We start from the raw sequence: 62,500 nt of genomic DNA, 5'->3' as shown, positions 1-62,500 counted from the left end.
GCTGCAATATACAAGACATGTAATTAACATCAATGTTTACCGAAATATATTTGAATATACAGGTAAATATTAAAGTTAAAGTGTACAAAAATGTAACTAAAATATAACTATTAATTAAAAATGAGTTTTTAATTAATTCACTGAAACAGTTTGAAATGATTAATGGATATCAGGGGCAGAAATTAAGGAAAAAAATGTCCTCGTAATTAATTATTAATTATTTTATTTTATAATATCTGATAAAGTTCTTATTAATGATTTACTTAAATAAATAATATGAATGTGTAGCAAATAATTGATTAGATTAATTCTTTTTAATTGAATAAATTGAAACATTTTATGACTTAAATGATTAAAAAACTTAAAACGGATGTAAATGAATTAAATGTATTAACTTTAATGCCAACCTTGCTGCTAATTTGAATTTGTTTAATTTTTTATACCTTTTCCATTTCAACTATTTTACTGCATTCAAATAAAAAAATAAAATAAGTGTGTTTATTACAGAAAACACTCTTAACGCTCTCATTTTGCGAAACTGGTCTAATGACAAATATATTGTGATATGCGACACGTCACCGGCCCATGTACAGTGAGTGTTGTTTTGTCGTCGTGTGTCATTGAGACGATTATAACAGATGCTGTGATAAACTCTTTTACCCCGAGGCACATCTATTGTGTCCATGTGCTTCCATGAGAGGACATATACGTGTCTTTTTGACGTCAGAGCAAGAAATGGGACAAACGAGACGTGATGGATATCACGGTATGAGATTAAAAATCCAAGAATGTCTTTGCAGTAGATTAGATTCTCGACATTTCTGGAAGAAAATGTGAGTGCAATACTCAACGCCACAATGGTTGTTTACTGGTCCAATTCCAAATATAGCCTGAGTGTATAAGAGTCTGAGTGTGTTTGAGAGAAAGACAGAACACACACACACACACACACACATTTACTCAGATAAATCCACTGGTCTTGACCTTAAAGATCTGTTGAACAGCTCTTGGCATTTCCAATAAATTCTGCACAACAACATCAGCCGCAGACGAGCACACCAGCCGCCTTGTCTCGCTCGCTCGTCTCCAGACAGTACACAAACAATTAACTGTTGCATCTGCAGACAATGTAAACAGACAATTAGCAAGTCTCAATGAACACTCAATCTCACTGAAGATTAAGCGTCTATGAAAGGAAGAATGGAGATTCATCAGCCACCGGTTAACATGAACTAATTGGCAACAGGGTTACAAATGTAAACAAAAACAACAGCTGAGCATTGTTTACAGGGTTGATAAGTGTTGTTACTAATATCTCTCTGTATGTATTTGCAGATCATTGGTAACATTAATCAATATTTATTCACAGTAGTGGGTAGCTCAGTGGTAAAGACGCTGACTGCACCCCTGGAGTCGCTAGTTTGAATCCAGGGCGTGCTGAGAGACTCCAATAAGGTCTCCTAAGCAACCAAATTGGCCCGGTTGCTAGGGAGCGTAGAGTCACATGGGGTAACCTCCTCGTGGTCGCTATAATGTGGTTCTCGCTCTCGGTGGGGTGCGTAGTGGGTTGAGCGTGGATGCCACGGAGAATAAAGCCTCCACACACGCTATGTCTCCATGGTAACGCGCTCATCAAGCCAGGTGATAAGATGCACGGATTGATGGTCTGAGACGCGGAGGCAACTGGGATTCGTCCTCCACCACCCGGATTGAGGCGAGTCACTACGCCACCACGAGGACTTAAAGCATATTGGGAATTTGGGAGAAAAAGTGGAAAAAATCCTCCAAAAATGTCATGTTTATTTCAACTTTTACGATTTTAACATCCCATTCATTAATCCGATACACGACCACGTCTGAACATATATTTTCAATTACAGTTTATATATGTGCGCATGTACACTGGCATGTCCGCTGGTATTTGGGAAAATGTTTGTTACCTTTGTGTACATGTATGTTACCCTTTTTATATATGTGTGTGTTTGGCATATACTGCCATATATACGATTAAAAGATCAAATTAAAATGTTAACACTGTTTAATGCATTGTAAATTAACATGCATGCATAAACAGGTAATGCCTAAAAACCAGCTTAAACCAGCATGCAATCTGGTTTTCTGGTCTTAGCATATATTCGTGGTCTAATCCCGAAAAAGAGGGTTTCGGTTCCGTTTCAGCGGGCAAACTAATGCTAACCAACTAAACCAGCTAAGACCAGCAAACCATCTTAGGCCGGTTTTGAGCTTTGTTTTGTTTTTCAGCATGCAGGGTTTTTTCAACAATGCTTTCACAGCATCTAATTAATCGTATTAATGCCTAAATTCAGCACATTTATAACATGTGTTAAGATTGGTTAATGCACTATGAACTAAGATGAAATAACAATGAACGTGCATTTATATATGATCATTAACCAAATGAATGCATGCTGTAAAAATAATTTGTTCACCATTAGTTCAATCATCAAAACAATCAGTCTATAAATTCCTCCACATGTTTCCATTCCGACATTCATCACGCAGAGGGTTTAATTGCATTGCAAGAGTTTGACAGGTGTCGGATCTCTAGAGGATCTGTCGTTTTCCAGCATCCCGCAAACACACAGCCTACAATGTCAATTATGTTTAGAGGGAAAGGTCATGCGGCTTCATAACTGAGATCAGAAAACAGTGAGTGAGTCACAATAAATGAAGAAATGAGGAGGAAGGCGTGATCGGAATAGCATACTTCCATACTACCCATACTATTCCTGCAGTATGCAGCATGTACACTATGTGCAGTATGCATGGAAGGCGTACTCCTAGCCGATCACATGTAAGCCGTTGCTTTATAAGTCTGCTCACAATCTATCACATTGCTGTTTCAGTGTGCTAACACGGCACCCTCCACCACCCCACCACCACCTGTTGAGTCCCGTCCAGCACAGGGGTAGGCTCATCGCCCCTGCCTCCTATCTCCGGCAGGATAAGACTGTTCCGAGTACAACTTCTTCGGACAGTCAGACGGGGGGCTACATTACATTTCTGTTTTACATTCATCAAATAAATACCACTCAAGTCTGCGAGTCTTCCTGATAGAACTGCCTTTATCGCAATCTGTCTCAGATCAATGATCACTCATTTATCACTCGCCACAACCAAAAATAACGAATAAAACAGCAACACAAAAACCATTTCAGTGGGATCCCAAAGACTGACACCACTAGTGCTCCATTAGATGCAAGCAGAGAAATCTGGCCGTCTTTGCAGAGGCGTTAACACGGACAATGCCACTCATTCGCAAAATGACAAAATCCTATTTGGTTACGTTGTCTGATAAAGATGTTCAGGCGGTTTCAGGCAGGTATTGTATGAAAACGGATGTCACACTGTCTGTGTTTTCTCATTACTCTCTCTCTGATCTTGGGACATGTGTGTTCTTTCAAGTGGCTGTGGCTCAGATGGTAGAGCGGGTCGGCCACTAATCGCAGGGTTGGTGGTTCGGTTCCCAGCCCACACGACTCCACATGCCGAAGTGTCCTTGGGCAAGACACTGAACCCCAAGTTGCTCCCAATGGAAGGCTAGCGCCTTGCATGTCAGCTCTGCCATCATTGGCGTGTGTGTGTGTGTGTGTGTGTGTGTGTGTGTGTGTGTGTGTGTGTGTGTGTGTGTGTGTGTGTGTGTGTGTGTGTGTGTGTGTGTGTGTGAATGGGACGCAGTGTAAAGCGCTTTGAATACCGCTAAGGTTAAAAAAGCGCTATATAAGTGGCAACCATTTACCATCCAAGTAGTAAAAGCCAACTAAGACTTTGCAAAATGTTCGGAAAATGTTAATAAAGCATTATATTGTTACATATTGTTTGGTTTTCTTTCCTAATAAGGAAACAAGTGCAATTTGACGGGAAAAGAAGTCAAATTTCAGCACTTTCAAAATCTGCGATTAATCACGATTTGACATTTTTATCGACTGACAGCACTAATACAATTATTAAGGACAAAAACTTTCATGAAAACATTCTTTAAAGGGACATTTCACCCAAAAATGAAAATTCTCTCATCATTTACTCACCCTCATGCCATCCCGGATGTGATGACTTTCTTTCTTCTGCTGAACACACATGAGATTTTTAGAAGCATATTTCAGCTCTGGAGGTCCATATAATGCAAGTGAATGTTGGCAAGATCTTTGAATCTCCAAAAAGCACATAAAGTCAGCATAAATGTAATTTAAACGACTCAATTGGTTTAATCCATGTCTTCAGAAGCGCTATGATAGGTGTGGGTGACAAACAGATCAATATTTAAGTCCTTTTTTACTATAAATTAACGTCCCTGCCCAGTAGGTGGTGATATGCACAAATAATGTGAAGAACAAAAGAAGAAGAATGTGAAAGTGAAAGTGGAGATTTATATTAAATAAGGACTTAAATGTTGACCTGTTTCATGTCATATCACTTCTGAAGATATACAAACACTGGGTTAATTTTATGCTGCATTTATGTGCTTTTTGGAGCTTTAAAGATCTGGCTAACATTCACTTGCATCGTATGGACCTACAGAGCCGAGACTATCCCTTTAATGTTCCCGCTAGAAGATGCAGTCCCGGACATAATTTTCAATTCATTTTATAATTACACTAGCTTGCTAATAACCCAATACATACTGTAAGCTGATTCACAGTTGAATCAGTGAATATACCAACAGATATCAATACACCTAATCAATCTAACCCTATATGATCTATATTGGTGATTTACAGTATGTTTGCCATTTAAAATGGACAGCATTGGCTTCACATTTTCCTGTCCTATTGCAGCCCAGCACGATCTGCAGCTGTAATTCACAACTACATGAACTGAAATGTTGACAGAAGCACTCCAACACACACACACACACACACACACACACACACACACACTGCTAGGCTTAGCCAGCTGCTACCTTCCCACCGATAAACCACATTGTGTGGTTACTTCACCACATCCTACATCTCACAGCACTCACACACACCAAAAGTCACAACGTATTTATTTTTAAGTACTACTGGAGGAAAAAGAAACACAAATGAGATCTTGTTAATGTCTGAATGATATCCTCTAGACAGAAATTAGATTAAAAGAAGAGCAAATGCTTCAGTCTCAGTAATGTCTCTCCTCTAGAGCTCCTCTCTCTCCATCTTAAAAATGGTGCCAAGACACCAAAATCTGCAATCAAAAGTCAAAAATGCAAAATCAAATGATCAAATAATCAGAGCTAATCATATTAGTTTTATAGCTCTTTACTGTATACTGTATGTATATATGTTAAGCATCTTAATGTAAACAGAGATTGGGGCAATCCCGCGAGTGACAGATTGTGTTAAGTGACAATAATTACATTTCAGAAGCATCCGTTAATCATCTACTTCCTCTTTAACATTAATGGACTGGAGTATCTGTTCAGCGTTCAGCACGTGTACCAAATGTTGTGTGTGTTTACATTATATTTACCCCACAGCTGCTGCCCGCATTATCAGCTGTATTGTAAAGACATATAAAGAACATTACTTTCATTTTTTTTTAAAGCTGAATACAATCATCAACATTTTATAATTTATGTCACCCCTGTGTTGTTATAGCCCTATATGACTTCCTCTCTTTTTCTGAACACAAAGGGAGATATTGTGTATAAATGTTGTGTTCTGTGATGTCACAATGGCAGTTTATGGTGACCAACTCTTCAAGATTCCAAAGGACACAAAAGTATCATTCAGAAGTCTAATTAATTATTCATGAGACTCATGATAGTTATGAAAGTATACGATAAGATTTGGTGAGAAACAAACTGAAATCTAATGTATCATTTAGTGTAAATGTTCACTGACCGTTCATGAGAGTGCACGAGAGCAACAGTTCACGCAGCCCCCTCGCGACATTGGGGCGTTCAAGCGAAAACTCGTTTTGTTTATCTAAAAACAGGTCCTCCACAGTGAACACAACACAGATGCACACAAACCAGAGAACAGAACTTTCTAAACATGTCTGAAGAGTTTGTAGATGAAGAATTGATGCATTTCTGTGTCCAGCCTTTTGTTTTTGCGGAGTACTCGGAAATCAAACAGAAACATAGAGGAGGCAACAGGACGCCACAGGCACTCCGTGCCCTAGCCTGACAGCTAACAACACGCGATAAAAGGTATATTTTCTATGGTAATCAGAGTTTAAGTCCTAACCAGCAGTGACGAGTGACGGTACATTCTATCGATTGCTTGTTTTCTATTTTCGGCATCGTGCGGGTAACTCAGTCCACTGTGAACTGGCACCAGACCAAAACCGTTCAAAAAAGGCTGGGCATAGAAATGCATCAATTCTTCGACTACAAACTCTTCAGACATGTTTAGTAAGTTCTGTTCTCTGGTTTGTGTGCATCTGTGTTGTGTGTCACTATCGCTGCGGAGGACCTGTTTTTAGAGAAACAAAACGAGTTTTCGCTTGAACGCCCCAATGTCGTGAGGAGGCTGCGTGAACTGTTGCTCTCGTGCACTCTCATGAACGGTCAGTGAACATTTACACTCAATAATACATTCGCTATTCGGTTTGTTTCTCACCAAATCTTATTGTATACTTTCATAACAAATCATGAATAATTAATTAGACTTCTGAATTATACTTTTGTGACCTTTGGAATCAGCAGATGTTGTATTGATATCACCAAACAGAAACTTTTAACATATCAAATAATCAATAATAAGTTTCTTGGAAAGGACAAGTTATACTCATGGAAAGCAGTGACATGAATGATAATGCTGGCAGTTTTGGATTCAGTTTTCTTTTAAATAAAATTTCAGAAAGAAGATTTATGAAAGCATTTGCCATGGCAGTCAAAGTGATGGATGACAGCATAATCACTGAGGAGAAAAATAACAAATGAGTCGATTTAACCAGTAGTTGGTCTGTTCTCGTTTTCAGGTTAAACACATTCAGTGAAATGCTTAAAAACATTAGTCGCCTATAAAAGTGGACTTTTACTTAAGTGTTTTCCACAGGACAGTGTTATTGATGAGAGGTCGCGCTTTCACATCACTCAGTCTCAAATTAGTCTCTGATGTTTCTCCTAAATTTCCTTCATTGTTGACATGAAGATTATAGAGCTATACATTAATCTGCAGATGCTCTGCATTTAACCTCATTGCTGAAGAGAAACAACTGAGATATAAGAGACTCATTGGTGATGTTTCTTTCAGATGGGTGCAAGTGTTATCTGGAGATCCTGAATAATACTGAAACCCACCGTGGAGGTTTTGAGAGCGACGGAAGAGCTAAAGACGGCACAACACGGCGCAACTTTCTTCCGTGGCTTAATGGGTTCTATACATCACAATCCACTGTATATACAGTATTCCACTGGGTCACACACACACACCGGCCTCCCCCTCGCTGTCTGACAGCGCTCCATCAAACCCGGGTCGGCCTCTCGCTCTTTGTTTCCATAGAAACACCAGTCTGTGGAAAAGTACAAGGGAAAAGATGCAGTACAAAAAACTATGACAAACAGGAAACAATAGTCGATGGACTCGTCATATTTTTAGCGGAAGACACGGTGACACAAGTTACGCATTTAGTTGCGAATTTACTCTAACGATTACTTATAAACCTTTAAAGACAGCCATACATTGAGCTCTGAGGTTTATCATCAGTAGTATATGCTTCTGTTGAAGCTATCAGTCTGCTTATATAATATATATATAAAATATTTAATTCCTGGTAAAGAACTACACTACCCATGATCCTCATGGGGAAAACCCACCAATCAGAGAATCACTGCAAAAACACAGCAGCAAAAGAGCTCTGCAGTGACCGCCCACTCCCATGATGCACTTCTTCAAACGAGGAATGTTGGACACTTCATGCCGTATGTAACAGAAGGGGCGGAGTTAACTGGCTGCGTTGCTGGTCTGGCCAAACAATTGTAAATAATGGAGAATGTGGCAACTAGCGAAACTTCAGTGGAGACAGCACCTTACAAATGTGAGTTGCATGCTTTACCTTCATCACCCCACGCTGTGTGAACATGGACATTGTTTGAGATACAACAAGTGTTGAACTGAGGTTGGCTAACATGCTAAAGATAGCGGTATCACATCGTATGCATTTGAAACGTCACTTCAGCCAGCGAATGCTTCCGTGTCGTAAAAAAAACATCACGCCTTAAATGCTGTCAATTGAATTTAACTTGTTTTGAACCCGGAATATTCCTTTAACGTACTGCATGCTGAGTGTCTGAGACCGTCAAGCCATGCATCTTATCACGTGGCTTGTTGAGCACGTTACCATGGAGACGTAGCGCGTGTGGAGGCTTCACGCTATTCTCTGCGGCATCCACGCACAACTTACCACACGCCCCACCGAGAGCGAGAACCACATTATAGCGACCATGAGGAGGTTACCCCATGTGACTCTACCCTCCCTAGCAACCGGGCCAATTTGGTTGCTTAGGAGACCTGGCTGGAGTCACTCAGCATGCAGTACGTTAAAGGAATATTCCGGGTTCAAAACAAGTTAAGTTCAATTGACAGCATTTAAGGGATGATGTTGATTACCGCGAAAATGTTTTTTGACTCGTCCCTACTTTTCTTTAAAAAAAGCAAAAATCGGACTGGGTAGCTCAGTGGTAAAGGTGCTGGCTAGCGTCCCTGGAGTTCGCTGAGTGACTCCAGTCAGGTCTCCTAAGCAACCAAATTGGCCCGGTTGCTAGGGAGGGTAGAGTCACATGGGGTAACCTCCTCGTGGTCGCTATAATGTGGTTTGTTCTTGGTGGGGCGTGTGGTGAGTTGAGCGTGGATGCCACCCTGGATGGCGTGACGCCTCCACACGTGCTATGTCTCCGTGGCAACGTGATAAGATGCGCGGATTGACGGTCTCAGACGCAGAGGCAGCTGGGATTCGTCCCCCTTGCCATGATGATGTAATTATTTAGCTTCAAATCAAGTTTGTAATGTTGTGATTAACCGTGAAGCTGGTTGGTTTGGTTTCAATGCCTAGAACTCTTTTATCAAGGATTTTGTGAAATCCCTATGGAAAAAATGTATGGGAAAAACGCCACAAATGATCTCAAATCAGTCACATATGATGTACCATTTCAGTTAGAATGCTGCCTCAGAAGGTATCTCCCTATGTAGACAGCAAGGCAGACCACCAGGGTTTTGGAATGGAGCTACTAAAGAGTACGAGTGAGGAAATAAACTAGGTGAAAGGTAGTCAAGTAGTTTATTGCCAGTGGTGACGGGACGGTCTCTGCTCAGATGTGGCGCCGCAGCTTGTGCTGTGAAGAGCCACAAATCTCCTCTCGGCTCAGCACGTCTCACAGCAGGTGCTGGCCAGCATGTGTGTGTGAACTTCACTGGCAGATAGCTGTTATAAAGACACACTCGCTCCCAGGACAGTGTGATACTGAGAGTTCATGATCATCATCCTGTGTCTCAGTAGATCTCTGTCCAGATCACATGTGTTCAGTGTCACGTGTCTGTCGGCTCTCTGCTGTGGCCGGACGTTTGGCTCAAGTGTTGTGTGAATGATTTAATTGTCTTTACGAGTATGAGAAGAGACTCTGTGTGTGTGTGTGTGTGTGTGTGTGTGTGTGTGTGTGTGTGTGTGTGTGTGTGTGTGTGTAGAGCCTGTGTGTGTTAGAGTGCGTGTGTGTGTGAGTATTAGTGTGTGTGTGTTAGAGTGTGTGTGTGTGTGTGTGTGTGAGTGTTAGAGTGTGTGTGTGTGTGTTACAGTGCGTGTGTGTTAGAGTGCGTGTGTGTGTGAGTGTTAGTGTGTGTGTATGTGTGATAGAGTGTGTGTGTGTGTGTTAGAGTGTGTGTGGCGTGTATTTATCACTTTGTGGGGACCAAATGTCCCATATGGATAGTAAAACCGAAATTTTTGACCTTGTGGGGACATTTGTGGTCCCATGAGGAAAACAGCTTATAAATCATACTAAATTATGTTTTTGAAAATGTAAAAATGCAGAAAGTTTTCTGTGAGGGTTAGGTTTAGGGGTAGGGTTAGGTTTAGGGGATAGAATATAAAGTTTGTACAGTATAAAAACCATTATGTCTATGGAAATTCCCCATAAAACATGGAAACACAACATGTGTGTTAGAGTGTGTGTGTGTGTGTGTGTGTGTGTTAGAGTGCGTGTGTGTGTGTGTTTGTGTGTGTGTTAGAGTGCGTGTGTGTGTTAGAGTGCGTGTGTGTGTGTTAGAGTGTGTGTGTTAGAGTGTGTGTGTGTGTGTGTGAGTGCGTGCGTGTGTGTGTTAGAGTGTGTGTGTGTGTGTGTGTGTGTGTGTGTGTGTGTTAGAGTGTGTGTGTTAGAGTGCGTGTGTGTGTTAGAGTGTGTGTGTGTGTGTGTGTTAGAGTGTGTGTGTTAGAGTGCGTGTGTGTGTGTGTGTGTGTGTGTTTGCAGCTGGAACTGATGGTGTTTTTAGAGGGCTCTTGTTTAAGCCTAATGACCTCTTCTCCTCTAATCTCCCAGCATGCACCAGGACACCACCCTCCCTGCCCCTCTAATCCACTTCCTCCTCTTTGATCAGCATGTGCCGCGGTTTCTCAAAGAGTTTTCAGCTGGCAGATAACCGTCCAAGGCAGCTCTGCCAATTTACTGTACACTGTGACTTTATCTACTGTAAACAAATGGAGAATTCACACTCTTACCATTTTTTTTTTCTTAACTAACAACGTCCATCAGTGTACGTCAATGTATCACGGAAGATTTATGTCATTTCCAGCACAACTCAAATTCTGTATTGTGTTTAATAGAAATGACATTTAACGTTTTTGATATAAAATGTCCAACTACATTGTCTTGCCAAGGCTAATATCATTATTTTATGTATTATACACAATTCAATCATTTTCTCCCCAATTTGGAGTCCTCGTGGTGGCGTAGTGACTCGCCTCAATCCGGGTGGTGGAGGACGAATCCCAGTTGCCTCCACGTCTGAGACCGTCAATCCATGCATCTTATCATGTGGCTTGTTGAGCGTGTTACTGTGGAGACGTAGCGCGTATGGAGGCTTCACGCTATTCTCCGCGGCATCCACGCACAATTTACCACGCCCCCCACCTAGAGAGAGAACCACATTACAGTGACCACGAGGAGGTTACCCCATGTGACTCTACCCTCCCTAGCAACCGGCCCAATTTGGTTGCTAAGGAGACCTGGCTGGAGTCACTCAGCACACCCTGGACACTCTCACACATACAGGGCAATTTAGAGTCTCCAATTCACTTAATCTGCATGTTTTTGGACTTGTTAAGTAAACCGGAGCACCCGGAGGAAACCCACACAAACACGGGGAGAACATGCACACAACTCCACACAGAAAGGATCTAGTTGAGCCGGGACCTTCTTGCTGTGAGGCGAAAGTCTGGGTCTGGGACACAAACAAAAAGGCATTTGAAAAGTGCCAAAAATAAATGATGAAGGTCCGGTAAAACATTTCCAATTCAGTTTTAATGAGACCTTCATATAACAAAAAGAACAACGTTGAAATCTGTTACTACAGATATAGATAGCACGCTACACTAAAAACAAACAGTGAGTCCGCCAAAAGTTGCTTCTACAGAATATGAGGTTTATGAGCATTTCTCACCCCATATCTGCTCATCTCTGACTTAGCGCTAAAACAAACAGCACTTGAGGCTTCTGTTTATGACCGAGCAGATGATCAGAGGTCATGTGACCCTCAACAAAAACCACAAGATTCCTCTTGACGATCGAATTAGGACGCTTCACGTGTCTAAAGGAACAGCTCAACCAAAAATAACGATTATTGAAGAAAGTGTTACGGGAGTAAATAACGACAGACTGTCCCTTTAATTCTTGTGGTTCTTGCCACACCCATTTTTCTAAACTATCATTGCGGTGAATGCTGTTGTGCTTTATAAATACACACATGGGATGAGTGGACGTATCCGTCATCTAAGGCCAGAGAGGGACTATGCAAATAAAAGAACAATTAGCATTGCCCGAGGCCAGTATTCTTTCAAAGGTGACGGTTGTGAGTGGGAGACTATGGCAGAGGAAAGGGTGCGTCCATTCCATTGAGTTTACACACCCCTTATTCAAAACACTAGTAGACTCGTATATGAATAACCGTTCAACCCCGGCTGAGTCATGACCGCAGCACTGAACACAAAGATCTCACTTTGTCAACCCCCCTCACATCTAATGTCCACCAACACAGACAACACGTTGAATTTAGCAACTTAAAATGAACTTCATTGAAGTTTCACATGATCCATTTGCATTGAGACCAATTAAGTAATGTCGTTGGCCATGACCACATGCAAATGTGATGTCAGTTTCCCAGCATGCACACTGTATATGAATGTCATGATATTTGTTTTATGTTGCTGTATTCGCGCTTGTGTTTGGTGCCCCTTTGAGTTTGGTGTCTATTTCCAAAAATATGATTGTTGAGTGATACAGTTTAAGCACGCTTGGTTGGATAGCTGGAATTAAAACTCATCGGCGAGATGTCATTGTCTATTTCTGAGACGACAACCTCACAGGTCATTACACTTAAAACACCAAATGTTTGACAACTCCCCCAAACCCCCCCGAAATAAAACAGAAGTGGTAAAAATAAAGTCGCTCCAATGTAATGATTCAAAACGCCATTTTTTTGGCGAACAGTCTCTTAAAGGTGCTGTAAGCGATTGTTTTCATGGAAAAGTATGACAAAAAAATGTCCTACTCCCCAATTTGGAACGCACAATTCCCAATTCGCTCCAAGTCCTCGTGGTGGTGTAGTGACTCGCCTCAATCCGGGTGCCGGGGGACGAATCTCAGTTGCCTCCACGTCTGAGACCGTCAATCCGCGCATCTTATCACGTGGCTTGTTGAGCGCGTTACCGCGGAGACGTAGCGCGTGTGGAGGCTTCACGCTATTCTCCGCGGCATCTACGCGCAACTCACCACGCGCAACTCACCACGCGCCCCACCGAGAGCGAGAACCACATTATAGCGACCATGAGGAGGTTACCCCATGTGACTCTACCCTCCCTAGCAACCGGGGTGGATTACCGACCAGTGCCCAGGGGCCCTTGACTACCCGGAGGAGCGCTGGGCTTTAAGGTTGCGTGATCCAGTTTGGCGATCCCACCGCTCGAAAACCCATCGACAATGAAAACGAAACACCCCCCACCCCCGCTCAACAACTTCTGGAGGGGGCCCTTGGAGATAATTGGCCCCGGGGCATTTGCAAGTCATTATCCGTCCCTCCCTAGCAACCAGGCCAATTTGGTTGCTTAGGAGACCTGGCTGGAGTCACTCAGCACGCCCTGGATTCGACATTTTGCTCGTTCTCACAGTGTTGTATTTGAAGTTTGTCAGTTGAGGGTGCGAATGTGCCAATATTGAATTTGACAGCCACAGGAACAAGCAGTCAAAACGTTTAACCCTTTACTGACAGACCAGAGCCTCCTGAACTGAGAATAATTGAATAATGCATAGCCATATAGAAGCAAATATAAAAGACACAAGGTTTTGACGTGACCTTCATTTAACAAAAAAGAAGCAGCTGAAATCATTTAGTTTTATTTGAAAACCAAATCCTGCGAGTTCAAATGTAAAGAAACACCCGCCAAGCAGCTCCCAACGATTTGTTTTGTCCCAACTGTTATTCAAATCAGTTCTGTGATACGAGAGAGAGACCTCGTCTGATTTAAATGTCAAAAGATCATTTGAATGAGTGTGTTTGGGAGTCCTCGCTGCCATACGTTAATGTTCAGCGCTCCAAGTCTGTTGGGTGTGAATTGGCTTTTGTTGGCCTGTGCGACCAATAACGTCCTGTGTGCTTATTTGATTATTTCAGTCTGAAAGAATGGACAGATGAGACAATCATTTCTGATAGCTGTGCATGTTTCGTTTGGGAGGAGACAGAGATGTGGCCTGTTCCCGAGCGCTCAAGGCAACGTCTGCTCTTATCAGTGACCTTCAGTAGTTTGCTGTGAAATATGGAGAACGCCACTAGAAATAAACAGAATCAGAAGTAACACCTGGACTGTGTGGGTGTGTGAAAACACTGATATTGAACACACACACACACACACTCACTCTCTGTACAAAGGAAGCGCTTAATCTCAGTTTTGCTGATAACTGCAGAAACAAAAGTACGGGAAACAAATACTTGTTTGACTTCTTTTATGGTGACTCAACTGTGTGTGCAAAATAAATCCACCAAACTTCAAGAAAGTAAATGAAGGACTTTAAATTTGAACTGCATGAGAACCAGTGAGTGAGTGTGTGTGTGTGAGAGAGTGTGAGCGTGTATTTATCACTTTGTGGGGACCAAATGTCCCCATAAGGATAGTAAAACCCGAAATTTTTGACCTTGTGGGGACATTTTGTCGGTCCCCATGAGGAAAACAACTTATAAATCATACTAAATTATGTTTTTTGAAAATGTAAAAATGCAGAAAGTTTTCTGTGAGGGTTAGGTTTAGGGGTAGGGTTAGGGTTAGGGGATAGAATATAAAGTTTGTACAGTATAAAAACCATTATGTCTATGGAAAGTCCCCATAAAACATGGAAACACAACGTGTGTGTGTGTGTGTGTGTGTGTGTGTGTGTGTGTGAGTGAGTGAGTGAGTGAGTGAGTGAGTGAGTGTGTGTGAGTGAGTGTATGTGTGTATGTGTGAGTGAGTGAGTGAATGAGTGAGTGAGTGTGTGTGAGTGTGTGTGTGTGAGTGAGTGAATGAGTGAGTGTGTGTGTGTGAGTGAGTGAATGAGTGAGTGTGAGTGAGTGAGTGTGTGAGTGAGTGAGTGAGTGTGTGTGTATGTGTGTGTGAGTGAGTGAGTGAGTGAGTGAGTGAGTGAGTGAGTGAATGAGTGAGTGTGTGTGTGTGTGTGTGTGAGTGAATGAGTGAGTGAGTGTGAGTGAGTGTGTGAGTGAGAGTGAGTGTGTGAGTGAGTGAATGAGTGAGTGTGTGTGTGAGTGAGTGAATGAGTGAGTGAGAGTGAGTGTGAGTGAGTGAATGAGTGAGTGTGTGTGAGTGAGTGTGTGAGGAAGTGAATGAGTGAGTGTGTGTGTGTGAGTGAATGAGTGTGTGAGTGAATGAGTGAGTGAGTGTGAGTGAGTGAGTGTGAGTGAGTGTGTGAGTGAGTGAGAGTGAGTGTGTGAATGAGTGAGTGAGTGTGTGTGTGAGTGAATGAGTGAGTGTGTGTGAGTGAGTGTGTGAGTGTATGTGAGTATGTGTGAGTGTGTGTGTGTGAGTGAGTGAGTGTGAGTGAGTGTATGTGAGTATGTGTGAGTGTGTGAGTGAATGAGTGAGTGTGAGTGAGTGAATGAGTGAGTGAGTGTGTGAGTGAATGAGTGAGTGTGTGTGTGAGTGAATGAGTGAGTGTGTGTGTGAGTGAATGAGTGAGTGTGAGTGAGTGAGTGAATGAGTGAGTGTGTGAGTGAATGAGTGAGTGAGTGTGTGTGTGTGAGTGAATGAGTGAGTGAGTGTGTGTGTGAGTGAATGAGTGTGAGTGAGTGAGTGAGTGTGAGTGAATGAGTGAGTGTGTGTGAGTGAGTGAATGAGTGAGTGTGAGTGAGTGAATGAGTGAGTGTGTGAGTGAATGAGTGTGAGTGAGTGTGTGAGTGAATGAGTGAGTGAGTGAGTGTGTGTGTGAGTGTGTGTGTGAGTGAATGAGTGTGAGTGAGTGTGTGTGAGTGAGTGAGTGAATGAGTGAGTGTGAGTGAGTGAATGAGTGAGTGTGTGAGTGAATGAGTGTGAGTGAATGAGTGAGTGTGTGTGAGTGAATGAGTGAGTGTGTGTGAGTGAATGAGTGAGTGTGTGAGTGAATGAGTGTGAGTGAGTGTGTGAGTGAATGAGTGAGTGAGTGAGTGTGTGAGTGTGTGTGTGAGTGAATGAGTGTGAGTGAATGAGTGAGTGAGTGTGTGTGAGTGAGTGAATGAGTGAGTGTGTGAGTGAATGAGTGAGTGAGTGTGTGTGTGAGTGAATGAGTGAGTGAGTGTGTGTGTGTGAGTGAATGAGTGTGAGTGAGTGTGTGAGTGTATGTGAGTATGTGTGAGTGAGTGTGTGTGTGTGTGAGCGTGTGTGTGTGTGTGTGTGTTATATTCATATACATACTGTAAATATGTATTCAACCTTTTTTGTATCAAATTATATGAGCTCTGTTATCCACATTCATCGTATAGCTCAAACTCTTATTGTATGTCAGAAACTGAGATCAATCTGAGAGAAGTCTTTCAGCAATAAAATCCTCCTTTCTTTTCTCGTTCCGAAACATCAATAACAGAGCCGTATTTCTACATTCACTCACTGATGTAAACGAGCATGATGTGTCTCATTCTGGTCACTTACACACACAGCCACCAACGCTTGATATGGGCAAGGTGACATTCCCTATCTAATCTGACTTCCTGTCTGTGGTTTGAGGAGCCGCAGCAGCTGTGCTAATGAAGACTGGTGTGACTGACTCCGGCGGGCTGGAACAGGTGCAGACTGGGGAAGAGAGAAAGAGAGAGAAAGGGCCCTCTGTTCTCTCAGGATCATTCACCCATAACAGACTCAAAGGCTGGAAACACGGCCAAGTCAAGTTTTAGGACACGGAAGATTTAAAGCAATAGCTCACCCAAAAATGAAAATGGTGTTATTTACTCACCCTCATGTCATTCCAAACCTGTATGACATTCTCTCTCCTGTAGAACACGAACACATTGGCGAATAATGTGTTATATAATGCAATATTCTGGGTCTACTTACACCAAAAGTGAAATGTCCACTGTGGGGCGCTAAAAGCGAGTACGCTCCGAAAGAGACGAGGTTTAGATTAAACCTAAACATTTTGTGGTACTCCTATGACGCTTTCAACTCACGTGCCGACTCGCGCTCTTCAGGGCAGAGCTCTTCAAACGGCCAAGCAACCGCGGCATTTGGGTTATGGAAACGGGTCAAAATACACCTTTTCCGGAAGCTGATCCTGCCAATTCTCCCATACGGGTCAGAAACATGGACTCTACTGAAGCAAGACCTAAACAAGCTCGAGATCTTCCAAATGCGATGCCTGCGCCCAGGGACGGATTATGACTTGCAAAGGCCCTGGCACCAATTATCTCCAAGGGCCCCACTCCACCCAAAAGTCGTTGGTAGTCAAGGGTCCCTAGGCACTGGCCCCATTGGCCCGGTCGGTAATCCATCCCTGCCTGCGGCAGATCATTAGTATCTCCCTCCGCGACCGCATCCGAAATGAATCCATCCGAATAAGATGCGACCGCCAGCCAACGGTCGAGGAAGCAATCCAACTAAGAAGACTAAGGCGGTTCGGGCACATCTGCAGAATGGGCATCACCAGGACACCGTACCAGCTTCTCTGGTGAAATCGTCCAACGGAGTGGAAAGTTCAAAGAAGACAAAGTCAAAAGAAATTGAAGAAGACGTGAAAAAATGGCGATCCACCCTCTGTGACGCCAACGCCCTTGCCATGGATCTAAAAGCATGGGAAAGCATTCTGAGCAAAGGCCGAAAACCAGCGGGTACATTTCCTGAAGAAAATATGATTGGTGCTTGCCGTGGCAAAACTCGTCAAATAGAATTTTCTAACTTGTTGCTAAGCACTAAAATAATGGTCATAGAATGTTGCTAGCATGTGTTTTTCATGATGGTGGCATGTAGGTGTTATGTTTGTGTTAGCATGATGCTAGCACGTTTTTAGCATGTTTTAGCACTTGGTTAGGCGATGTTAATATGTGTTAACATTATGCAAGCACGTTTTTAGCATGTTTAAGCACTAGGTTAGGCGATGCTAACATATGTTAGCATTATGCTAGCACATTTTTAACATGTTTTAACACTTGGTTAGGTGATGCTAGCATGTGTTAACAAGATGCTAGCACGTTTTTAGCATGTTTAAGCACTAGGTTAGGTGATGCTAACATGTGTTAGCATGATGCTAGCATGTTTTTAACATGTTTTAGCACTTGGTTAGGTGATGCTAACATGTGTTAGCATTATGCTAGCATGTTTTTAACATGTTTTAGCACTTGGTTAGGTGATGCTAACATGTGTTAGCATTATGCTAGCACGTTTTTAGCATGTTTTAACACTTCGCTAGGCGATGCTAACATGTGTACAGTAGCGTATGGACTCCGGAGGATTTCAGAAGACTTGCACGCTAATCATATGGACTATTTTTTTTGGTCATTTTTGGAACTCGACAGCCCCAGTCACCATTAACATTCAGTGTATGGAAAAGAGTAGCTCAGACATTTCATGTGTAACCACGGAAGACAAAAAAACCATATGGATTTGGAGCAACATGAGGTTGAGTACATAATGACAAAATTGTTGGGTGAACTATTTTGATCTGTTTTAAATGCACGCTTCATCCTCAGTAGTTGCATAGTTTTCACTAACCACCTCAGGTTTTTTGGTTGTTCATTTGTTGTTTTTTTGCTAACAAGTTAACTTACAACACACACTGTACTGTTCACCGACTATGTGTCTCATCTGACTAGCAGCTGACTTCCAACAAACACAGGAAGTGAACATAGCTGATGTGTCTTTGTCAGCTCTTTCATCAGACATAAAGTTAATAATCAATATCCTTTCACATCACTCTTTGGCAAATCTCTAACCAGCTCCCCAGCTGACTTCATTTGGTTAATGGGATAATCATTATCATCAGCTGACGCTCCTGAGGGTCGTCGTAAGAAGCAGTTTGGACAGAAAAAATATCAGGAGCATAAACCGAATTATTGCTCCGTTCCAAACCCTACTAAGACACCTATGTAGACAGTAGGCAACAAAGCATTTGAGAGCAACTCGATTTATAAACAGAGCTTTTTGGTGGGTGGTGTAGTGAGCTAAAGCACTGAACTGGTAATCAGAAGGTTGCTGGTTTGACCCCACAGCCACCACCATTGTGTCCTTGAGCAAGGCACTTAACTCCAGGTTGCTCCGAGGGGATTGTCCCTGTAATAAGGGCTCTGTAAGTCGCTTTGGATAAAAATGTCCTACGCCCCCCCTGCAAATATCACTGAAATAAGTGTTGTGAGATATCTCAGCGAGTCTGTAAACAGTAAACAAAAATGTGCCGCTAACGCTTTCTACCGGTCAATCATTTTGCATGTTCTCATTATATTGTAGTTGCAGCGAATTATTGAGGTTTAATGCCATTTTTATGCTGTTTATGTTGTTCATAACAGCTGTCAGTAGAGGGCGCTGTTTTGCTGCTGTTGCTTTTGACAACCGTTCCTGCTCGATATCGTCCCAATTAAGCTCATTTGGGATATTTGGAGTGCTGGGTTTTGGAAAGGGGATGTGGCTAATCCAACTAAATCACTTACAGTACCTTTCAAACGTAGGAATATTATCGCTGGATAAAGAAACCTAAATCGATTGACTCAGTAAGATTTTTGCTCAGTATTCGCATGTAAACACAATGTGCGTGTTGTGCGCATGACTGTTTACATCCTGCTGTCAAAAGCAGAGAATAATCGGATTATTTAAAGTATTATGTAAATGCAGTTTTATGCATTGTCCATTTTTTTTAGTAAGGTAGTTTTGGTAGTTATCAGCGTATTGGTGTGCATGAAAACACTCATTGTTTTGATTTGTTTTTTGTTTCTTTGTTACTGTGTTATTCCCAATTTGTCCTAGCAGGCAGCAACATATCGTCCCGGGATTTTATATAGCAACTGACCCAAAAGTTGAGCAGGGGGGGTGTTCGCTGTTCTTTTCTGCATATCACGGCGGCATTTTGTGGTCCATTCTGCATAACGCGCTGGCTCGTTTTAGCTTATTGTGGCCCATTCGGGCGTTCGCAGCCTACTGACCGGCCCGCTCGGTTCTCCCGATAGTCAATCCGCCCCTAATCAGCCCCAAAGTGCGTCGGCCCACCAGGAAAATGGCTGGTATGCCAGATTACCAGTCCAGCCGTGCATAGAAGGAATGTTACTGTTAATTGTATTACAAACTCACCTACATTTACACACTTATTTCAAAATGATCAACTTGTGCTGTAGGTCACCTGAAAGCAGGGCTGGACTGATAGTCTGGCATACTGGGCATTTCCCCGGTGGGCCGACGGACTTTGGAGCCAATCATGGTCAGACTGGCCATCGGGAGAACCGAGCGGGGCGATGGGTCGGCCGCGAAACAGGCCGAAGCGGCCACGATAAGCAAAAATGAGCCGCCGTGTTATGCAGAGCGGACCACAAAATGCCGCTGCGATATGCAGAAAAGGACAGCGAACACACCCCCACGCTCCACAACTTTTGGCTCAACCCGCCCCTTTTTTAGGGGAGGGGAGGCAGTTGCTATGTAAATTCCCAGGACGATTTCTCTTCCCAGTCCAGCCCTGCCTGATAGTTTGTTGGACTTTGGGCTCGGAGACCACGCCTCGAAACGAAAGTGAAGCGAAAGTGTCATGAAGCGACGCGAAATGACGTGGTTGCTTTAGTAAATGTGCTTTTTAAGCACTATCGTTTAGGTTTAGGTGTTGGTTTAGGTTAAGGATGTTAGGGTTGGGGGGGGGTACGTATCACTCATTATAACATCCGTCTAATATTCACCTTAAAAAACATGTCTGATTACATCATTACACCTTTGGCGCCCCCTGCTGGACATTTCACTGGGAAATGCAGCCAAACTTGTAATAAAAGCACGTAATTGTCACGTAAATTTCCCGAGATCAGACTGGATTTGTTTTGGTGTATCTGAACAGCACATCTGATTTTTATAAACATTTGTATGTGGCTTGAAATCCAATTTAACTTTGCTTGGTCAGATCGGATTTTAAGTGTCGTCGTGATGCATGATGTACGTGACATCATAAACAATGCACAGTCAGGTGTTGATACAGTCATGACTGTGGTAACCAGTGTAGATATCCAAGAAAATGTAAAAAGGCATCAATAAAAAAAGCCATAATAGCACCAAAATACCAAAATGCTGCGACTCCCGTTCTGCAGGAGTGTGACAAACGGATGTGGTTAGTAAACAACAGCAGCCCTGGAATACACCTTAAGTGACAGAGAAAAAGAGGTGTGTACAGCCATAAAAATAGATAATTGGGGTGTGTAACAGTGTGTGTGTGCAGTGGGCAGAGAATGAGTCAGTCTGCCATTTATACACACTCTTCCATAATGCACCGAGAGGCCTTTGAAAGAATCTCAGCCATGTGAAGTGTGATAGTCGCATCTGTCAACATGACTTCATATGTTTCTCCCATCCTGCCAGTGCATGACGGCACACTCTCTCTTATCAGATCACAAACTGTCACGTACTTGAGTGCTTAAAGGTACAGTACACCCACAAAATTACGATTCTCTCATGATTTACTCACTATCGTTCTATGGACCACAAAAGGAGAAATATTTTAAGAATTAGTACACATGGGGGTCTGGGGAGCTCAGCGAGTATTGACGCTGACTACCACACCTCGAGTTGCAAGTTCAAATCCAGGGTGTGCTGAGTGACTCTAGTCAGGCCTCCTTAGCAACCAAATTGGCCGGTTGCTAGGGAGGGTAGAGTCACATGGGGTAACCTCCTCGTGGTCGCTATAATGTGGTTCTCGCTCTCGATGGGTCGTTTGGTGAGTCGTGTGTGGATGCCGCGGAGAATAGCGTGAAGCCTCCACACATGCTACGTCTCCGCGGTAACGCACTCAATTAGTCACGTGATAAGATGCGCGGATTGACGGTCTCAGAAGCGGAGGGAACTGAGATTCGTCCTCCGTCACCGTATGACTTCAGAAGACTTGGAATAAAGCACAAAAAAAAAAGAAATTTCCACGGTTCCACTGGTTTGGCACATCATGGTTACAGAATTGTAATTTTTGGTTAGCAAAGGTCACGTGTATCAAGTAACACACACACACACTCACACATGCACACACACACACATGCACACACACTCACGCGCACACACTCACGCACACACACACACACACACGCACACACACACTCACTCACACACACTCACGCACACACACACATGCACACACACTCACACACACACACACTCACACACACTCACACTCACGCACACTCACGCACACACACACACACTCACACACACACACTCACTCACACTCCTCCATGTTGGTCTTGCATCAGATGCTCATTCTGATGTACTGTCTGGGTTTTAATTAAGTGATCCGCTTCTGTGGGTACGTTCCGACCCATTGATGTGTGTCCAGCACTTCGTCTCAGTGACATCTCTGACAGTGAGATATTATTCTAGGAAACGGCTTCTACTTTTAGCACAGGAAGATGTGTGAGACATGACACTCTGCAGAGGAAGACTGAAAGATAAGGGCCGAAACATACTATAAGCACGTACATAAATGTTCAAAGTTCTCATCTAGCCACCTGAATAAAGCCACATCCAGTTTAACGGCACTAACGCAAGAACACGTTAACCTCCCGAGACTCCAGCTCTTTCCCTTCTTGATTTATAACTAGTTATACCTAATAATAATAATTCTAGAGCAAATAGCTTTCCTAAAAATGTATGTCCACGTATGTGGACTGCAGGACTAAGCTATGACATATTTTATGTTTTTACTATTTGTATTTTTTTTATTATTATAGTTGTTTTGAGGAGTGTTGTTTATTCATGCTTTTGAGACATTACATCAGAAATTTGCATAATTTATGCAGATTCAAAGTAATGTCCAGCAGCATCCAATCACGGCCAACTATCTTAAAATAAAACAATACATTATTAATGGTGAATCTATGTACTGATGATCATCGTCCCATGTGTGTCAAACATGTTGAGTGATCCAAACATCATCTGCAGCCTGAAACTGAACCTTTGATCAGATTTTAGGAGTGAACGCACTTAACTGCATAGAGAGCTATAGGATGCTCCCTTGCTCCCTATTTAGTGAATGACTTAACCTCCAGTGTGCCGTCTGTCTGCACTGCTCTCAGAACAGTTATAGGAGAGCTATAGGATGCTCCCCTGACGCACTTACTATCGCATACTTGCGTAGTGTTTCAGGCCTATTACACAATTTGTTCTTCCAGTAGTATAAAATCTCTCAAAATCACTGAACCAAGAACAGACGCGGACGCAGGATTCATTTTAAATGGAATGTATATTTCAAAGTATGAAAGCGGCATTCACATCAGTTTAGGGAATAACACCGATCCATCAAAAACTAAATAAAAATCTTCGTTACACTAATAATTAAAAGCAAACAACAGCTCAATCGTACACAGGAACATTGGGGCATTTCTGACGAATAAACAAATTCCATGTTTGTTCTGTGCATGTAATATAGAACAATATATGGATCAATAAGTCAACGGATAATTGAACATTTCCGGCAAACCAAAATAAACCCAGAAAATGCATATTTTTGAAAAGTTGAATGGAGACAGGTCCTCATCACCCCCGTTTTCAGTCACATCAAATATGTCATCTGTCCCGACTAAGGTCCATATCCCTCCATAATTAAAATCTACAGACATTCATGCCCTTAACAGAGTATTATCATGTTGACAGGGCACAGATGCACCCAAAAAAATGACTTTATGATGATGACATTCTTTGGTTTGAACAAAAGAAATGTAGCACAGACAATGAAATATTGGTCAAACAATATGAGCATCCTTCTTAAAAACAGTTATGCAAATAAATAGAAAAATTCAAAAAGCAAAAGCTGACTTTGCGCCAGTTTCACCCCTAAAACAAAATGACACAAAATGCAAACTAAACATCCATCCAGCTCGAGGACGTTGAGTCACGGCCCAACATTCAGATACATAAATGAACGGATAAAAAAAAAAAAACATATGTACAAATAAATATATAACATTGCATGGCAGTGCATCTCCATCCATTGGCGTGCCACGTCGGCCATTGGAGATATCCTAAAGAGGGTCTGCATGGATACGGAGCAGCTCTGGGGGTCTGTGGATTTGAGAAGAGTCCGCAAAGATCCTCCAGGTGAATGTCCATTTAACCTGCGGACACAATACATGACACTGACACACAGCTTTCAGGGATCCCGCTGAGGTGGTCTCTAATCCCTGCACACACACACACACACACACACACACACACATGCATGGAAGGATTCGATGTGTGTCCCATCAGCATATCCGCTCTCCTTGAAGATATTGATTACATATCCAGGGCCACAAAATTGACAAATGGCACTTAAATGGGGAAAACGACGGTGGCACTTCTGTTACAGCAAGACAAATGATGACAAACAGAAGGCAACGCATAAGCGTATAGGGAAGACCGGGGCTAGTTGTCACGCTTTTAACTCCAGTGAATATTTCTCAGGGTTGAGTGATTTTCCATTGGGTATAAAAAGCTCTTTATTCAAGAGCTTTTACAAAAACATACAATAGTAAAAATCACAAACATGGCATTTCAAGACACTTTGGAACCAAGAAACATTTGCCCAACTAGACCTAAAGTCCCTGTGACAACTTGCCCCGCTCTCCCCATAGTCTTAAAGATGATATTCCTTGGGTGCTGGTAACTGAGCAATACTGTCTTTAAATGCATTAGCTGCATGCATCTTGTGCGCTCCGGGCGCGTAAAGGCGCACAAGGTGACACTAAATATCCCCAATCTGCTCTGGTGTAATGCATCCGTCACCTTTTCACATGCTCAGGCTTACCGACTCTCCGGTGTCCTATTGCGCGTTTCGGACCATCTTTTGCGCGGACACCACGAGCAGCTGCTGCTTCTGGCGGCTGGATTTGACCGCCAGGATGGCTTGTCGGTTCTTGTACTGGACCATCTGCAAAGTGATCTCCGCGTTCCAGCCCTCGTCCTGCGGGCACCTGAAGTCAATCTCCCGGCCCTCCGACATCACCACCGTGAAGTACACGTACTTGCCCTTCCTCTCGACGCAGTCCACGGTCTTCATGTTGGCGAAGTGGAGCTCCTTCACCTTGCAGCCGGTGTCGTGGTGGTGCTGATGGTGGTCGTGGTGTTGTTTGGGCGGGTGAAGCATCAGTCCGTCCTCGGTGAGCACGCAGCGCTTCTTCTTCCACAGCTGCAGCAGCCCGTCGCTGCGCTTCTCCAGCACGCCCTCCTTGAGCACCTTTACGCCGCCGGACTCGAGCATGGCCACGAATCAAGCCGAAACCACGCGCTGGTGATTGGGCTCGCGCATTCAATGTGTCTGTGAGGGGGCTGAGGGGGTGGATGCGTGTGTGTTACCAGGAGCGTGTGTGATGATCGGGGGGTTTTTGTTGCACGAGTGGACCGCCCACTGCATGACTGAGGCACGCGCGCTGAACTCAGCAACATCAGCACTCAACACGCGCGCGAGCGCGCACACGACCCCAAGCGCTGCCAACCTCGAGAGCATTTTTAAAAGTAATATGACATGCACATTTAAAAAATGACATAACTGAATATTAAATAAGATTATGATAGTTATGTGACCATGTTAAACACAAATATGTTAAATATGAAATAACCAATCATCAAAACAAGCAAATTATTGTACATATATAGTGTTGTTTACCATTAAATGGTAAGATTATACTTCTATTTATTTACAATATTTTACTGTAAAATTACATTTGTCTTGTACATTTTTTTTTACCATATATGTTAAGGTAACTGAAGTATTTTTACAACCTTTTAGTACACCGATACACACACACACACATATGTGTAATATATATATATATATATTAGGGCTGTCAATCGCATATACAAATATATACTGAGAAAGCCCCTCATATAACAACTCAATATATAATGATTATACATATATATCAATATATAATTATACAGTTATCATTAAATATATATATAAAAAAGATATTCAGACAATTAAAGTGAATTACATTCTTGTGGCAGAAGAGTTCATCATTGATAAGAACAATATAAAAAGCGGCTTTACATTGATCATATTACTGATCATAAGTCAATCATTGACACACAGTTCACAGCAAGCCATTACACAAGTGAATTTGTCAATAAGTTCATGATTTATTATGAGTGAATGTTTAAGAACCGTCAATCTACACCTGCGTCAGACGTCTCGGGTGCGTTGCGTCATAAACAAAATGTTTAGTTCACCGTTTCAAGTTAAATATAGTTTAATACTCAATCTTTAAACAAATCTTGAGATCTCTTAGTTCGAATTTGCGCTCCATCGAGTGTTTTGAAAGCAAGAAAGTAACAAATGTTTGTTGTTGCTGCTGAAGTGTTTCTTCACTGTGTAAACTGCGTGTTGCTCACACAGCTGAAGTTCCACTTACTGCCCTCTGGTGTAAACGGGTGGTACTACAAGCGTTTCTCAGGGATGTTCCTTATTACAGTCTGTGGGCATTGCGATTAATTGCGTAAATTTTTTTCTCACGTTATTTTTTGTAAAATTAATCGCACAGAATTAACGTGTCATATCGACAGCCCATATACACACACACACACACACATATATACACATATACACACACACATGTTGGTCTACCTATCATTATGAGTAATTTCCATAGACAATGATTTTTATACTGTACAAACTATAGATTCTAACCCCTAAACTCAACACAACCCCTAAACTAAACCCTCACAGAAAACGTTCTGCATTTTTACATTTTCAATAAAACATTGTTTAATATGTTTAAGCCATTTAAATTATGGGGACACTAGAAACGTCCTCAAACCACATTTATAGCATAATACCCTTGTAATTACCAGTTTGTAACCTAAAAAAATTGTCCTCGTAAACCACATAAGCATGCCCATATAGACACACACACACCTATATATAGTTATTAAAAAAAAAAAAAAAACACACACTATACATAGATCAGCCACAACATTAAAGCCACCTAATATTGTGTAGGTCCCCCTCATGCCGCCAAAACAGCGCCAACCCCAGAATAGCATTCAGAGATAATATTCTTCTCACCACAATTGTACAGAGTGGTTATTTGTACAGTGCATAAAATCATGCCAAGGTCCAAATCACTAACATCAAAATGTTTTCACCATTCTGATGGTTAACTAAAGCTCCTGACCTGTATCTGCATGATTTTATGCACTGCATTTTATGCACTGCACTACTGCCTCACGATTGGCTCATTAGATAAATCCCATGGATGATTGTTGGTGTCAGACTGGCTGGTTTGAGTATTTCTGGGATTTTCACACACAACAGTCTCTAGAATCTCTATAATGTACAATTGTGTTGAGAAAATCATATCTGAATGATATTCTGATATGCGGGTTGGCGCTTATTTGGTGGGATGAGGGGGAATGACAATATCAGGCAGGTGGTTTTAATGTTGTGTCTGATCAGTGTAGGTCAGGTCTGTAAAACTCCTGTCAAATCCTTTTTAAAGTCAGCCATAACTGTTCCTCAATACTAAATACACACATTTTATGTATACGTGTCCTGATGTGCACCATCAGCCATCTTGGATTGCCTCTAACTCCATAAAATTAGCATGTTTTAAGTTTCCACATTGGCATTTCTCAAATATTAAGCCCATTAAAAAAACTGCATGACCACTCAAATAAAAGGTTGATGCATGTCTATTATAAAAGGAAACCCAAAGTTGTCAAATTGTAATTCTTGGGGAATTTAAAAGCAATGATGCCACCTAGTGGAGTCATCAGGTAATGTTTAAAATACTCCCTTGCTGGCACACATTACAGATTGAAACATTACCATTTTGGGCAACAAGGACTGGTTTGTCAAGTTATCTACATCACAAACACCCCAGAGTACTGGCTTATCTGATTTGATTTCAAAACACCCATATTAGCACCATTTATGTATCAAAAACAAGGAGACCAAGGCGTGAACATTTTACCAATTTAATTGATGAATATACATCCACGTACAGTTATAGAGTACATTAGTATTTTGTAGCATGGCATTTTGCTTTGACAACAGCTGCTGAGGGGGAACAGAGACCCCTGCTGCTTCAAACTGCTTTAGACCGAACTAAATTGACTGCAAAGAGCCGGGCTGAAAGACACGGGAATACTGTAGGGGCTTGGGAATTCAGTAGGAATATTGCTCTTTCTGCTTCACTCCTGCTGGGCTACGAGGAAGAGGAGACCTCTAAAGACGTTCCTCAGCATACACAAACGCTCAGACGCACCCCTTCACAGTGATAGGCCTGCCAAACAGAGGGTGTTATGTCACCACAAACATCACTCAGGGCCAAGCTCGAAATCAACCAATCACACAAAGTGCAGGTTGTCTGGGGTTCCTGCGGGACATCGAATCATTCAAAGTGCATTCTGAAGAGGTGTTGACCGAGTCCACCTGACTGACAAAGAGCCAGATGAATGTTTGTTAAGCGCTTGTAAATTGGTCTTCGGAGGGGTGGGGGGGGCGAGTGGACTAATCGACGGCAAAAGTTTCGAAAACGATGCTACCGATACATGACAAACGTACAAAGTGCTCATAGAAAAAACAAATGGTCATGCAACAGAACGTCTATTCAAGGACGAAACCATTCCTTACAGATGTGGAATGTCAGTCATCTCTCCGTTTCCACCAGACTGCGAATTGTTCTCCAAACGTCTAGAACCGATTTTGTGAAGGAAATAAAACCTTTGTGGAATGTTAATGTTGAACTAACCCAAAGAGACAGATCAAATCGTGTACACAAGTCCAGCTCTGCATAAGGGGGCATTTAGGGGTTTTCAACCAATGAAAAAGCACCTTTGTGCCACCCTGCCGAGACTAAACGTCAGTCTCCACTTTGGTTGCACAGAGCGTTCCGGAATCACTCTGGACATGTTGTTTCGCCAATACTTTCTCGTAACATTCACCTCTGGACAGTTTTTCCACAGCTGTTGTCTAAGGGCAATACAAAAGACTTCACGAGAATCCAACAATGTTAGCAGTGAAGAAACAAGTGTCATGCTTTGAGGGATTTACTGCAATCTAACTATTTAAACAGAGAAAGAGAGAAACTGGTCTAGTAAAATACTATGCGTCATGAGCCTCTGCTCCCAATGAGGGGTTGTTTTTTTTTTGTAACAAAAATCTTGAAATCCTTTAATTTATTTATTTATTTTTAATTATTTCTACCAAGAAAATTACAAAACATTGTAAGGCGGTAAGTAACTATGTTTGTCTGAAGCCGTTACAGTGTATGGGGGTCCTGAAGGAAGTGGGCACTGCCATCACTGCTGTTTGCACTCCTCTGGGGGGTTGGCATCCTTCTGTAATAACCAAAACACAAAACCACTTTTACAAATAGGTTTCAGCATTTGCCACATTTACCTCTTGTAATGTATGGAAGCATATTTCTGCCATATGGGGGCAAAACTGGTTAAGATCATTGAAGGGGGGGGGGGGGGGGGTTTCGGATTGACTGAAACTGATTCAATTAACACTCAAATACGATTTACCATCTCATGATTATGACCTACCATCTCAATTTCAGCTCTCAAATATGACTTTGAATCAGGTTCGATCTTGTAATGATCATGTTCTTCTTAAAACTGACAAAGATGCTTAAATATTAGGGATGGGACAGTATGGTTCTCACGATTCGGTTAGATATACGATGCAGTTCATGAGACTATACAATCTAAAATGTATAATGCTCAAATTTAAGTGTTGCTCATATACCGTTCTCTATATAGCTTTCAAAATAGTGGGCTACATTCAGTCTGATCAGGTGCCGAACAAGCTAATGAACTGGTCCTGAAAGAGTTAATATTTATATTTTAAAAATGTTAGTCATTATCATTTCCCTTTGCAAAATATAAAATAAAATCTACATTATATTAACTAATATATCATGAAATTGTGTGCACACGAACTAACACTTTGAAATAATGTGTTAAAATGGTTACTGTCACTTTAAGGGTTCAATGAGCGGTTTTCAGTGTTCAGCGAACATCGAGAATCTGTCGGTTTCTATAGCGCATCCATGCTGTGCAAGATTAATTTCATTTTTTATCGTTATCTGACTCTAAAAGAACAGAAAGGATACTAAAGACATATTATTCAATAAAAGTGGAGCACGCCTCATCTTTGATGGAGACACATTACATGGAGGAAATTATCCGCTTCACTCTCAAGCACTTGTCATCAAAACAAGGCAATTTTCCAGGTATTCCAGTACTTCAATTTCTAAAAGCTACATTAAATGACCTCGTGTGAACGCTGTAAACAGTGTAGAAAAAAAGCGCAGTAGCGATAAAAAAAAAAGTCAAGCGTAAGAGTGATGATGTTTGATGGGTCATTTCATTTATGATCACATGGAGAGAAAACAATGTTGCAAATTCCTAAATATCAAGTTTGAGATATGAAAACAGATATATTGACCCATTCCTAATAAATACGATTTGGGATGCCTGGGTAGCTCAGTGGTAAAGACGCTGGCTACCACCCCTGGAGTGCGCTAGTTCGCATCCCAGGGCGTGCGGAGTGACTCCAGCCAGGTCTCCTAAGCAACCAAATTGGCCCGGTTGCTAGGGAGGGTAGAGTCACATGGGGTATCCTCCTCGTGGTCACTATAATGTGGTTCGCTCTCAGTGCATGGGGAGTTGAGCGAATAGCGAATAGCGGAAGCCTACACACGCGCTCTGTCTCCGAGGCAACCCGCTCAAGCCACGTGATGAAATGCGCTGATTGACGTCTCAAGACGCAAGCTGGGATTCGTCCTCCGCCACCCAGATTGAGGTGAATCACTACAACCAATAGGACTTAAAATCACATTGGGAATTGGGCATGCCAAATTGGGAGGAAAAAGGGGAAATAAACATAAGATTTAATGTTGTAAAATCTTCAATGACTTGCCATCATAAACTGACGCTGAAATTACTCCTTTGAATCTAATAATTATGACATTGTTTCTCATAATTATGACCTCACCCCATTGTGGTGGAAACAGACTTCCATAGAAATGTGACACATTTCCAAGTAAAATGGAATATTAAGCAGGAAAAATAAAGCCCCCCCACCAAGTGTCAAATCAGGGTTTTAATCTGTAGAGCAAACCAGACGCTTCAACATACAGAAACAATACAGATGCTAATGGCAACACACTGTGGTTAAAGAGAAAAACAAAACACATGTGCATGTTAGTTATTAGTATGGAAATGGGGAGGAAACAGGATGGATGGGGATGTATACATTAATTCATGAGTGTTACCTACCAGAGCAGGGTTACTACAGACACCATTTACACCTAGTGAGGAAAGATTTAGAGGAACTCAAAAGGTGCCAGAGTGCTAGAAAATTAACAATAGGCAGAAAATGATTTTTACTAGATTACTATTTCTCAAGTATGATTAGTTATCTGCATGCTTTGAGAAAAGACAGAGCTCCAGACTAAAAATATGACCAAGGAGCCATTGCCCCTTCAAGTGAAACATTTGGCTGTTTTAAACGCCAAAATCACATAATTGCTCGATTTAGATTGTTGTTCAAAAGACAAGATAGAAATTTAAAGACAGCTGATAGCTCAATCGGGTGTTTAATATATACTGTACAGTTGAGTGCACAAATTAACATTCCTGTTTTGTCTCATAAGTTTTCACACCCCTTTCAGAATGTATACAAATATGATTGTTTTTTTTAATACTGCCCTTCAGAATCTAGAGTTAAAGTCAGAAGTTTACATACACATTAGCCAAATGCATTTACAACATTTTTCACAATTCCTGACATTTAATCGTAGAAAACATTCCCTGTCTTAGGTCAGTTAGGATCACTACTTTAATGTCAGAATAATAGTAGAGAGAATTATTTCAGCTTTTATTTCTTTCATCACATTTCCAGTGGGTCAGAAGTTTATATACTCTTAGTATTTGGTAGCATTGCTTTTAAATTGTTTAACTAGGGTCAAATGTATTGGGGAGCCTTCCACAAGCTTCACACAATACGTTGCTGGAATTTTGTCCCGTTTTTCCAGACAGAACTGGAGTAACCGAGTCAGGTTTTTGGGACTCATTGCTCACACACGCTTTTACGGTTCAGTTCAGATTGAGGTCAGGGCTTTGTTATGATCACTCCAGTACCTTGACTTTATTGTCCTTAAGCCATTTTGCCACAACTTTGGAGGTATGCTTGGGGTCATTGTCCATTTGGAAAACCCATTTGCGACCGAGCTTTAACTTCCTGTCTGATGTCTTGAGATGTTGCTTCAATACATCCACATAATTTTCCTTCCTCATGATGTCATTTATTTTGTGAAGTGCACCAGTCCCTCCTGCAGCAAAGCACCCCCGCAACATGATGCTGCCACCCCCGTGCTTCACAGTTGGGCTGGTGTTATTCAGCTTGTAACCCTCACCCTTTTTCCTCCAAACATAATGATGGTCATTATGGCCAAACAGTTCAATTCTTGTTTCATCAGACCAGAGGACATTTCTCCAAAACGTTAAATCTTTGTCCCCATGTGTATTTGCAATCTGTAGTCTGGCTTTTTTATGGTTGTTTTGGAGCAGCGGCTTCTTCCTTGCTGGGCAGCCTTTCAGGTGATGTCGATATAGGACTTGTTTTACTGTGGATCTAGATACTCGTCTACATGTTTCCTCCAGCATCTTCACAAGCTCCTTTGCTGTTGTTCTGGGATTGATTTGCACTTTTCGCACCAAACTACATCATCTTCATCTCTAGGAGACAGAATGCGTCTCCTTCCTGAGCGGTATGATGGCTGTGTGGTCCCATGAGGTTTACACTAGTGTACTATTGTTACACAAGTGGTACCTTCAGGTGTATGGAAAGGATGAACCAGACTTGGAGGTCTAGTATTTTTTATGACTTTTAATTTTCCCATGATGTCAAGCAAAGAGGCACAGAGTTTGAAGGTAGGCCTTAAAATACATCCACAGGTACACCTCCAATTAGCCTATCAGAAGCTAATTGGCTAATTGACTAAAGGCTTGACATCATTTTCTGAAATACCCACTGGAATTGTGCTAGTCAATTAAAAGTGAAACAATCTGTCTACAAACAATTGTTGGAAAAACTACTCATGTCGTGCACAAAGTAGATGTCCTAAACAACAGTTTAAATTAAATCTGTGGAGTGATTAAAAAGGAGTTTTAATGACTTCAACCTAAGTTTATGTAAACTTCTGACTTCAACTACAACTTTTTTGAAATGTCTGTGCTCCAACTGTGAACTCACTGAAGGCTCTTGTCAGGTTATACATTATAAAAACCCAGTTCAAAAGAGTCATTTGTTCACAAATAAGATATCATGGCTCGCACTTTGTTGCGTGCAGCCAGCAAGCTCATATCATCAACAGAAAGGGTGAACAGCGCCACGAGACACACTGACTGATCTAAAGATCTATTCAATAACCCACAAGTTGCTATCTGACAAAACCACATATGAAAGCAAACATCCCAACTGTCACCAACGGCAACTAGCTTAAATTATGGTCACAATCACTTATTTTTGGTCACATTCTGGAGCCCTGAAAGATCAGGTGCACAAGCAAAATTCTGGCATGCTAAAGAGATGTTTGAGTAATCATTGACCAAACTGCTGAGAAGATAAACGATATAAGCGGGCAGGAATTAATGTGTTAACGCATGCAATTAAAGTTAAACGTGCTAATATTTCTTAATCACGATTAATACGTTTGCCGTTCTAAACTTAAGACTCCGGGGAAACGTCTAAAGTTACTTGAATTGCTGATATTGTCTTTATATTGTTTAGTCATCAAATTTGAGTACTTTAATTGCACATGAGGAAAATTGTTCATATATTAGGAAGGAAATAAAAGCAAACCGTAGTCCAGCAATCATGGATGGCTTGTCCACATTAGCAAATCGCATTTAAAAAAAAAAACTATTAAACCAATTGTACATACAGTGCAGAGTGAATACGACATTTACGCATAGCGCACTAACAGCACTTTTACTTTGAAGTTGCTCTCATGCACTCGTGCGGATCCAGTGCGAGCAACAATCTCCTGACAGTTTAGACGGCCTGTATCACCTGCTTGGATTGTCACGGACTGACCGTCATGATTTGTGAATCAGAGGAACTTTTTATCCTGATCCAGAAGTTTTTGATTCTGGCTGATATGCAGTACGTGCTTCAGGGGAAGATAGAGGTGTTGATCTTAATGAGATTAGAGCATCTATAATTCATTGTGTGGAACTGATTGGGAGTACTCGGTGTAAAAAAACGAATTCATTGTAAAATAGGAGCATAAAAAACAATTACATGAGAGCATGTGCAAACTTTAATAACTGGTAGAGATTTCTCAAGGCTTTCATTTTGAAGGTCTGGTGCGGAGCGCTCCAGGAAGCCCATGTTTGAGTATTTGTTTGTAGGCTAATTCACAGTAGTGTGATATGCTTCTCATTCAACATCTGGTAAAACGCTTGTCCGAGCCATAGGTGGACCAAAGTATTGATCATCTACATCAGAGATAGAATTTGTGTGGAGCGACCACATATTGCACTGAGCAGCGCATCACTAGCCTATGCACCAGTTTAGGTGTGTGTGTCGGAATAGCGGTGCTCGTTAAGTAAAGCGTGGTGCCAGAGACAACTTATGCTGCCTGTATATTCATTATTAAACAGCCATTTGCAATTCACAAAGCTTTTGGATGCCTGCAAGTGCCTGAATAAAATGCACGAGCTATATGGTCTACTTTAATAGTGATTTGAGGTTATTTATGTCATTCTTTGAGCTCGATAGTAATGTCAATGACTAACATGGGGCATCGGATTTGGATCGAGCTCATCAGACCGATACCCGATCTGGGTAAAAACGTCAGTATTGGATCCATCCCTAGTATTTTATCTCCTCAGCAGCATGCAAATGAACTGAAATATATTTTCCAAATTAAAAAACACCATTAATTATTTACCCATCTGAAATGGATAAAAGGTGGCAGTGAATAAAGTGTTAAAAGATTAAGTAGAATAATAAATGTTTGCAGGAAAGATGCATGAGTGGAGGTGAACGTATGTATTCTGTATGTTGAAATCTCTGTATCATACTGACAGACCCCAGTGAGGAGCATTGGAGATTAGCATTACCTTGGGTTCATAGTCTGGATCGTTTTCTTCATCGGCCTCCTCTTCACCCTCCTGTCAATCACAGATACAGCAGGTTACATATATAGTCAAAGACACAAATGGTAAAAGAACAACAAAAAAGGAAGACAAAGATCCTTACTTCATCATCAGCTTCCTCTCCCTCCTCATCATACTAAAACCAAAACAAACAGATGTCAGATCGTTGGAAATAAATAATTACAACTCGCTTCAAGACAGAGGATGTGTTCCCTTTCACTCACATCATCATCGTCATCTTCGATTGCCTCGCCCGTGAAGTACAGCACCGCCCTGGGCACGATACGCTCACGGATGAAGTGACCGATCTCAAAGTCTGCTGCTAACACGGCCTCCGAGTCCTCGTCCTGAACACAGCAAAATCATCATATACATACACACACACACACACACACACACACACACGTTTCACTGCCATATACACGCTTATCGATATAATTGGAGTACATATTGTCTAAAATAAGGCTGTGGGTAGATTTTAAAAACCACAAGGGCAACTAACATTTCTATTAATTGACATCTTTCAAGGATAACCAATAATCTCAAAATATTAGAGGATGGGACGATCCGGCTCTCACGTTCGGTAAACTATGAGGTTCACGATTCGATATAATAAAACTTAAAATGACACAGAAAATTGTTTGACCAAAATACACATTATAAATTTCAAAAATAAAGTTCTTTAAAACAATATAAATGCTCCCAAGTTCAAATAATATGTTTATATACCTTTAAAAAGTATATGATGGAGTCAATTTATTTTTTAATAATTTATCGCCAATGTAACAAATCGCATTTAAACTTTTAAATACATATAAATTCTTCATTCTATCAATTAATATATCTCAAAGTTGCATATATAATAATGATATGAGCTATCGACGTTTGAAATAATGCGTTTAAATTACAAGTTACAGCATTGGGACTACATTCATTTGTATTTGAAGTGCTAAAAAGGTAAGTCACTTTTAGGGGTTAAATGTGCATCTCAGACGTTGCACAGGTGTTCCAGTTTATTAACAAGAGAGAAGTCTGTTTTTAAGTGCATCTTTGCTATTTATTTTACTGTAAAGAACAGGAAGGATGTGGGGGGGAGGGGTCTGGGTAACTCAGTGGTAAAAGATGCAGGTTACCACCCCTGGAGTTCGATAGTACGAATCCAGGGCGTGCTGAGTGACTCCAGCCAGGTCCCCAAGCAACCTAATTGGCCCAGTTGCTAGGCAGGCTAGAGTCACATGGGGTAACCTCCTCATGGTCACTATAATGCGGGGTGCGTGGTGGATGTCGTGAAGCCTCCACATGTGCTATGTATCCGTGGCAACACGCTCAACAAGCCACGTGACAAGATGCGCGGGTTGACTGTCTCAGACGCGGAGGCAGCTGGGATTCGTCCGCCACCTGGATTGAGGTGAATCACTACGCCCCCACGAGGACTTTACAAAGCACATTGGGGATTCCAAATTGGGAGAAAAATAAAGGGAAGTATATTAAAGCTAAATTAAAGCACTTAAGGAGTGACGGAAAGGGGTAAAATCATATAAATTTATCACATGGCCAGAAAACAACGTAACAAATTTCGTAATATTGAGTTTTGCCTCCTCCATTGTTTTGGTTTGCGATATATTGAAATGTATTACATCGTCTCATTCCAACAAATTACACAAATATTGACAGATTGACTCACCAGTTCACCACTCTCTGGAACTGAAAGAGTAAAGAAAGGAAACTTTTAGATAATATTGGTGGTCACAGCATCTCATAATCAGCACCAACATTTTGCAATCAAAATATAACCTCATTAATAATTTAATTGCATTTTATTGAGGGTCCCTATAGCTCAACTGGTAGAGATTATCATTCCCAGCGAACACACAAACACAGATAAATATTTAACTTTTGATAAAAGTGTGTGCAAAATGCATTAAGCAAATGAGAGAACTGTTACTTAATGTTAACATGTCGTGAATAGCTGACTTGAAGGATTTCTACCTTCAGGTGGAGAGAAGAAATTGAAAAATGAATCATTGGGGACCGTCTTGGTGACCGTCCTCACTGTGCCTCGACCCTTGTGTTTCTGTTTCTTTTTGATAGTTTTCAATGTGACGTTTTTGCCCTTACTCCAGTCGATCGCGCACCTAAACAGAAACAGTAAGAGAGAACCGAAAGGGCGTCGTATGAGTTATGCAAAATTGCTTGTTGGTATTAAACGCAATTTCATAAAAGGTGTGAGGCAGACACACTAATAGACAGAGTCTTACCCTGTGCAGCCCATGATCTCCGGTCCATCGAAGGAGAACGGATCAGACTCATCTGGCTCAGACCTCATTTTGTAGGTCTTTGTCAGGACGGTGTTTGTGAAGAAATCATTGGCCTCAAAGTGGAACTCTAATGTGAAACTCTAAAAATCAGAGCCAAACACACAGCAGTGAGGGAACTGAGAGATTAAAGTCACCAGCCACAAGACGACGATAACTTTCAGACTTACCATTGGCTGGCCTGCATCAGAGAATTTAACTTTAATGTCTTGTAAGTGCTTGAGAATTGCTTCATCATGTTCCTAGACAGAAGAAAACATCATATTGCTCATTATAAAGAGTAAAGACAACAATAACCCAATTTACTTAAACAGCGTATCATTATGCAAGTTAGATGCTCTTATATACCACTAGATGGCAGCATCAAACAGCTTTCCTTTTTCCAAAGCATGAAATCTTGCTGCAAATACCCAAATTGCATGACCTGCTTTTGAACACTTATTGTTACAATCCCTCCCTCATGTGCAACCATTTGCCGTTCTCTCCCTACCTGCAACATTTCACTGAGTAGGTCGACGTTCTTGAAAACCGTGAGCCAGAATTCTGGGATTCCTTTAGGGTCTTCCTTCTCCTCGTCTTTCTTCTCTTCCTCCACTTTGGCCTTTTCCTTCGTTTCCTCCTGACAGAGACAAAAGAGTGTCAAAATGTCAGAGCAAAACATTCAGCAAAATGGCTTCTAGATTGTTGCACTGTTCTTGAAGCCATTGGTGTGTTATATAAGTTAATGAGGTGGTGTTTTAAGAGCATGCAGGTATTGATCACCTGTACCTGCTTACTTACGGTCAACTCTTCCTCTTCATCTTTCTTCCACTCACACTCCTCGTCTGTGGGTTCATATGCTGCTCTCACGATATCACTACGCTGAAAAGACATTAATATCGGGTTTTAGGCATGTTTAGAAATCAAGCCATATACATTACTTGGTAAATTCATCAAAAAGTTTGATAATCAAATAAATAAGAGCAAGAGGAACAACTAGTCCAATTATTTGCCAGTTTTTGTACTGCACTTTATGACAAAAGTCTTGCTAGCAGATTCTAATAGTTTCAGACAATTAAACCCAATACAATTAAATGGTTGAAAACGTGAACACTGTTAAGGGCCTTGACATTTAATAGTTTCCCAGACACCACAGCAGGAGCTAATCTGCACAGAGAATGAAAGAGGGCGAAACAGCTACAGCTCAAGTTTTATTTTCTGCCGTTTGTCTTGTGTCCTGGATTGACCAATCTTTTCAGCACAGGAGAGCACTGGCTGTTTGCTGCAAACAGAAATGCTGAAGCAGCAATTCAATAAAGAAGCTTTAAGATACTGGCCATCCAGCATACTACAGCTTTAACATACTAGCATACTGCACCTCTTGCATACATGTGGAATGCACACTGAGGTTAACCCTTTAAGCTCTGAAGGCGTTTTAAAAAAATGTCTTGTTTCAGTGGCATATACAGAATTAAAGGCTTATAACTCGACCAAATTTTTGTTAAATGATATGATTAAACATTATATATCTCAGGGTGTAAATAAGGTAGCTCAGAAAAACGGCTTTTATTTTGTTCCCAATCATGCAAACTGTAACCAAATATTTTGTGCTGATACGACAGCAATCAAAACATTTCTCCAAGTGTCCAGAAGCCTCTCCAAACAAATGAAACAATAATTGTACATAAGAACCATATACACATGCAAACACAACAATGACTCAAGGTTTGCATAGCATGCAGACATTATTTTAGTAATGAGATTTCACTGAATGAGTTTCATTCTGTGCCATTCAAGTCATCATTGAGTCTGTCATGTACTTGGCACCATCTTGTGGCCATATCTTACATTGTGCTTTGTCAATTATCTAATGATCTATACATCTGATTACCTTCCCAGATAGCATGTTGTAATTGTCCAGAGCACGGCAGATTAGAGGTGCCTGCGGCTCAGACTCGGCAGGTATAATCCGGGCCGAGTGTTACCCGTAGCCAGCTGCCTCATGTGTGTTTAGTAACGCCATTAAAGCATTTCCGGCTCAAAACAGCTGGGCCAGATCCAGCCACTTGGTCTGGGCCTCTTCTGGCAATGATTAGGCTTGAATTGATCTTTATTAGGCTGCATTATGTCTGCCATAAAATGTACAATTAACCACCTGTAACGTCTGATTATGTCGTTCAGTACCAAATTTCGATATCAAAGGGGTTAATCTAGTCAACGTCAGTGATGAGCATGTAGCATGCTAGACGTTCCCAAATCTAAAAGTGCCAGTGATTGGCTGCATTTAGGCATAAAGGAAGGCTCACATGTGAGGCTTTGACTGCAAGACGTCGTCCTGCCAAAGAGCTTCCTTGAACATGCCCACCACACGAGTTCTCCTCAAACTACTGATGAATGCACCAGCACTATGACTCGGACACCGACAGGTTAGGTTACCATTTAGCAAATAATCCAACAAACGTTAGATATTGTTTGGATGTATGGCTATAGATAGCTAGCTAAATCGATGCTAAAAATGCTTTAAGGTTGACAGAAACGGATCAAGTTTAACTCATATTAAACTATTTATCTTGTTAAACCGTACTTATCCTTGGCTGAATTACCAGTTTAGCTTGTTTTGATTTTTTGTACAATAAAGCACAACTGCTAAGCTTTCAAATAATACCCATTTTGTGTTGGACAAGACTGTAGCTATTAATATTGCCGATTTTCTTTTTCCACGAGGGCCCATCCAAGCTTTAAGGCTTTATAAAAATCTTTTTATCCATCTTTTTCAAGAATACATTTATATTCTCATTCTAGAAAAACAGAAATAAAGAGCAGAAATGTGTCCCAAGCAACAAATTCTCACCTTGTCAAAGAGAGGCTGATACAGTGCGGCGTATTTCCGTTCCAGTTCATGGACTTCTTCATAAAACTTTGCTTCAATGTGGGCGCATTTGACCTGAAGGTTTTTAAGGGCGTTAACGCGTCGCTTCACCACCTTTGGTAAGCTGGACAGACACCAACAACGTCTCAAAATCACACAACTAGATCAAATGTGGCATAACATTTAATAAGTAATGAGCATGATTTATTACTGACTCAAGATCATAGTTTTGAGAAGAGTTCAGCATTATGGCTCACTTTAGGAATGCCTGGCATCACACACACCGAAAGGCTTTGAGTGTGTCTGTTTTCATACCTCTCCATGTATCCTGAGGGAGATCCCACAAGCCCATCCAACCTCTCCTGCAGCGCCGCAAGGATCTGTGGATTTTGCATCATCTGCATAGTCAGTTGATGTGCTAAAACAGAAGCAAACAGAAAAATAAAACAGTGCCGGACATCACTCGCACTAATAGCAGAAAACATTACAAATCAAACTTGGCATCAACATCTAATAATGATGCATTGCTCTTACTGCGCTAGAGGGCGCCACTCACTCGTGAAGCACCATCTCAAGCAGCAGACTTTAAAACGCATCATTTTGCAGAGAACCAACAACATTAAAATAATGGTTCACGATTTTCAATCCTATAAGATTGTGAAGAACTACAGTGCATTCAGGACCCCTTCATTTTTTATTAACATTTTGTTGTTACAGCCTTATGTTAAAAAAATAAAAAGCAAGCCATGAGGTCAAAGGAACTGTCTGCAAAGCTCAGAGACAGGATTGTGTCGAGGCACAGATCTGGGCAAGGCAACAAAAAAAAAAAAAAACATTTGGCTGTATTGAAGGTTCCTAAGAGCACAGTGGCCTCCATATTTCTTAAAATGGAAGTTTGGAACAACCAGGACTCTTCCTAGAGCTGCCTGCCCAGCCAAACTGAGCAATCAGGGGAGAAGGGCCTTGGTAAGAGAGGTGACCAAGAACCCGATGGTCACTCTGGTTGAGCTCCAGAGATCATGTGTGGAGATGGGAGAAACTTGAAGAAGGACGACCATCATTGATCTGGGATTTATGGCAGAGTGGCCAGACTGACGCCTCTCCTCAGTGCAAGACACATTAAGCATCTAATGGACTCTCAGACTGTGAGAAACAAGATTATCTGGTCTGATGAAACAAAGATTGAACTGTTTGGCCTCAGTTCCAAGTGTCACGTCTGGAGGAAACCAGGCACCGCTCATCACCTGTGCAATACCATCCCAACGATGAAGGATGTTGGTGGTGGCATCATCCTGCGGGGGTGTTTCTCAGCCACAGGACTGGGGGACTGATCAGCGTTGAAGGAAAGCTGAACACAGCAATATACAGAGATATCCTTAATGAAAACCTGGTCCAGAGCGCTCATGACCTCAGATTGGGCCAAAGGTTCACCTTCCAACAGGACAATGACCCAAAGACACAGCCAAGACAACACAAGTGTGGTTTAGGGACTCTGTAAATGTATTTGAGTGGCCCAGCCAGAGCCCAGACTTGAACTCAATCGAACATCTCTGGACAGACCTGAAAACGGCTGTTCACTGATGGTCACCATCCAACCTGACAGAGCTTGAGAGGATCTGCAGAGATGAATGGCAGAAAATCCCCAAATCCAGGTGTTGTAAAGCTTGTCGCATCATACCCAAAAAGCCTTGAGCCTGTAATCGCTGCCAAAGGTGCTTCAACTATGTACTGAGTTAAGGGTCTGAATACTTATGCCAATGTGATATCAGTTTTTCTTCTTTTTTAATACATTTGCAAAGTTATCCAAAATCTAGTTTTTGCTTTGACATTATGGGGTATGGAGTGTAGATTGATATGAAAAATAAACCATTTCAGCACAAGGCTGCAACATCAAAATGTGAAGGGGTCTGGATAAAACCTCTCGATCAAAATAAAACAGCCAACAGAAGCTGCTCCACAAAAACAAATACCTTACTCTGGCACCTTCACAGAAGGCCAAAAAACAACTCTCCCAAAAATAAACAGTGGCAAAGCAAGGTCAGTTGTGTTACTGTGGCTACCCCAGCCACTGAAGCCATTAATGCTTGTATTATTCACTATTAAACAAACCCCCCCCAGCACTAAAACGCTTCCACCTGATGGCTTCCCTGCTGTTCTGGCCAGCTGCTAAACAAAGGTTATGGAGGTTACCGATTGATATCATGTAACCCAACATAAACACGTCCCAGCACAAACATGCGCAAAGAGACTCTTCCTAATGTCTGTGACCTGACTGACAGCATGTGTGTCGGTGATAAGAATCCATGAGACAAACAGCATTTAAATTACCCACTACAGCAGCCTACAGAGGAGAAAGTCCAAAGAGACTACACAAAAAAAAAAAAAAAAAAAAGTTTAAGCTGTGATGGTGGGGGCAACATATTAGTCAATCAAACATTTCAGTGAACTGATTAAACTATTTTAGGCGTCATATGAATGTCCCCGTATGACCTCACATCTTAGAAAAAAAAATATATATATATATATATATAAATGAAATGCATCTGTGAAGTTGATATGTCCTCCATTGAGACATGTTATACCCGAAAAACTAAAATATTTTAATTATTTTTAAACTCATGTATGCAGCTTTATGCATGCATAATTGTAATGCATAAAATCATATTTGTAATCAGAATTATGCATGCATATTTGTAAATGCACCACAAATGGTGATTAAAATGGTGAAAATCTAAAGAAATATTGACCCATCACAGCACCTAAAATATGCATTTATTTATATTTTCACCTAAATTATTAACATTAAAAGCTCATGGGCACGAGCAACCTACCCATACATATTTTAGTTATATAGATTGGATTAAACAATGCTTTTCACCATGACATCTAGCTCATTTTTCAAGTTATTTCTTTACAGTACAAATGCTTGTGCATCATTTTTGAAAAAAAATATTAAAAAACACAAATAAAAAAAAAAAAAAGCAAAAGCAAAATATTAGTCCATGAAATGTGCAATTCTGGTCTGGTTGTGACGATTTATCATTCAAATAGACAAAAGCAGACGGGTCCACCTTCACCTTTGGGATCAAGACATTTCTTGAGTGCAAGCGAAATTTAGTGGTAGGTGCAGGAAATATAAGTGCGTGTCAAAGGTGCTACCTTTACTGTTATCTTCCCCAGTCTCCTCTTCCTCCACATCTTCAACATCCTCCATATCTGCCGGGTCAATTTCAGTCTGCTCTTTACTGCAAAAGCACAAAGAGAGAGAGACAGTGTAAGTGAGTCAGTCAGACAATAAGACAACATAACAGGGAGATTACGCACTTATTACAGGAGCTTAAACATTTATATCTAGGCTTGGGATCGATGCCTTTTTCACACATTGATAAGCAGAAGATTATCCCAATGATTAGAGATATATATTTGTTTTTGTTGTTTTACATAAACAGGGCTGATTGTTGCACATTATTTTGTCTTTAACATACTTCTCAAAACAACTTGTAAAGTGTGAGCGACAGGGTGAATTAAAAGGGTGGCACACCGGACTTATCTGGTTGATGACATGTGCGTCTAAAATTCGTTTAAACAATTATTTTCTACAAAAGATTCGCACACAGCCAACGCTCAGCGCCACAAGCCATCACTGGATAATATATTGCCAGTAAGTATCTTTCAAATAGCCTATACAAAGTATTTTCAGTTACAAGTATGTTGTTTTGTGGTTTGACAGCTTGAATGAAAAAGATCTACTCAAGGCTACATTGAGAAATTGCATAAGCGTCTGCATTTCTAACCGTTCGGTTAGCGCAGTTGCACCTGCTTTATACAATAACCTGCCAAATCATCAACGTCACTTTGTTCATCCTTGAAGTACAAAAACCTTCGTAACTTTCGACTCCATTCTGCTGTGGCGCATCAACTCGACCACCGAGTCGCTTAAAGCGTGTATTATTTATCTTCTGTGAAACACAAAAGCCTTTGTTTTTGGCCATTTTGGAGCATGATAGCCCTAGTCCACTTTCACTTAAGTTAGGCTATATGGAAAAGACTGAATTGATCTTGGTGTTCCTTGGACGAAATAAAGTTATAAAGGGTTGGAACAAAAGGGTGATACATGAATTGTTTACATGGGTCATGTTTCTCACACATTTGAGAGCTTCTATTTTCAGCATTAAAGCTTGAGCAGGACCTAGATCTGTCACTCAAACTGCAAGATCTGAGCCACATCACAGCAGAAATAAAAACCGCATCATATCAACGCAGCTCTGAAGAAACAGGAAGGGTTTGTGGCAAGCAACAGGTGTACAGCAGCTCCAAAAACTGAGTTAAGGCTGGCACACAGTGACAAACATGACTGGCATGGCGTAGCTGCTTGGGGATGCCACACTGAGCATGACGGCATGCAGAGGAAGTGTCGCTGACCCCAGATCAGGTCCCACAGAGAGGGGAGGGGTCAGAACTACACAGGGACTATAGATCAGGTTGAGGTAGTAGTTCTGATCTAGAATCAGCCAAGAGGCATCTGTAGGGTTTTATGCACTGGACAAAATTCCCAAACAATAGGCATAAAGAGATTTTAGCAGGGAATGTGAATGGGCATCAATCAAATAGGAGAGTCAAATGTCAATCCATAAAAGTGGGAACCAATCAAACCATACTAACAGACAGTGTACACACAATTATGCTCTTTAATAGGCAAACAAGTACTTACTTGTCAAGATCTGCCATTTTGTTTCACCGTTATTTCCTAGAGGAAAAGATGAGAAGAGAATATGTTAATGTCGTCAATCAAGTAAAAATGCCTCGAGCCAAATCGCAGTTAGTGATGCACTTGCTGGTCAGGTGATAATTCATTAGGGCGCCAAATTAAAAAGTTTAATTGTCCATTTAAAATGGACATTTATAACCATAAACGAATGAAGTCAAATCAGGCTTAGTTTTCAGATGCAATTGTATAAGAAACAAGACATCCCCCAAAACATCCCATGTTAGTACAAAATGAATTGATACTTCATGTTCCACTTGGTATGCAAAATACCACAGTGGCATACAAGTAATTCAGCTGCCAACAGGCCAGACCTGATGCCTACATAAATTCTATGACTCACAAACCTCCAGTACCAAGACTGACTTCATTCAAAAGCTTCAGACTAAAGACTAGATGTTGTCAAGCTACTCTGTTCATCTGTTGTATAAGATCAGTAACATGAAGTCATGATACCACTGTGACAGCCAGATTTAAGATTAATCTCCTCTTATCTCTATCGGCGTAGAGACAGCTGTTTGAAACCCATTAATGCAGACATGGCTCAGAGAGATTTAAAGGAATATTCTGGGTCCATTACAAGTTAATCACAATCGACAGCATTTGCAGCATAATGATGATTAACACAAAATTAATTTACTCGTACCTCATTTTTTATCCCCTTCTCTCCCAAGTTGGAATGCCCAATTCCCACTACATAGTAGGTTGTCGTGGTGGCACGTTCACTCAATCAGGGTGGCGGAGGACAAGTCTCAGTTGCCTCCGCTTCTGAGACAGTCAATTCACGCATCTTATCACGTGACTCATTGTGCAGGACACCGTGGAGACTTACAGAATGTGGAGGCTCATGCTACTCTCCACGATCCACACACAACATTGAAATCTTAAATACACACCAAGAGTATTTCTGTTAGTGCAGTCAAGAAAAAAATTGTATAATATATATATATACACACATACACACACACACACACACACACACACACATTCTCTAAAAGCAAGTCTAAATATATGCTGCTTATCAGGTGAATGCATCTTTAAGAATTTAAATATCTGAGAATATTGAATATAAGCAGTTTCAATCTCTCCCCCTCAGATCGGGATGTTCACGCAACTCATAGAAGAGGCGCCGACTGCACAGAGAAATGCCAGTTTCTAAGTTATTTACATGATCTGCTCCCGCATCATTTGAACTTTAATAAAGCTGTAGCGCATTAAATATAACTGCATTAAAGATGTAATGACAAGTTGTTTCCTTTAAAAGAGCTCCAGCTCCGCTTAATCCACAACGAGAGTGCTTCTGTATTTACCTATTTGGTATTTTTGTATATTCCCTCGTACTTTTCGATCTGGTACATCTGGACTGTGATCTGTGTTATTCTTCCTCTCCTCTGTCAGGCGCGAGCTGCAGTGCTGCTCATCATTAGAGTTTAATGTGATCTCGTTACGGTAAATGAGATCAAACGACAATTACGTTTTTCTTTTTTTTTTTTATTGTCGACACTGACGATAACAATAATTGTTTTATTCCCATTGACAAGGAGTTTATTTTATTATGAGGTTCAATTAGTTATTTGCTCAGTGGGCTAATTAGGAACAATAGGGATCAGTGGAAAATAAACCCAAATCGTTTAACATCGAGTCAAGAAAAACAACCATTTTTAAATTAAAAACAACCACGATATTACACAGAGCATGTTTGCTATTGTTGTTTAAACAGAAGAGATTTATTCTGCTTTTAATCTTTGAGGAAACAGGCTTTTTAAAAAGACAATGTTCCTTCCTTATTAGACCACATGAAAACAAAGTGATATTTCTGGATTATAAATTACAGACGGAGCACAATCTTGTTTTGAGCTCAAAAAGCTGCTTAAATATTTTAATTTAAATGCATTTCAGCGGTTTATATTCTTTGACTGCATCCATCTTTGTGAGCATCACTCAGGCAGTGTCCTGCATTAGCTCATGAAATCCATCTTTTCAAATTAAAGTATTGCTGTTAACAAAGAAACGAAATACCAAGTAGCATTTCTTAATTTGACATTGTGACAGGGCGGAGAGCGGGGCGTGATTATACACACACGGTCCCTTATCAGGCTAATTAAGCCTCCGAGAGGGATAAAGGCCAATTGAGGACGGTGGTGCAACAAGAGAGAGAGAGAGAGAGAGAGAGAGAGAGAGAGAGATTACGGACATGTCCGTCATGTGTGTTTGTGTGTCTTTCGTTTAAGTTAATCATCAAAATATTGTTTATAACGCCAGGCCGGTTCTCGCCGCCTCCTTTCCATTGAACTGCTTTACAATGGTGCCGAAACCCAGGAAGGAGGAGGGATACGCCTTATCTTTCTTGCCACTACAATCCACACCAACGGAGTAGCCGCGGCCATCTGCCGGGGGACGGAGGAGCCCAGCCGATTGGAAGCGGAGGAACAGCCGCGAGGCTAGAAGGGGCTCCTAACCGACCGCCTGGAGCGGGAGAACCGCTGCCAGGGGCAGGGGAGACCCCTTCTGTTCCCCGAGAATGCGGCGGGGCGTTCAGTCCGCCAGGGGCTGGAGGACTGCCTCCAATCCGCCCGGAGAGGTGCGGCTGTCATCCGTTAGAGGGTGAAGGAGTGGCCGAGGAACAAGCTACGGCGTATCGGAGAACTGGCGAGTAAGTTTTTTTTTTTTTTTCTCTCTCGTCGCAGCACCGTGGATCAACGGTCTCATAAGCAGAGGCAACAGAGACTTGTCCTCCACCACCCGGATTGAGGGGAGTAACCGCGCCACCACGGGGACCTACTAAGTAGTGGGAATTGGGCATTCTGGTGACCACGAGGAGGTTACCCCATGTGACTCTACCCTCCCTATCAACCAGGCCAATTTGGTTGCTTAGGAGACCTGGATGGAGTCACTCTGTGATTCGAGCTTGCGAACTCCAGGGGTGGTAGTCAGCTTCTTTACTTGCTGAGCTACCCAGGCCCCCTAACCCTGTGTGGAGCATTAGAGACTGTTAGAGCAATCATAAGCACTTTTAGCTTCTCCATTCAACATGAGCACTCTCAGTATCAATCAAACATGCCCACACTCAATATATCATCAATCACTCATCCCAGGACTAATCTGTGAGGATCCCAATTTAAATCAGATTAATGTTGGTCACAAAACCACTAATAACATCAGTAACTGTTTAACCTTCAATAACGGCAGCGCGTCTTCACACGTTTGCTTAATAATTAGTGATTTGTGTTACAACAAAAAGCCAAAGACAGTAAACAAATCACAGAGATCAATGATTTCTCACTTGAGCAGTTTTAAAGCTTGTAATGGATACGTTTTATTTTTGAACGCATCTCTGCCGTGTGTGATGCTCTCATGGATTTGGTTGCCAGTATGTCACAATGATCTTTTGATATTGACAATAGAACTATTAATAACGGTTTTCAATACAAATAAATGTTAGCAATTCACAAATAATGTAATTTTGGTAATACTTCATACAAATGTTTCATTTCTTCAACATTAGTTAATGCATTAGGTATCACGAACAATTTTTTTTTAATCGTAATGTTCGTTAATAAAAATACAATTGTTCATTGTGCATTATCTAATACAATATTTGATTTAAAAATGTATTAGTATATGCTGTAACTAACATTAAGTTCATTAGTTCAAGTTAACCACAGTAATGGTGTTAATGGTAACAAATTGAACTTTTTCTAAAGTGTTAGCGTAATTTTACTGTGTGGGGCATAAACATAAATGCAGCATATAACTTGCAAAAGTGTGGCGAAGGACACTCGGTATCAGCCTTAAATTTCCTGATCGGTGCACCACTAGTTAAAGAGTATACTTTGAAAGGCAACAATGTCGACGGGGCACGATACGATCCAGAATGCAGAAAACTAAGTATAACCGGGCCTTTAGGGTTTACTGCGTTACATCATCATGGCAATGAAGTTAACAAGTTGGATATAACTGCACACCAAAAATGTTTGCAAGCTATTTTATCACACATGTCTTGTAGCTATACTTTTGAAACCATGAGTATGAGCATTTACAGATTGGGCCCTATCACTTCCATTTCAAGCGCCTCAATGAAACACAGATTTCTGACAAGAGACAAGTCAAGATAAATTTGAATAACAATCAACATTATGCCACAAATGCTCTCCATTTAGGAAACTCAAAACCTCCCGATAAGATTTGCACGATATTCCAGGTCTAATAAACACTATTTTAGAATTCCCTGATATATTTCCATGCAGATGGGAACCCTCTCTATCTCTCTGGGAAAACAAGGGTTGTACAAAAATTAAAGGAAGTAGAATCAGCCAAATGTAAAGCTATATGTAAATTCACCAAACACAATAGAAATTTGCCTGTCCTTTCAACCACGTGACACACCTCAAAACACGACTCAAAATGAATTAGCCATTTAGAAATATCAATTTGTTTCAATCAAAAATGCCCAATTGTAGACATGCCATTTTTTCTTAAGATGCTCAATGTTTAGTCATGCCAAGGCACTCCGAAACTCATCTTTGGCTGGTCTAGGTGGGTGTTGATTGGGATTTGATCCACAGGACTATGGAGTTATACATGAGCCACAATTCTGCAGGTGCAAAATTATATTTTGAGTGCACAAAAAGTTATTTTGCACATTCAACATGATAATTTGAGGGCAAAAAAAATTCTGCACGCAAAGATGATATTTTCAGTGCAAAACAAAATTCTGAGCACACAATACATTTTTGCACTAAAAATATAATCTTTGCATGTGCAGAAAATTTCGTTTGCACTCAAAATATCTTGCATACGCAGAAATTGCACGCCCCAAGATATTTTGAGTGCACTAAAATTGTTCTGCTTTTGCAAAGTGGAACAGAGCGCCCAAAAAGTTATTTTGAACACGCAAGGTCATATTTTAAGTGCAAAAAAAATTCTGCATGCACAAGATTATATTTTCAGCGCATTAACAACTTTCTGCATGCGCAAAATTATATTTTGCATGCACTTGAACTCAGGTTAGTGAAGCAAGTTATCTTCTTGCATAGATAAATTCACTTTGAGCACACGAAAATCAATTTTACGCTTGAATAAAGCTTATTTGATTGTGAATTTGCTCAGAATACTTACATTTAGCTTTCTCCTCCTACCCTGAGCGCAAAATGTCATCTTGCTCGCGCAGAATTTTGTGTGTGTGCTCAAAATATTAATTTGTGGGAGCAAAATTGTGGCACAAGTATAACTCCATACATTAAAGTGGTCAATCCCCAACAGGCCCGGTCCCACATCACCACGTGTTTCTGCCACAGATGCACCGGTTAAAGTTGCTAGCAGAACAGCATCCTTAAAACAAACCCCTTCCAACAAGAGAAGACTGTAGAAGTGACCATAACACGCACACATAATTTATTTTTGTTTTAAATATAAAAATCCATGACCCTTAACCACTGAAAACTATTACAATGATCAGACAACATTAAATAATGAAACTACCCAAAACTGGCAAATGACAACACACAAACAAACTTCTAGATCAACACAATCGTATCCACGTTGACGATAAAGTCATTTTCATTCGACAACGTGATCGACCGACACCCCCGCCAAAAAAAAAAAAAAAAAAAAAAAAAAAACTTACCCGCCAGATCTGACCAACTAGCACCATGATAATATACGGTCAAGACAGTATTTCTTAAAACGGTAACCAATCACCTCAAATACAAATATTCGACCCTTTAAAGTACACTCTTGTAAGTTTATCTGACTGAAACACCAACATATATTCGATATTTAAAGCACGAACAGCCATTTTCATCTCCGTCATGGTGGAGTCTGACTGCGCTCGCGAGCTAAACGTCCCATTCCGACAACTAAAACCGCGTTAAATTCAGCTCAAACCATCTAAATACGACTTCATCTTTTCGTACGACCAGAACGGGGTTTAATAGCCCGGATAAAGGCACCTTCAGCGTTGTGTGGTCTTACCAAGAGTCCGATATGTGAAGCTGTACGTCTGAGGACGAGATGCTGCTGCGCAGTGAACAGCGCGAGACAGCGCTAAAAGGGAAAGAGATCCCGCGGCGTGCGCTCATATACATCTGGCGTCAGCACGTAACCCAGAACGCTGCTACTATGAGGAAGGCTTGGTACATGAATATTAATGAGGTACCGTGATAGCCGAGAAGTAGAACTATCCTATTGGCTGGAAGGCGTCTGTACTTAAGCGTTAGACAGCTGACGGCTCATGAATATGAATTAGGTAATGTGACCGCACGCTCCAGAGAGGTTTACCAAGTTACGTCATAACGACTTATTTAATATTTATGAACGTGGATTTGCCATCCTAGGATTCATAAATTAGTTACTAGAGCAAAGGGAGGGGTTGGCGGAAGTGGTTTGGAGGGAATGCCATTGTTCCAGAATGGGGTGGGGGGGGGGAAGTTTCCCGCCAAAGCGTTTGCCACTAAATATTTAAGACTATGGGTTGTCAACTACTTATTTATGGAAGGAAAGAGATCACATGTTGTTTTAGGGTGTTGTCTGTCAGTCCGTTGGTTTTCTCAGATGCTATTATGTAATGTAGGACTTTAAAACACTATGAATGTGCCCAAAAGCTAAGAGGCTATACACAATGAAATATAAGATTACATTTTCCATGAACTGTGCAGCTGTGGTGTGAACTGTCTTTCCAACCCAATAAAAAAACTGCCTTTGAACTTGAAAACATTTGGTTGAATCGGATTCTGGTGACGTTTTGGAACATTTCCCTGTTTGTGGTGAAATCATCCATTTCGGGATATTATAAAATCTGGAATAATATAAATACAGTCTTTGTTCTGTGTGCTTAGATAAAAGGCCAATGTCAGAAACTCAAGCAAAAACTATTCAGCTTATGATTATAGCTTATGGTGTGTGGCATGAATGAATAATAATAATAAAATGTGACTTCATACCAAGATAATAATAAAAAAAAAAACTCAAATAAATATCTGTGAATGATCTGCAAAGTCAATTACGTAAGCAAAATGCACATGAATAATCGTATGAAGTGACCATATGTGAAAAGTTTTGTTGTAGAGCTCCTAGAAAACCAAGTGGCCTTTGACCTGACCTTTCTAAGCCACAATGACCTCTGGCACCGACATATTGTTGCCCTCTTCATGAGTAGATTTGAACTGGCACCGAGTAATTCTTTAGTTTGGGTTCAAAAGAGCATCTGTAATCATTATAAGGCCACAAGCACGCCATTCTGACTGTGGAAAAAACACTGTTACATCCGTAATATGATGCTAGAGATCTAACAAGCTTAAACCAGTGCACATTGTATATGTTTATTTATTTATAATAATCTTTTAATTATTCAGCACATTCTCGTTGGCCCTCTAATCAGCTTATGATATGTAAATGAGGATATTGCATTGCATTTGGATATTGCTGCTTACAAATGATTATTTTAATCTGGAGAGTTAAGTGAGAAAAAACACAAAATTAATGTATAAATAACTGTAATTAGTTTTACTGTAAGCAGATGCCGCAAAACCCCCATATTTGAGTGTGTAAATGTGATATAACATGATTCATTTTTGGCATGACTATCCTTTTAACTGAATATTTTATCTCACAGTGACCGAGCGTTTGAGACCGAGAGGAGAGCGTGTGTATTCGCCCTCTCACCCTTTACTGTTCTTCTGTAACTATCATCTATTGCTGAGATGCCATTCCTGCCCTCTCGTCTTACAGCTGACAGTAAGAGATGCCATATAGATGCCCGCAGTCTTTAAAAATTAATGCCCTGACAAACACAGTTAACTCCTCACTTACCGCTCTGCACACATGAACACATACTGTAACTTAGTGACATGGGTTACATAATCAAAAGCTGTCAGTGGAGAATAGGGGAGGTGTTCAATGTAAAACACACATCTCACAGACTTATATAAATAGGTACAAAACACCTGATTAGTTTGAGCACAACAGGCTGGATCTGTCAACAGCTTGTTTAAATCTGATTAGTGGTGTTTTCCACTATATAGAAATGACATATGAATGGTATATAACGTACGGGACTCGAACCTAGGTCTCCATCGTGGGAGGCGGGTGCTCTAACAAGGAGGCTAAAGGCTACAGCCTCTAGCATCAGCGCACCTCTTGAGGTCAGGAGAGTGAGGTTTACACACTGCACAGCTATCTACCAGCTGGCTCCTGTTACACTCACCCCCACCCTCACTCCCATCTGGGTCACGGCACCAATATGATGCTTTTGTTCTACCCGCTCCGTACGGGACTCGAACCTAAGTCTCCGGCGTGGGAGGCGGGTGCTCTAACAAGGAGGCTAAAGGCTACAGCCTCTAGTGTCAGTGCACCTCTTGAGGTCAGAGTGAGGTTTACACACTGCACAGCTATCTACCAGCTGGCTCCTGTTACATATATATATATATATATACATATATATATATATATATATATATATATATATATATATATATATACGGTGCATTCAGGAATTTTTCACATCAATCTACACTCTATACCCCATAATGTATGGGGTATATGGGGGGTATGGGGGTCGGGTTTGTAGTGCATATGGGTGTACATCAAGGTTTGGCTGTTGATATATGCCATGATATATAAGCAAATGCTGCTCATTTCAGGTGGTGTTTCCCCATGAAGATATGCCTGCAGATACCTTGAGATGTCAAACCCCGCTCACCAGTGGAGACCTAATTAATTATTCATCTATTTTGCACTCTCTCTGTCTCTTTCTCTCTCTGCAGAGGTCGGATTTACCACACACACTTATAGTTTCCAACTGAATTGTGAGCATCCTCTGTATGTACACCAAAATTGGCCAAAAATAGCTCATAGTTGCCTAGTTCACAGTCCAGACCTCTGCATTGCTGTAACAGTCCAGTGTTGCAAATTTCAAGTCTGAACACTTATTGACGTAATGTCAACACATATCCATTTGTTTATAGCTGTCTACCTGAATAATTACTTATCTAGTTTAATGTCACAGACATTAAGGTAACTCCCTATCCTATCGCCCCTATCAGGTTTGTTATGAGGTTTGTTACCGCCACAGTAACGCAGAAATACACGTTACAGAATATTACAGGTTCAATACAAGTTAAGCTCAATCAACAGGATTTGTGGCTTAATGTTGATTACAAAAATGAAAAATAAGGGAAAAAATTATTTTGAATTGTCCCTCCTTTTCTTAAAAAAATAGTTACAGTGATGCACTTACAATGGAAGTGAATGGGGCCAATATTTGGAGGGTTTAAAGGCAGAAATGTGAAGCTTATAATTTTATAAAAGCACTTACATTCATTCTTCTGTTAAAACTCGTGTATTATTTGAGCTGTAAAGTCATTTTAGGGTTATAGGGTTCATTTACATTACATCGTCATGGCAAAGAAGTTGTAAAATTGACTATAACTTTACGCAAAAGTGTTTGGTAAGCGATTTTATCACACTAAAATCATGCTAGCACACATCTTGTGGCTATACTTACGATCTAAACGTCTACGAATTGGCCCCATTCACTTCTATTGTAAGTTCCTCAGTGTAACACAGATTTTTGCTTTTGTTATGAAAAGGAGGGACGAGTCAAAATGTATTTTTGTGGTAATCAATATTATGCCACAAATACTGTCGATTGAGCTTAACCTATATCAATCCGGAATATCCATTTAAGTACATAAAGGCCAAAAAAAGAGTATACAGAGGTACGTGAACGAAGACGTGTCTAGCTAAACAAGCAAAATTTTCCGCGTATAGTTGCGTTACAAAATGTATCAGTCCGAATGGCCAAAAACGTATGTGTGAACTTACTTAGGTTCATTTCTGGCCTTATATAGCGAAGGGGTTTGATCAAATCGCTATAAGGCCAAAAACATACCATAGCGCATTTTGATAATGCAACGCCATCTTCCGTTATGTTATGTACGCAGCAACACACAAAATCTAGCATGCTTAGCCAGCTAGAGGTGCCAGCATTCAAGTACTTGCATACGTTTCCAAATTAACTCTCAGTAGCAATAAAAATAGTGATGGTTGAATTTGCAAACACCACCCCAAAGACCTCAAATATACTATCAATCCATACTTATAATACTCAGAGATGAGCTCACAGGACATTACAGCCATATGGAGCATTTGCTCTTATAAACACTGGGCTGAACGAGCAGTTTGAACGCTGGATCACCATTCAAAAGAGCCCTTCAGCCTGCGTGAGCTCGCGTGAGCTTTTTTCATTATATTCGCCATGCATAATTCATTTAGCCTAGAGTCTGCAAAGTCCATATGCCACATGAATTAACACATTACTGTGGTGTTAATTATGGACTAATTTAAGGACTAATAGTCATCCTCAGCACAGCATGTTAATGCCAATCTGTACTGGGGCGATTGAGAGGAATACTGGACCATATCAGTGTTCCTCAACTTGAACCCAGAATTTATTTTGGACAAGCTAACTTGTTTACTGTACAAAAAATGTCAACAGGCTATTAGGGTTGTTCTTTTCTTTAAAAAAGCTAAAATGGAGGTTACAGTGAGGCACTTACAATGGAAGTGGATGGGAACAAATATTGGAGGGTTTAAAGGCAGAAAGGTGAAGCTTCTCATTTTATAAAAGCACTTACATTAATTCTTCTGTCATTATTTGAACGTTACATTTACGACTATATCGCTTTTATGACACTACACTCAAAGCGCTTTACACAGTGAACATGGGACTCTCCTCAACCACCACCAGTGTGTAGCATCCACACGAATGATGCGATGGCAGCCATTGTGCACCATTATGCTCACCACACACCAGCTATTGATGGAGAGGAGAGAGTAGAGATATAGAGCCAATTAATTGTTGGGAATTATTAGGAAGCCATGATTGATAAGGACCAATGGGGGAAATTTGGCCAGGACACCAGGGATTTGAATGGGATTGTGGGATTTTTAATGACCACAGTGAGTGGTCGCATCTGAAGGACGGTGACTTTTTTACACTATGTCCCCATCAATATACTGGGGCGTTAGAAACTGTGTGAAGATCCCTACTGCTTCAAATGCTCCACCATCATCCCTGTCCCAAAGAAACCCAAAATCAAAGTACTAATGACTACAGACACATCGCTCTGATGTCTGTGGTCATGAAGTCATTTGAGAGACTGGTGTTGGCACACCTGAAGGACATCACTGGACCCTTTCTAGATCCCCTTCAATTTGCTTATAGAGCAAACAGGTCTGTGGATGATGCAGTCAACATAGGATTGCATCATGTCCTGCAACATCTGGACAGAACGGGGACATATGCAAGGATCCTTTTTGTGGACTTCAGTTCGGCTTTCATCACCATCATCTCAGCTATTCTCCGGACTAAATTAAACCAGCTCTCTGTTCCCATGTCTATCTTTAAGTGGATTACCAGCTTTCTGACAGACAGGCAGAAGCTTGTGAGACAGGGGAAATTCACTTCCAGCATCTGTACGATCAGTACTGGTGCCCCCCAGGGATGTGTGCTCTCCCCACTACTCATCTCCCTGTATAGTAATGACTGCACCACCAAGGACCCCTCTGTCAAGCTCCTGAAGTTTGCAGAAGACACCACTGTCATTGGCCTCATCCAAGATGACAATGTGTCTGCATATATCAACCTGGAGCTGAACAAGCTCAAAACAGTGGAGATGATTGTGGACTTTAGGAGGAACACCCCAACATTGACCCCCCCTCACCATCATAAACAGCACTGTGGCAGCAGAGGTGGGGACTACCATCTCACAGGACCTGAAGTTGGAGACCCACATTGACATTGTGAAAAAGGCCCGGCAGAGGTTGTCCTTCCTTCGCTAGTTGAGGATGTTCAACCTGCCACAGGTGCTGCTGAAACAGTTCTACTCAGCAGTCATTGAGTCTGTCCTCTGCACTTCAATAACTGTCTGGTTTGGTTCAGCTATGAATTCAGACATCAGAAGACTACAATGGACAGTTCGGACTTCTGAGAGGATTATTGGTCGCCCCCTGCCCCCCCTTCAAGAACTGTACATTTCCAGAGTGAGGAAAAGGGCTGGTAAAATCACTCTGGACCACTCTCACCCATCCCACTACATTTGAACTGTTGCATTCTGGCCTGGCGCTATAAAGCACTGAGAACCGTCAGGCACAGTCCAGTTTTGTCTTATTGTGTATTTCTAGATATACCTACATTTTCCATTCGCTTTTTATTGTCTTATGGCTATATTTTTGGTGCACTGGAAGCTTCTGTCACCAAGACAAATTCTTTGTATGTGTAAGCATAACTGGCAATAAAGCTGATTCTGTCTTGTGTCTATACTCATAAAACAGTGAGTATCTTAACGTTAACAGATGGGCCCCATTCACTTCCATTGTAAGTGCCTCACTGTAACACAGATGCTTTTATTCTGGGTTGCAGTCAAAATAATATTTGTGGTATTCAACATTGTGCCACAAATACTGTCGATTGAATGTAACTTTTACTGAACCTGGAATATTCCTTTAACATGTTCTGTAGAGTTTCTTTTTTTACTTTAGGTGGGCAGAGTTAGCAATTTTGCATTTCATCTGTGCTACCCATGAAAGTTGGCTCTCTCTCTTGCCATCTTGTCTGTGCCAACCAGAATTTTCTTTCTGTGTCGTTATGTGCTCACCCACTCCCAAGCGCTCCCTGTTCCAAACCAAAAAGCGGGGGATAGACAAATGTGAAGTGACATGAGAGAACGCTTTGCTTTCCTTGGACAAACAGCCACCGTGTGGATTTAAGAGCTGAAGAATTGGCGTAGCAAGACCCTGGCTGATAGAGCCGGATCTTTAGTTAACAGCCCTGAATTTTTTGGGTGATGAGAAAAAGGAAAAAAAGAAAAAAAAGAAAAAATGAAGGCTTAATGTTCATTACATCAGGGTACAAAAGCAAGGCAGGCTTCAATTCTGGCTTCAAATGTAAATGAATTCCAACCACTAATCCCAACATTGCAATAATTGACAGTTCGCACTTTGACATTTACCTGCTGTCCGTGCTCAAGTTCATCAGACACGTTTTGAACGCCTCAAATGGGAGCTCTCTCACGGGGTGCAGCTGAGGCACTGAGGTTTTATTATGCAAGCCTTATTTCTAAATATACAATCTATAAGCCTCATTTGTTTTTATCAATCCACAAACCAAGTAGATTTTAATGCTTGCGCCAGTCTGGAGTCTGTACATGGGAATGAAGAATGTTTATTGCAGTGCAATTTCCTCAGATGCAGCTCAAATAGCAGAACAGTGACCTGTAAGCCTAAATAGCACAATATATAAGTCTTAAAATGATAAACTCTCACAATAAACTGAAAAACAAACATGATCAAAACTGTCACTACCTGTATATGCGCTCTGCCCGTGCTGGTTAAACTGCTTTTTTTTAAATAGCCTCTTTGGCTATTTCGGCTAACCATTTTTAAATTGTAAAAAAATCAAATGACATTGAACAATGACGTAATTGTACTGAAGCCAGAACATTCCTTGAATGAAATAAAATAAAATTGATAAACTGATTTTTAAAAAGCTGTACAACAGTATAAATTAAGTATAAATTAAAAGCAGCACAACAAATACTACTATGTAAAAATGTCACCCTGATATATGAAAGAATTGTCAGAAAATACTATTTTATTTTTTACATTAAACAATTTTTAGTACCATTAGTCAAACTATAAAAAAAATGATGTTTGCACATGATTTTATTTTATGTATCATATTTTATACATGGATTTCAACAGGCCTTTTCAATACAATAATATATAAAAGTTTAATCAAGCACAAGCTGCTTATATTCAGCAAATACTCTTTTAAAAATATCAGTAACAATATAATAATTACCGTCATTTTAACTTTATTAAAATCAGCAAAGAGTTCATCTAAAAAAATATATTTTTGGTAAACTTTTGATTATGTTAATGATACACAGGCTTTAGAAAATAGCGTATATATATTTTTATACAGGCGGCGTTATAGCATTAAATTCTACATCATTCTTTAATTATTTTTAGAGTAATGAAAATGTAAAAATAAATGTGCATTATGGAAATTGCAAAAAGTAGTGAATGTTTTCAAACAGGTTTCCCAAATACTCCTCCTGTTTCCCATTGTTCTACAAAACAAATAGTCCCACCCCTATCTCAGGCCATTGGTTGAGTCAATGTTGCAGTGTCAGACTGGTTGTGATGCATAAACAAACCATGCAATATTTTGATAGAGCCACATAGTCACAGTGTTTACACATTTGTGAGAAATTAACTTACGAAAACCTTAATTATAACTGTCTCTGAGAATAACACCGGGATATTTTAACATAAAAAGGATACTTTTTACCTTTAAGAAATATTTAGATTTTACCCAGACATGTTTTTGACATGTTTCGTGAGATTTACATCAAAAGCTTGTCGGATATTAGTCGAGGATGCCAGTAACTCTGAATCGTCAATGCTTTAGGTCACCCACACATACTATTGAATGAACTAAATGGACTCGGAACATCAAACAAGCTTCAAATTGAGCCGGTGTGAAAGAGTGATTCTGTTTCATGTCCAGGTCATTTCAAATAGCTGTGAACTCATGAACTTTGACTATTGAGAGTCTTGCAACTCATAGTGACCTCATTTAGCTTTACTGCTATTTTTAACATCACACAAGCTCAGTGCTGTAATATGCAATGGTCAGAATCCATCTTTAATTAACCAACAATATAAGCAGAATTAAATTAGATATGGTCTGAGCAACAGTGCAGTGTCAACTCTGGATGAACGATGTTTGTGTGTGTGTGTGTGTGTGTGTGTGTGTGTGTGTGTGTGTGTGTGTGTGTGTGTGTGTGTGTGTGTGTGACAGAGGTGCATAGTAATGCTTTTTTAATCCCTGCACTGAAAGAGAGCTCGGCTGCAGCACTTCTTTTATGCATTGCGATTCCACAGGGGATAAAGCATCTGCTGAGACAGCGCAAATGCTGCACGATTCACCAACATGCCTTTTATGTTTGTTGAGGGCATTTTTGTCTTTAAAAAGGTGTGTATGTGTGTTCTGTGGAGGAGAATCCCTCTGTCAAAGTTTATTCAGTGTCAGATGAATTGTATTGTAAGATAAATGTCAGTATGACATATACAGACAGTACAAATGTGTCAGCTGAATGAGATTACTTTGTTAAAAACCCCTAAATATCATCACTTATCAGTGCAATGTAAAGGATGTGACAAAAGTTGCATTGGAAGTTGCTGGGTTGCATTTATGACAGTGATTGCATAATAAGGAGGCTGCATAATCACGACTCCTGTGAGGGGGGGGCGTTCCCCTTAGCACGTGGCGGCAGCTGTGCATCAAGTGTTTCCTGAAACGCTCTTCTCAGATCTGCTCAATCGAGCTGTTTCATGTGTTTAATTTGTCTGGTTCAAGTTTCCATATGTCCTCCAGGATTAGACAACAGCCCCAACATCTCAAGATGTTCCTGGAGACGGTATCTTAGCAACGGTGGCACTGGAGACAATGAGCTGAGTGCTCCAAATTAGGACGTGAAGGAAATCTAGTTTCCAACTAGCAAAAAATCTAGAGACATGACAAATGTATAGTTTGGTTTGACATCCACTGTACATTAGATCAACTGAATAGTATTTCTCACTATGAATAATTGAGTGAAGTTTAACTTTCAATTCTGTGGAGCTCTCACAGCACTCTCATATTTTAGATACTTATGTCAGCTTGACACAGACAACATACTGTTATTGTACAAACCTGAGACAAAAATGTAATTATGAACCTCTTAATAGAGCCTTCAAGCTACTAATACAAATTTTTGAGTGAAATTCCTCTTAGAACAACTTCAAGCTACACCCATAAAACATTCCCAGTTAGTACACAGTATCTGAGTGTTCAGATTTATGCTTTAGTAACCATCTACTAATTGCCAAGCAACCACACAAAATAACCTAAAATCACTTAGCAACCACCCAGGACACCTTAGCAACCATCTAGTAACACCAAAGAAACTGCCCAGAAAACCATAGCAACAACCTGGTACACCCTAAAAACCACCTAGCAATCAACTAGACCACCCTAGCAACCACGTAGAACAACTTAAATACCACCTAGCATCCAGAACATCCTGGTAACTACCTAAACACCCAAAATCTCACCTATCAACCACCCAGACTATCCTTGCAACCACCTAGAACATTGTAAAACCACCTAGCAAACACCCAGGACAACCTAAGAACAACCATGCAACTACCCAGATCCCCTTAGCAACCACCTAGAATACCCTGAAAACCACTAGCAACCACCTAGAACACCCTAAAAACCACCTAGCAATCACATAGAACACCGTAAAACCACCTAGCAACCACCCAGAGCACCATAGCCATCCTCTAAATTACCATAAAACCCACATAGCAACCATTCAGAGTACCTTAGCAACCACCAAAAACAACCTAAATACACCTACCATTCACCCAAAGCATCCTAAAATCCACATGGCAACCACCCAGATCACCTTAGCAAACATTAAAATCACCCTAAAAACCACCTCACGACCACCTATATCACCTTAGCAACTACCTAGAATACCCTAAAAACCACTTAGCAGCAACCCAAAACACCCTAAAACCACCTAGCAACCACTCGGAGCACCATAGCCACCCACAATGCAACCATTCAGAACACCCTGTCAACCACATAAAACACACCTAGCAACCACCCAGAGCACCCCAGCAACTTTCTAGAACACCCTTAAAACCACTTCACAACCAGCTAGAATACCCTAAAAAACACCTTAAACAAACTAAAACCCCATAGCAACCACCCAGAACACCCTAAAACCATACACCATCCACAGTAGCAACCACCTAGAACACCCTAAAAACCACCTCACAACCACCCAGATCACCTAACAACCACCTAGAATACCCTAAAAAGAAAACTTGCAATCACCCAGATCACCTAGCAACCACCTAGAATACCCTAAAAATAACCTAGCAATCACCCAAAACACCCTAAAACTACATAGCAACCACAGAGAGCCCCATAGTCACCCCCTAAAACACCCTAAAACACCAGAAATCCTACATTGCAACCATTCAGAGCACCCTGGCAACCACATATAACACACTAAAACCAACTCACAACCACCTAGAATACCCTAAAAACCTCCTGGAACACCCCAAAAACCACCAAGCAATGACCTAGAACCCCCCAAAAACATATACCATCCACAGTAGCAACCATTTAGAGCACCCTAAAAACCACCTAGCAACCACCCAGAACACCCTAAAACCACCTAGCAACCATCAGGAGCACCATAGCCACACCCTAAAACACCCTAAAACCCACATAGCAACCATTCAGAGCACCTTAGCAACCATATAAATCAACATAAAACACCTACCAACAACCCAAAGCACCCTAAAAATCACATGGCAACAACCCAAAGCACCCTAGCAACAGGGCTGGGAAGTAACAAAATACATGTATCAGGATTATGTATTTAAAATACAAAATATAAGTAACTGTATTCCACTACAGCTACAGTTTAAATCACTGGTAATCAGATTAGTTACATTCAACAAGTTTTTTGA

The 62,500-nt window shown here is 41.0% G+C and overlaps 2 protein-coding genes across 4 annotated transcripts; both read right to left on the bottom strand.

Moving 5' to 3' along the window:
• Window positions 1-23,066: 23,066 nt before the first annotated feature.
• Window positions 23,067-25,186, bottom strand: LOC127637190 (pleckstrin homology-like domain family A member 1). Its single transcript, XM_052118136.1, has 2 exons — window positions 24,608-25,186; window positions 23,067-23,936 (listed from the first exon to the last, which is right to left on the bottom strand). The coding sequence occupies exon 1, from the start codon at window positions 25,058-25,060 to the stop codon at window positions 24,623-24,625; it is 438 nt and encodes a 145-aa protein (XP_051974096.1). The 5' UTR covers window positions 25,061-25,186; the 3' UTR covers window positions 23,067-23,936; window positions 24,608-24,622.
• Window positions 25,187-27,760: 2,574 nt separating this feature from the next.
• LOC127637185 (nucleosome assembly protein 1-like 1) lies at window positions 27,761-50,991 on the bottom strand. Of its 3 annotated transcripts, XM_052118131.1 has the most exons (16): window positions 50,876-50,991; window positions 44,849-44,884; window positions 43,297-43,382; window positions 40,453-40,555; window positions 40,120-40,261; window positions 38,058-38,150; window positions 37,780-37,908; window positions 37,460-37,531; window positions 37,233-37,372; window positions 36,964-37,109; window positions 36,659-36,678; window positions 35,199-35,321; window positions 35,078-35,110; window positions 34,939-34,989; window positions 31,087-31,118; window positions 27,761-29,139 (listed from the first exon to the last, which is right to left on the bottom strand). In XM_052118131.1, exons 2-15 carry the CDS (start codon window positions 44,863-44,865, stop codon window positions 31,113-31,115), a joined length of 1,161 nt encoding a protein of 386 aa, XP_051974091.1. In that variant the 5' UTR covers window positions 44,866-44,884; window positions 50,876-50,991; the 3' UTR covers window positions 27,761-29,139; window positions 31,087-31,112. The 3 variants fall into 3 exon arrangements, with proteins under 3 accessions (XP_051974091.1, XP_051974089.1, XP_051974090.1); XM_052118129.1 differs by lacking the exon at window positions 31,087-31,118; XM_052118130.1 differs by lacking the exon at window positions 31,087-31,118 and having other exon boundaries at window positions 38,070-38,150.
• Between the last annotated feature and the right edge of the window lie 11,509 nt (window positions 50,992-62,500).

The sequence above is a fragment of the Xyrauchen texanus genome, chromosome 45, assembly GCF_025860055.1.
Source record: "Xyrauchen texanus isolate HMW12.3.18 chromosome 45, RBS_HiC_50CHRs, whole genome shotgun sequence".
In the NCBI taxonomy this organism is placed as follows: Eukaryota; Metazoa; Chordata; class Actinopteri; order Cypriniformes; family Catostomidae; genus Xyrauchen; species Xyrauchen texanus.
Note: the sequence above shows the minus strand (reverse complement) of the source record. Positions and strands in the feature narration are given on the sequence as shown.

Bases quoted from the DNA above. Each gene is read 5' to 3' on its own strand.
- LOC127637185 (XM_052118129.1), bottom strand. The intron at 40,556-43,296 runs GTAGCACCTTTG...CTTCTGTTTTAG, and splicing joins TGGGGAAGATAACAGTAAAG to CACATCAACTGACTATGCAG. The intron at 38,151-40,119 runs GTGAGAATTTGT...ATGTCTTTTCAG, and splicing joins ATCAGCCTCTCTTTGACAAG to CGTAGTGATATCGTGAGAGC.
- LOC127637190 (XM_052118136.1), bottom strand. From the start codon at position 25,060: ATGCTCGAGTCCGGCGGCGTAAAGGTGCTCAAGGAGGGCGTGCTGGAG.